Here is a 72,089-nt window from a genome sequence, read left to right as displayed (position 1 = left end):
ATGGGAGCGTCGGTGGTTGACGGTAAGAAGAGATCGCCAGCGCAGCGCTCGCCCATGGGGTGGAGAGCTCCATGGAGAAGATCGGGGCAGGAGGAGGAGGAGCTCCGGTAGGTGGAACGATCTGGTGCGGAGAGAAATTGGGAGAGAAGCATGGGATGGCCCGCGGAGAGAGTTGAGACGGGACAGAAAGAAGGCAGCGCCGCTTTGACTGGCACAATGTTCTAGACCAGGCTATCGCTATGAACACACCATCAATGTATCCATAAATGCTCACCGGCGAAACATTGAGAAGAAAAATAATTAGAACTGCTTATGTGTTGGCAGAATGTGAACTCTGACCCTCTTTAAAATTTTCACAGAGCACCGAAAATGTACACAGAGAAATCCTTGCAGAAATGAAAACATCCAAGCACAGACGTGTCACCACAAAATTAATTTAGAGGAAGCTCCAAAATTTTGAGAAAAATCAAACTTGTTAAGCTTTAATATAGTAGTTATTATTATGATAGGAAGGTGCTTCAGTGAACTATTAGGTCTGCATTTTTGTGGAACTCATCTTACTTCTGCTCCATTTATTTGACTACTTCCTTTGATTTGCTTGTGTGCACATAATTGGTACTCCACTCTTTTCTGAGATGGTTGCCCATCACTAGTGGAAAACGGGGCTATAGGCCCGGTCCATTTTTGGCCTTTAGTCCCGGTTTCCAAATCGGGACCAATTAGGCGGGACTAAAGGGTCCCCCCTTTAGTCCCGGTTCAAAGTTGCACCGGGCCTAAAGGCCGCGCCACGTGGTGCGGCCAGGGCGCTCGCGGTGGATGGCCTTTGGTCCCGGTTCGTGGTAAGAACCGGGCCTGGAGGTTCTCTGCCGCGGCAGAGAATTGCTATTTCTCTACCGCGGCACATGTTTAGGTTGTAGCAGCGTTTCTCTGCCGCGGCAGAGAAACAGGGCGTTTCTCTGCCGCGGCAGAGTTTCAGCAATGCATATATATCATTCAAGAAACCAGAAAAATATCGTCGTGAATATATATAGACATCGTCAAGAGTACACGCAATGCATGCATATTTACAATATAGAGTCGGATCTCTTTACTAAATCTATTAGCTTCTACGAAGTTTCTCAACATATTGATACGAGCTTCGCATAGTGCTCTCCACCTGGGGTAATGACCTCGGTAAGAAAGAATCCCGCGATTTCCTCTTGAATTGCTCGTATTTGATCCTCAGTTATGAGCGTGTCCCGCAGGCGTATCATCTATATATTTAAAAAAGGAGATCAGTATATATATATATATGAATAGAACTCAATACAATAGATGGTACTAATTAAGTGAAAATTTCTTATCGTACACGAGTTTGGTGTATACGGGCATCCCCACCCTTGGGACAGGCCATGTCACGAATGAAGGTGCAGACGTATCCACATAAGTTATTCCCGGGTTCCTGCCTCATACACTTTACGAAAAAATAGTTCGATCAAACTAATATAGAGTTTCAATCAAGCATCGTATTGAAAGTCAATATCATATATAGAGTTTCATGGACATAGCTATATATAGTACTACTTACAGGGTAATCTTGAAATGTAAGCTCCGGTTTCCATTTACCCGGAACAGTATTGATGAACCGTTTTCAAGCCCTGCCCGGCAATAATGAGTAAATGAGTTATTGATTAGTTGATGATATCGTCGAATCAGAACAGATGAAGATGCCAATACGAAATTGATTGAAATTACCTCTAGAGGATGGCAGCCATGTCCGCCCATTCCGCATGTTCTTTACGTTTCGAGTCCATGACATTTACGACTCCTTTGTGAAGATCAATGATTAGGAGAATAAAGTGGAATCTGCACAAGCATAGCTCAATGATTACGAGAATAAAGTGGAAGCTGCACAAGCATAATGTATGTTATATATAACACTCACTTGAAGTTGTAGGGAAAGAATATATCCTCTTTGTTTGCTTGCTTCACTAAAAACATTACCATGTTGTCCTCTGTGTCCTTGGCGAAGTCTCGAACCGTAACTTCATGAACTGTGTCTGGGTCAATGAACCCCAGCGGTAGGAGCTTGCCTCTTTTGCATTCGAGCTTCTTCATTATGCATAATTAAATGTATAGCGTACACAAAGAATGTGGTGAGGATAATTGTTAGTGCAAATGAATGAGCGCTGAGCTACAGACTTAATTACATAAATAAATCACTTACAGGCAGTAGCAACTGATGACAGCTTTGTCGAGGGCGTCTTGATTGAATAACTGAAACAGTTCTTCGAACTCAAGGTTTATCTCCTCCCGCCCCCGGAAGTAATGCTCATCTCTAAGATACACCGTGAGGTAGCGATCACTTATTCGACAGGCTCTTAGGTACCATTCATGCAACCTTCGCATCCGAGTCCCTAGACGCCGAGCTCGCCAGGTTTGACGAGATCATATCCGTATCTATACTTGTTTACGACTTCAGCCGTTGGATAGTAATCTTCGTACTCAACTGATGCTCCCTGAGCTCTAGCCTCCCGTTCGATCATCGATGCCGTCTCTGGATCATCATAGGACTGCACGACGAAGTGGGGTATGGACTGTTTGTCCTGCTGTCCAAGTTGGGCGACTTTTTTCGCTTCTTTGCTCGCTCTAGAGGACTGTCCAAGAGAGCGGTCATAATCAGCTCTCAGCTCAGGTCTCTTCATTCTCGTCTCGGCAAAGTGCTTCACTGTATGCGGTGGAATAAACATCTTCTTCGGCGCAAGAAATGCCTTTTGCTCTTCAGTCTGCTCATGTGGTAACAACTCTGGAGTCTGTGCCCTCATCGGATTTGATGATCTCTTCGGAGCTGTAGGAGGTGCCGCGGTTAGCTTCCTCTTTTGCTTAGGTGGAGGCGGCGGAGTCTCCTGAAGATGAGGAGGAGGAGGCGGCGGAGTATTCTCACACGGAGGAGACTGCTCATGCACAGGGGAATCATCATCGCGCAGAGGAGAATCATCACGCGGAGGAGACTGCGCAGGTGGCGGAGGAGGCGGACGAGGTGGCCTACTTGGTGGCTTCTCACCTGGAAACACAATGTTCTCCTTCCGCCATTGCACGGTGGTTCTACGGGCTTCTCCCAGTTCTTTGATTTCCCCATCTTCACCTGCAGGGTGCTCAAGCACCAACCCCTCATATTCTCTCACCACTTCATCCACCATCACAACAGCAAAGTCATCTTGGACCGGACGATGGTAAGACCTTGTAGGTAAGAGGATGCCGACCGCCGCCTTGAAGGATAGGTTGAAAACTTTAACATGCAGCTCACAAGGACGGCTCTCAGTGAGATCATCCATGGGGGGGTAGCTAGGAGACTCGACCACCTGGTCATCATCATCATTATCCACCTGCTGAGTGGAAGCCACGCTGCTTTTCCGGTGTTGTTGAGATTGCAGCGGGACGATAGCATCGAGCAATGCAGGATCTACAACCTGCCCCTGAGCCATCTGGGATGTAAGTACTTGGGTTACCATGGTTAATTGGGCTTTCATGGTGCTAAAACCCTCCTCTAAGGACGCTATGCGGTCTGTTTCCCTTGCCTTTCTCCTCTCATGGCTTTTATCAGGAAATCTCTTTCTTTCCGCAGGAAAGCCATACTTCCACGGAACGGAGCCTTCTGTGCCTCGTGTTCGTCCGCCGTGTTCTTTGTTCCGAAGGGCGCGTGTCAGCTCATCGTTCTCTCTGTCGGGCTGGAACCTCCCCTCCTCCACGTCCCTATGTGCTTGTTCCAGGGCTTCAATGGGAACCTTCAGATGAGCTTTCTTATAGATGCACTTCCCTGTTTCTGGATGCAACGTTCCCCCAATCCCGTAGAACCACTCCTTGCACCGTTCGATCCAACCGTGTGTCCCTAATCTGATCCCTTTCCTGGTCAGTTCCGTCTCAGCTGCCTCCCACTTAGGACGGTTAGCCCTGTATCCACCTGGACCCAGAATTTGGTGATATAGCTTCAACGCAGCATTTGCCTTATTTGTTTCCGACCTTTTCTTAAATTCTTCTGACTCCGTGATGTACTTCACGAATTCGTCCCAGTGACCTTTTACCTTCTCACTGTCCGGAGTCTTGTCTTTCTTGATAAAGCCGTGCAATCTTTTCTTGTGGTTCTTGAATAGTTCAGCCATCTTCTTCTTGGCAAAGTCGCAGAGGGCCTTATCCATCTTTGCCTTTTCAGCGGCATCCCCCTCTGGAGGTACTATGTTGAAATGTGCCATGAGCTTGGTCAGAATGCTGTCTTTGGCTACATCATCGATATAAAGACCTTGAGCTTCTTCCTCTGCAGACAGCACTAGTCCCTTCGGCTTGTTCCATTCTCGAACGGTGATAGGGACGTGGTCCCTAACAAGCACTCCGTATTGAGCTATAAATGCCTTTGCACCTTTCTCTGGAGCAATCGGTTTACCATCATTACGGATATGGGTGATGTCGTGCCTAACACCGGCGTCCAACTTTTTGGCCGGGCCTCGCTTCCTCGACTTTACAGAAGAAGTGCTCGATCCGGAGGGCTAAAAAAGAAATAATTCATAGTCAGTACAATTTAATTAGTTAATGCATCTAGTCGATCAACAGCGGCTTAATTAATTTATATACCTCGGTGATAACTACAGTTCGGGAGCCATTATGATGATCTTGTTCCTCACCGGCGCCATTAGGATCTTCTTCCTCAATATTCTCCGCTCCCTCACCGGAGTCATTCAAATAAGTTGCGGTGATGTCGTCGTCACGATCATCCAGAGTACCGTGGGCTATGAGGTTCTCCATGAAATTTTCTTGAATTTCATCTCTGTCCATGTTTTCTACAACGAGCTGCAAGCTATATATAGGAACCATCATATGATCAAATTAAGGATAATGCAGAAAACTGAAAATGGAGTTACATATGTAGTTCTTAACTAAGGATTGATAATATAGTGCTGAAAGCAGATAGTGCAGTTACATGCATGCATAGATCGGGTTCATGTTTATTTAACCCTAATACATCAAGCACTACTACAACCACTCAACCGCGCCGATCGGGTCCTAGAGGGGGCCGACCGGGTCCTGAGCCGCGCTGGGTGTACCCCCAAAGCCACGGAACAACAACGGGAGCATAGCTAACATGAGATCCCCGCATAACGCTCCATCCGGTCCTATACATGTTGTCTAACGCATACATGTAACGGCGAACGTGCGTGTCCTCCGCTTCAATGCGCTGAGCTACCACCTCCAGCGGGGCCGGCTCCCTCTGAAACGACCGTGGCCCATAAGACCTCCACCAAAGAATATCCGGGTCGACGACGGGACCCGGATTCCGCACCAAGGTGCGCGACCCGGAAGCTAAGACCTCCCAGTGCCACCCCGGCGGAGCCCAGTCCCGGACCTCCCCCATCTGCTCCATCTGCTCGGTGAGAGTCAGACCACGGCGCGCCGGCTGTCGCTGTCGCGGCATCGTAGCTACGAAAACAAATCATATATATATATGTACCAACATTAACATAAATTAAAAAATAAATTCACTACTTTTAACCCGAAAGGGGCGTCGGCACTATGTCGCGGCGGCACAGCCACGGGCGCCGGTAGGGGCACCACCACGGACTCGGCACCGGCAGGGGCGTCGGCACTATGTCGCGGCGGCACAACCACGGGCGCCGGTAGGGGCACCGCCACGGATTATTGTAACTTTTTACTAACTATTTCTAAAAAATACTTTACTAACTATTTCTAAAAAATAGTTTACTAACTATTTCTAAAAATCTAATACTAACAATCTAAAAATCTAATACTAACAATCTAAAAGGATCTAATACTAACAATAATCTAAAAATCTAAAAAATAATCTAAAAATCTAACAATTTCTAAAAATCTAAAATTTCTAGCAATTTCTAAAAATCTAACAATTTCTAATACTAACAATTTCTAATACTAACTATTTCTAATACTAACAATAATCTAACAATTTCTAAAAATCTAACAATTTCTAACAATTTCTAATACTAACAATAATCCAAAATTTCTAAAAATCTAAAAATCTAACAATTTCTAATACAAACAATAATCTAAAAATCTAAAAAATTAAAAAAATTAAAAAAAAGGTGTGGCCGGGGGCTCACCTTGGCGCCGGCGGAGAGGAGGCGCGCGGCGGACGGCGACGGCGGCGCGGTGGACGGCGACGCGGGCGGAGGAGAGGGCGGCGCGGTGCACGGCGACACGGCGCGGGCGTGGCGCGGCGGACGGTGGCGGACGTCGGCGGGCGCGCAGATGGCGGCGGGCGGACGGCGCGCGGACGGCGGCGGGCGCGGGCGTGGCGCGCGGACGGCGGCGGAGGCGGGCGCGGGCGCGCGACGGCGAACGGAGGCGGGCGCGCGACGGCGAGCGGTGGGCGGCGGCGGCGATGGCGCGCGGCAGTTGGGCAGCCTGACGGAGATCAATCCCGCGGAGACGAAGTGTTTTCTTTTATACTGGCCTCACCTTTGGTCCCGGTTCGTATTACAAACCGGGACCAAAGGCCCCCCTTTGGTCCCGGTTTGTAATACAAACCGGGACTAAAGGTCTTTTTTGCTGCGATTTTGTAATACAAACCGGGTCCAAAGGCAATTTTTTAAAAAAAGTTTCATTCCCGCCTTATTTCAAATGAAAAAAAGCCGCCGCACTACCACACGTGTCCACCGCCGCCACCGCCATGCATGTACAGGCCACCGTCGCCACCGCCGTGTACTGACCATGGCCACCACCATCACCGCCATGTACAGGCCACCGTCGCCACCGCCGTGCACTGGCCACCGCCACCGCCATGTACAGGCCACCGTCGCCACCGCCATGTACTGGCCACCACCGCCACCGCCATGTACTGGCCACCACCGCCATGTACAGGCCACCGTCGCCACCGCCACCGCCGTGTACTGGCCACCGCCGCCACCACCACCGCCGTGTACTGGCCACCGCCGCCATCGCCACCGCCGTGTACTAGCCACCGCCGCCGCCGTGCCACACGTGTCCCTTCCCCGTGCCACGTGTCCCTTCCCCGTGCCACGTGTCGCCGCCGCTTCCACGTGCCTCGCCCCGCCGCCACCGCCGTGCGACGTGTAGATGCCGCTTCCACGTGCCACGCCCCGCCGCTTCCCCGCGCCACCTGTCGCCAAACTTGCCGCGTCGCTGTGCTATAAAGCGCCGCGTGCGCGCGGAACCACACATCGCCGTCGCCTCCGTTCATCCGTCGCCGGGATGCCGCCACGCCGTCGCGGCTCGTCCGGCTTCCGTGGCGTCCGAGCGCGTCCGAACGGTAGGTTCTACGCCGAGATGCGCGCCGGTGGCTTCCGGCTCACCCTCGGCACGTACAACACCCCGGAGCTGGCGGCGCGCGCTTACGACGCGGCCGCATGGCGATTTCGGCGGCCACGGCGCGACATGAACTTCCCAGACGTCGAATCGCTAGAGGAGGCGGAGTTCCTCGCGCCGACGCCGTGCGTCGTCGACGACGAGGACCGTCGCCGCCACCGCCAGGTGCAGCGCCGGATCGCCATCGCCGAGCACGACGAGTAGTTGATGCGCCAGTGGAGGGCGCAGTTCCCCAACGACGTCGACAACACCGACGCGTTCTTCGCTGACCTCCGGGAACATCGCAGGTCCAACAGGCGCCACCGTCGGGTCGTCGCCGTGTTCGAGCTCGACAACCCGAATACAACTTGGGCTGACAACGACCCTCGGTGGGACGACATTTGGACCGAGACAACCTCCGACGACGAGTAGATCGACTAGACTAGTTGTTTATCTTTTTTAATTGTATTTTCAATAAAGTCGTTGTGGCAGACGCTGATGATGAGAAAAGTTCCCGCCAGATACATGGAATGAAAGTACAGAGCTCAACTGAAATTAATTAAGATACATGGCCAGATTCGACTGTTCGAGTCATTTAGTCATACTCGTGCCTAGCCCTATAGTACTCGCCACTGTAGTCGTCGTACTCGCCGTCATCATCGTCGCTGGCATCGGGGTCGCGGTAGTCGAACCTCGGCGGGAGAGAACGCGTGGGCTGGGACTGAGGGTAGCGCAGGCGGGGGCCACGGTAGGCCATGACGCCCTGGAGAGTCCGGCCGCGCCACCACAGCCGACGGCCGGCCTCGTTGAAGTTCGAAGGAGGCGGGCCGCCCTCCTCGTGCCTGGCAAGCGCCCTCTCACGCCGATTGATGAAGAAGCTTTCCCAAGTCGGGCTGTAGTCGGGATGCTCTAGGATAACGTTGCATAGAAAACAAAAATTTTCCTACTGCGAACACGCAATCCAAGCCAAGATGCAATCTAGAAGACGGTAGCAACGAGGGGGTATCGAGTCTCACCCTTGAAGAGATTCCAAAGCCTACAAGAGGAGGCTCTTGTTGCTGCGGTAGACGATCACTTGCCGCTTGCAAAAGCGCGTAGAAGATCTTGAACACGATCGGTTCCAGCGCCACGAACGGGCAGCACCTCCGTACTCGGTCACACGTTCGGTTGTTGATGAAGACGACGTCCACCTCCCCGTTCCAGCGGGCAGCGGAAGTAGTAGCTCCTCTTGAATCCGACAGCACGACGGCGTGGTGTCGGTGGCGGTGAAGAAGTCCGGCGGAGCTTCGGTAAGCTACGCGGGCAATATGGAGGAGAGGGGGGCGGCTAGGGTTTGGGAGGGGTGGCCGGCCACTCTATGGGGGGCGGCCAGCTTGTGGTCTTGGGGTGGCCGGCCCCCTCCCTTGGCCCCTCATTATATAGGTGGATCCCAAGTGTTGGTGTCCAAGTCTTCGAATAAGACCCGAACCCAAAAACTTCCATAAGAGGGGAAACCTAGCCCAACTAGGACTCCCACCCAAAGGTGGGATTTCCACCTCCCATGTGGGGGGTTGGCCGGCCCCCTATGGTGGAGTCCACTTGGGACTCCACCCCATCTAGGGCTGGCCGGCCATGGAGGTGGAGTCCCATGTGGACTCCACCTTCCTTGGTGGTTTCTTCCGGACTTTTCTAGAACCTTCTAGAACCTTCCATAGAACCTTCCGCGACATTTTATTTCACATAAAATGACATCCTATATATGAATCTTATTCTCCGGACCATTCCGGAACTCCTCGTGATGTCCGGGATCTCATCCGGGACTCCGAACAAATATTCGAACTCCATTCCATATTCAAGTACTACCATTTCAACATCCAACTTTAAGTGTGTCACCCTACGGTTCGAGAACTATGCGGACATGGTTGAGTACTCACTCCGACCAATAACCAATAGCGGGATCTGGAGATCCATAATGGCTCCCACATATTCAACGATGACTTTAGTGATCGAATGAACCATTCACATACATTACCAATTCCCTTTGTCTCGCGATATTTTACTTGTCCGAGGTTTGATCTTCGGTATCACTCTATACCTTGTTCAACCTCGTCTCCTGACAAGTACTCTTTACTCGTACCGTGGTATGTGGTCTCTTATGAACTCATTCATATGCTTGCAAGACATTAGACGACATTTCACCGAGAGGGCCCAGAGTATATCTATCCGTCATCGGGATGGACAAATCCCACTGTTGATCCATATGCCTCAACTCATACTTTCCGGATACTTAATCCCACCTTTATAGTCACCCATTTACGCAGTGGCGTTTGGTGTAATCAAAGTACCTTTCCGGTATAAGTGATTTACATGATCTCATGGTCATAAGGACTAGGTAACTATGTATCGAAAGCTTATAGCAAATAACTTAATGACGAGATCTTATGCTACGCTTAATTGGGTGTGTCCATTACATCATTCATATAATGATATAACCTTGTTATTAACAACATCCAATGTTCATGATTATGAAACTAATCATCCATTAATCAACAAGCTAGTTTAAGAAGCATACTAGGGACTTCTTGTTGTCTACATATCACACATGTACTAATGTTTCGGTTAATACAATTATAGCATGATATATAAACATTTATCATAAACATAAAGATATAAATAATAACCACTTTATTATTGCCTCTAGGGCATATCTCCTTCAGATGCCACTGGGGATTCCTCCGCTGCTCTGGCGTGAGCTCGAAGTAGTAGTGGTTCGTGATGGCCATCTCGCGCGCCACACCTAGAGGGACAGGAGGGACTGGTACGCCTCCAACGCTCAGCAACCAGCCGGTCGGGATGCGGTAGCCCGGCGGGCAGGGGTAGTTCGACGCGCAAAGCGCCTCCGCCTCCCGGAGGGTTAGAGATACGATGGAAGCCATGGGACAGAGTTCTTGAGGTTTGCAGATATATATGAGTCTAGATGTGATATGTAAATGGAGGCCAAGCCTACATATATATAGTGAAAAAATGGCGGGAGGACGGAGGCGGGAAGCAGTGGAAAGCGCGGGAAGAAAAATAGGCGGGAACGCAGTGGCGCCGAAAACATTAGTCCCGGCTGGTGGGTACAACCGGGACTAAAGATCATTTTTTTGGTCATCTAACAAAACTGTCGGTGGGATAAGGACGTGTGGGTAACCTTTAGTCCCGGCTGGTGGGTACAACCGGGACGAAAGATCTTTTTTTTTGTCATCTAACAAAACTGTCGGTGGGATAAGGACGGTAACCTTTAGTCCCGGCTGGTGGGTACAACCGGGACTAAAGATCATTTTTTTAGTCATCTAACAAAACTGTCGGTGGGATAAGGACGGTAACCTTTAGTCCCGGCTGGTGGGTACAACCGGGTTTAAAGATCTTTTTTTTGTCATCTAACAAAACTGTCGGTGGGATAAGGACGTGTGGGTAACCTTTAGTCCCGGCTGGTGGGTACAACCGGGACTAAAGATGTCGGCAGGATAAGAACGCATGGGTGGACGCACTGCTCGATGAGATAAAGCATGTAGCGCACGACGCCCTATCGAAGGAACAAGACAAAGTAGAAGAGATGTCGTGCCTATAAAAGGAGCATCGATACACCTTGCCAAGCAGATCAACAAGCCAACCAGAGTTTCATTCCCACGGATGAAGAGAAGGGTTGGGAAATCTCCCGTGGCGCAGCTTCTCGAAGATGTCGTTGGTGCACACGCCCTACGACATCTTCGGAAGCTGCTCCTCGGAATTTTTTCCTGCAAGCCCCTGAACGACTCCATCTCCTCTAACAGTGTTGGGGAAAGGGTTGGGAAATCTCCCGTGGCGCAGTTTCTCAAAGATGTCGTTGGTGCACACGCCCTACGGCATCTTCAGAAACTGCGCCTTGGAATTTTTTCCTGCAAGCCCCTGAACGACTGCATCTCCTCTAACAGTGTTGGGGAAAGGGTTGGGAAATCTCCCGTGGCGCAGTTTCTCGAAGATGTCGTTGGTGCACACGCCCTACGGCATTTTCAGAAACTGCGCCTTGGAATTTTTTCCTACAAGCCCCTGAACGACTACATCTCCTCTAACAGTGTTGGGGAAAGGGTTGGGAAATCTCCCGTGGCGCAGTTTCTCGAAGATGTCGTTGGTGCACACGCCCTACGGCATCTTCAGAAACTGCGCCTTGGAATTTTTTCCTGCAAGCCCCTGAACGACTACATCTCCTCTAACAGTTTTGGGGAAAGGGTTGGGAAATCTCCCGTGGCGCAGTTTCTCGAAGATGTCGTTGGTGCACACGCCCTACGGCATCTTCAGAAACTGCGCCTTGGAATTTTTTCCTGCAAGCCCCTGAACGACTACATCTCCTCTAACAGTGTTGGGCAATCTCCCGTGGCGCATCTTCACTTTTAATATCTTACATACAGTTAAATGATTACACAAAAATAAATGGGAATTTGATTGCCACTTTTCATATCTTCATCATTTAATCTTCTTCGGCCGTAACCATGGAGCATCTTCATCATTTAACTTGATGCTTGGATCAATGTTCACTCTGAAGGGTGGAATTTCATCAAACTTATTATAATCTTCTGACATGTCTGTCTTGTCCTCCACTCCCACAATGTTTCTTTTTCCAGAAAGAACTATGTGGCGCTTTTGCTCATCGTTTGATGTATTTGTTTCCTTATGTTTCCTTTTTCTTCGTTTGGTAGACATATCCTTCACATAGAAAACCTGGGCCACATCCTTGGCTAGGACGAATGGTTCGTCTCTATACCCAAGATTGTTGAGATCCACTGTTGTCATTCCATACAACTTGTCTACCTGAACCCCGCCTCCTGTTTTGTTGACCCATTTGCACCTAAACAAAGGGACCTTAAAAGAAGGTCCATAGTCAAGTTCCCATATATCCTCTATGTAACCATAATATGTGTCATTTGGGCCTTCATTCATTATTGCATCAAATCGGACACCACTGTTTTGATTGGTGCTCTTTTTATCTTGGGCGATCGTGTAAAATGTATTCCCATTTATCTCGTACCCTTGGAAAGTCACTACTGTCGAAGATGGTGTCTGGGCCAGCAAGTACAGCTGATCTTCAATATCTTTGTTATTCATGAGATGTTTTTGCAACCAACCTCCGAAAGTCGACATGTGTTCACGTCTAATCCAATCGTTCGACTTCCCCGGGTTGTGGGAGCGTAGAAAGTTCTTGTGGTCACCGATATACGGAGCCACCAAGGTGGAACTTTGTAGAACTGTGTAGTGTGCTTGAGTCAAAGAAATCCCGTCCCTACATATCATTGATTTCCTTCCTAGCGTGCCTTTTCCACTTAGTCTCGCTTCATGCCGCGATTCAGGAACACCAATCGACTTAAGGTCAGGAATAAAGTCAACACAGAATTCAATGACCTCCTCTGTTCCATAGCCCTTGGAGATGCTTCCTTCTGGCCTAGCACGGTTATGAACATATTTCTTTAAGACTCCCATGAACCTCTCGAAGGGGAACATATTGTGTAGAAACACAGGACCGAGAATGGAAATCTCATCGACCAGGTGAACGAGGAGATGTGTCATAATATTGAAGAAGGATGGTGGGAACACCAGCTCAAAACTAACGAGACATTGGACCACATCATTATGCAACCTCGGTAGAATTTCTGGATTGATTACCTTCTGAGAAATTGCATTGAGGAATGCACATAGCTTCACAATGGGCAGTCGAACATTTTCCGGTAGAAGCCCCCTCAATGCAATCGGAAGCAACTGTGTCATTATCACGTGACAATCATGAGACTTCAGGTTCTGGAATGTTTTCTTCTCCATATTTATTATTCCTTTATATTGGAGGAGAAGCCAGACGGGACCTTGATACTTCTCAGACATTCAAAAAATATTTCCTTCTCTGCTTTTCTAAGAGCGTAGCTAGAGTAATGAAGTCCTTTAACTCTCTCATGCAGTTTTTTGGGGTCTTTCCTACGTTGCTGGTCCTCCTGTGCTTCTGGTGTATCTTTTGTCTTCCCGTACACGCCCAGAAAGCCTAGCAGGTTCACGCAAAGATTCTTCGTCACGTGCATCACATCGATTGAAGAGCGGACCTCTAAGACTTCCCAATAGGGTAGATCCCAAAATAAAGATTTCTTCTTCCACATGGGCGCGTGTCCGACAGCGTCATTCGGAACAGACCGTCCGCCAGGACCCTTTCCAAATATTACATCTAGATCCTTGACCATACCAAATATATCAACACCATCACGATGGGGAGGCTTCCTCCGGTGATCAGCCTCACCGTTGTAATGCTTGCCTTTCTTTCTTACGGGATGGGTAGTCCTAAGAAATCGACGATGCCCCAGGTACACGACCTTCTTACATTTTTCCAAATAATCACCTTCGAGCTCATGTAAACAGTGCGAGCATGCATTATATCCCTTGTTTGACTGTCCTGAAATGTTACCAAGAGCAGGCCAGTCATTGATGGTTACGAAAAGCAGCGCTCTTAGGTCAAATTCCTCCTGCTTGTGCTCGTCCCACACACGTACACTGCTGACCATAGTTGTAGAAGTTCTTCGACTAATGGCTTCAGGTACACATCAATGTCGTTCCCGGGTTGCTTCGGGCCTTGTATGAGCACTGGCATCATAATGAACTTCCGCTTCATGCACAACCAAGGAGGAAGGTTATATATACAAAGAATCACAGGCCAGGTGATATGGCTGCAACTCTGCTCTCCAAAAGGATTCATGCCATCTATACTTAGACCAAATCTTAAGTTCCTTGCATCCTGTGCAAAGTTTGGGAACTCTCTATCGATTTTTCTCCATTGGGATCCATCAGCAGGGTGCCTCAACATCACGTCTTTCTTACGGTCTTCTTTGTGCCATCGCAACAACCTAGCGTGCTCTTTATTTCTGAACAAGCGTTTCAGCCGTGGTATTATAGGAGCATACCACATAACCTTGGCAGGAACCCTCTTCCTGGGGCGCTCGCCCTCAACATCACTAGGGTCATCTCGTCTGATCTTATACCGCAATGCAGTGCACACCGGACATGCATCCAAATTCTCGTACTCACCGCGGTAGAGGATGCAGTCATTAATGCATGCATGTATCTTTTGCACATCTAATCCTAGAGGGCAGACAATCTTCTTCGCTTAAATGCGTCTTTGGCGGGCAATTCGTTACCCCTTGGAAGCTTCCTCTTAATTATTGTCAGCAACTTTCCAAATTCTGAGTCAGTGACACCGTTCTCTGCCTTCCATTGCAACAATTCCAGTGTGCTGCCTAGCTTTTTATGGCCATCTTCGCAAGTTGGGTATAACAATTTGTTGTGATCTTCTATCATCTTGTCAAAGACCAACCTTTCCTTTTCAGTTTCACATTCTCTCCTTGCATCAGCAATGGCCCGACCAAGATCATCATCAGCAGGCTCATCTGGTGCCTCTTGATCTTCTACTTCATTGTCTTCATTGCCTTCTGCAGTATCATCGTATTCAGGGAAATTGGGATAACCGTCATCATCCTCTTCCTCTTCTTCATTGTCTTCCATCATAACCCCTCTTTCTCCGTGCTTGGTCCAACAATAGTAACTGGGCATGAAACCGGATCGCAGAAGGTGGCTGTGAATGAGACTCGAGTGAGCGTAATTTACGGTATTTTTGCAGTTGACACATGGACAATACATGAAGCCACCATGTTTGTTTGCCTCCGCCACGGCCATAAAATTATCCAGGCCCGAAGTGAACTCGTCAAACCGTCGGTCAATGTACATCCATTGCCGATTCATCTGCATGATATAATTTAGCTGATCAAAACCATTACAGAACATCACGATGTATATATACACATACATTTTATCAATTACAGATGAAAAGGATAAAGTTGTTAACCTCGCTGAAGAAGAAAAAAGCAAGTTAAGTGTGGCTTGATTTGTGTAAACTCAAGTGGCAAATCCTCTTAAGCATTTCATCGAACACCTCTTGTGCATGTGAAGAAGAGAGGAGAGCAATACACACCTCTTGTGAAGAAAGTGAAAAAATGGTCAAGTGTAGCTCACACTTGGGCAGGGCAAGGTAATATAGCCAGATTGGGGACCTTGTCCCGGTTTGTAAGACAAACCGGGTCCAGAGGGGGGGCCTTTGGACCCGGTTTGTATTACAAACCGGGACTAAAGGTTTCCCACGCCTGACACGGGCTGCCGCGTCCTGCGGCCGACCCTTTGGTCCCGGTTTTTAGTACAAACCGGAACCAAAGGCCACTACCGGACAAGCTCCAGCTAGTGGGGTCGCCCTGGGCAAAACTAACCGGGACCAATGCCCCCATTGGTCCCGGTTTGGTTCTGCACTGGGACATTTGCTTGGGACCAAAGGCCTCTTCTCCACCAGTGCGTCATTTTTTTTGGAGAAGGTTGTTTGTATGCTTCTTTCAACCAATAGTTGGCATATAGCCTCCCTTTCTTTACGACACCATTTTTGTGCTTTCGCTTGGTTATGGGGCTTTATATGCAATTATAGTCAATTTTATTATGGTGGCAGCAGGTACTCCAAATACCTTTTGTGCTGGTTAAGAGCAGGGCCAGCAGTGTATTTAGAACATCTGCGCGCATATTATCCTTAGGTAAGAATAGGATGTATCTGGTTATTTTCAGCTATGGCGAATAATTAAAATTGAGCACTTTTTTGAGTTTATGGAGCTGAGGCATTTGTGTCTCTTATGAATCTGATGGGCTTATTTTCTAATGAATATTTTAGAAATTACATCTCACGGCATATAGGCGAGACAACATCACTTAATGCCCTCCAACAACTAAAGCAGAAGCTTACACGCCTTGGATTTGGAAACGACAAGGTATTAATACAATGCTTACTATCCATGTGCATATCATCAATGTAATATTACAATGTATGTTGATGTTGTGCAAAAAAAAAAATGTATGTTGATGTTTTCAGGAAATGAAGGCTGGGGTTTCCTACACGTTGTCAAGCGAGTTTAGATCTGCTAATGTACATGCTGACATGAAAATTGAAATATACCTGGAGATTTATTAATATTATTTTAAGATATTAATCTGCTGCATAGTTAGAGTTTCATCGCGTATGGTCAATAGTTGGCCTGACGAGTGTAAGTTTTGGCTTCAAATTGTTACTTTGTTAGGCCCTGCATTCAAGTGGTGGAATTCACACATGTAAAGTGATGGATTGTAACATCCCAAATTTCAATAAAAGAGAGAAGAAGAATTCCAGAGAGCAAATTTCAAACCAACAAAAACTTTTAAATAGCATATAGTGCCATGCATAGGACTTGTGCATTTGAGTGATATGCCATGATGATTGTTATTACATGTATGTGCTAAACCCTAAAACCCCAAGGTGATCATGTGAAGATCACAAACCAAATAAATCAAAAAGGGAAAGAAATCAAATAAAAGAAAAACCCTAAAACCCTCACATATGGCTTATACCATTTTTATAAAATTTTACCCTAGACCATTTTGGTCTTCACCATTAGTTAAATAATGTTACTAAACACTTGTTACAACTTTTGGAATCAAAGAAACACAAATCAAATGAATTTCAAACTCAAAATGGGATCACATGTGATGATGGTCAAATCTGCCATTTATAATCTGATCCCTACTTTGAGCCCTTGCAATTCAAATTTTTCAAACTAAATTTTGTCAACTCTTTGCACCTCATCCAAGAGCACATCAAGGTGAATAAATTTTGTAAATATCACTATGCCAAATTCATTTTGGATCAGATGCTATGCTCATGTAAAGTTGCAACTTTTTATTAAGTGGAACAATCTCCAACTTAGCAAATTTTCATTTCTTTGAATTTGGAAATTCCACCACCACACCTTATTCTCTCTGGTCATTTACAACTCAACCAAACACACACTTTTCAAATTCTGCAACCTTGTGAACTCTTTCAAATTTGAACAAAATTTGCAATTTCCAAATAGGGAATAAATGCCACACTATTCTAAATAGTGATCTACTCCCCCTAACCTGCCCTAAACCTCTCTACCTGGTCCCCTTGTCCCCTCTCTCCCTCAATCCACCACAGCAACCCTAGGGAGGCAATGCATAGCATGCATGCACACCCATGCCGGCCATGGCGCCACCTTGCCGAGCCTACCCTCTCTCCCTTCACTCACCACCCTGGCCACCTTGCCCTAGCTCGCCACCTCGCTCATCTACGTCGTCTAGCACCAACAGAAGCAAGGTAGATGCCCTAGCCACGCCGGAGAACGCGCGCCTAGAACGCGCAGTGATGCCACTCGCGTCGCGCGTGGACACGCCGCAGACACGCCCTGGCCACGCGCCGTTCCCCCAGCACGCGCAACCCCTGGCCCCTCCAGCACTTCGTCGAGCACCGCCGTGACACCTCAGACGCGCCAGACACGCTCACGACCAGCCCCTGGACCGCCGCCGCCGGAGACGACGAAGCAGATCCCGCGAACACCGCCCGCAGACACGGAAGAAATGCGAGAGCTCCAGACGCCGCCCGACCATGCGGTCGCCACCTCTAGCTTCGCCTGGACGAGGAGAACATCGTTGCACCCTCGCCTAGCCAACCGCTCGCCGGAATCGCCGCGCGCTTGTCGACTTCAACCCTGCCCCGCAGCACCCAAGCTTCTCTATAAATACCGAGTTCCCCTGAACAATCCAGGCACACCATCACCCTCTCCTCCCATCCTTGACTCTCCACCGCTACTCCACTCACCCAATCGTCGCCGGAGCAAGCTCAATCGAGCAATCGAAGCCGCGGAAGCCCTGGTGCAATCGTCGTCGACTGCAGCCTCCTCGAGCGACGCCACTGCTACCAGCTTCTTCCCCTTCATCGACAACCTCGCCTCAACCACTGCCGCCACTCGCCGGACCTACGGTTAGCCCCACGACCCCCTAGGCTCGCCGCCAGACGCTCAGCATCTCGCCGGAGAAGACGATGGCTCTGAGCCGTCGATCTGCTTTCTAATCCAACGCCCCTCTTTAATCCATACTGATTCGGCTTTGAATAGTCGTTGACGAGTGGCCCCCACTCTATCAGGCGGCCCACTCGCACGAGCTGCGCTGCTGGGCCGTTTTCTCTCTTTTTGAATCGTTACGGCCCACTTCGTTTTCCCGCCGGCCTATTAATTCATATCTTGTTTAATCAATTCAATTCAAATTTCAATACTGGCTCCCACTTTGAAAATCCATAGAATCTGTTTGGCTTGGCCAAATTTAACAAATTCCATATTGTTGGAAAGCTATGGAAAAGTTCTACAACATGCCACTGTTCCCACCTCAAGATCTGTTGTAGAAATAAAATGATAAAAAGATGAAGGCAGGGACTTTTTCCTATTCAAACAATTATTAAAAATCAACCAAAATAGATATTAAGTTAATTCCAACTCCAATAGCTCACTTTTGACTTACACTAATTGTTTCTGCAAGAAAATGGTGTGGTCACTTTGCATGATCATGCCCTAGTTTAATTAATGGACAATATGGCTAGTTTATTTAAGTGATATTGTCCAAAACTATTATGCAAACCTTATGGAGTATTTTACTTCATTTAAATATTGTCCCAAATGAATTCATGTGATGTTTGAACCCCTGGTCAAACACTCTTATATGAAATACTTGGAGACTTAAGTCATTGGTAGAATTATTTAATAGTATGAGGTGGTCTACCTCATTTAAATCATTTTCTCAAATGATGATGATGAATGGTTGACTTGGGTCAACATGATTTCATGGGTGATCAATTGAGAAATTAAATCTTAAAGAAGATCCAATGAGAGGAAATTATTTCTCAAAAACTATATGGAAACTATCATTTACATATGTAATGAGAGGAAATTATTTTTTCCTCAAACCACACAACCAATGCACCCTAATGGTATTAATTGTGTGCTTAGAATAGTTTGTGTGAATATATGTGATGTTTGGAATAGCCCTTAAATTAGTTGAGTGATTATACTCGTATTCAAATTTAGACGCTAGCACCGGAGAATACCCGGAAGAAGAAGGCTTCTACCAAGAGGAGGAAGAGGAGCACCTTGATCAATACCAAGGCAAGCTAATATTCTTGCAAAGTGCAAAGCCCTTTGGGGCAAGACACCATAGTCTTACCTTTCTTACCATGAGCCTACCCCAAGTTTCTACCTTACAAGTTTTTACTTGTTTTCTCAAAGAGTTACTTTTATAGTTAACTTTGGTCTAAGTTAAAGATGGTTACTAGAGTAGCAAAGTTAGTCTCAAGCTAGCCAAGCAAGATAGCACCCCTCATGATTAGTGCTAGTGCTAAATATTAAAACTTTACTACTCTAGATGGGAACTTGTGACTTTGAAAGAAATTTGAAACCTTGGAATGATGAGTCATTCCATTGAATGATTTTTGAAGGTGAATATGACCAAGAGAAGATGGTGATTTTTGATAAAACTAATATTGATTTGAATGCGATACCTTTCCAATTTTGAGTACCCCCACAATTCCTGATTATGGGTAGGGCTTAACTGGAAATTTATGTATCTTAGTATGGGTTCCCTCTGAACACACATCATATGGGTTATGCCGAGGCTGCCTCCGTTGTTGAGAAATGATGTGAATTGAGGTGAATTGTACGGCCAAGCCCTGTGCAGTTCCCAGGTTGACAGTTGGTCTTCACTGGGAGGCCAAGCTCATGGGGAGAGGTGCTCATACTAGGGTTTGTAAGTGAAAGGTTATGGTTGATGATCCGCGTACTGTGTTACGATGATTCGGGGTTATCCCGACGGATGAAATCAAATGTTGTGGCAGAAGTGTGCAACCTCTGCAGAGTGTAAATCTATTCGAATAGTCGCGTCCACGGTTACGGACGGTTGGAAAGGCCATACAGTTTCCGGTATCAGATTTCTGAAAATGTTGATGAAGTGGTGAATTGAATTGAAATCACCACTTGAATTGTGGGAATGACACTAATGTTCCCACTTGAGCTAGTTAGCACTTGAATAAGTCTTTGATCAAATCCTTGTGAACTAAACTTGGCTTTATGCAAATAAAACTAGAGCTTAGCACCCTTACTACAATTGTCTAGCACTTACACTAGTATTAGTTTGCGAGTATTTGAAGTACTCACGGCTTTGTCCCTGGCTATCCAAATGGCCAGAGTATGAAGACGAACAGAACTACCAAGGTGATGATCAACAGGACGCCTACGACAACTAGGAGTCTTCCAACGTCAAGCGTTGGCCTGTGGACTAGAGAGTCCATTTATCTTTACGCTTCCGCTATGAACTGGTGTTTGTTCGGTGATCAATAGATCAACTATTCGTGTAATATGGATCATGTGATTCAAGTTGTAAGACAATATGGGTTGTAATGAATGATGACTATGATACTTAACTATTATGCCTCGCAACAACAATATTCCTGGGATTGCGATGAATGACATAGTAGGCATTCGGACTTAAAAATTCGGGTGTTGACATGGATCCTCCTAGTTCTTCCATATAAAGGCGTGTGATGGTTGGTCTGCCTGTCTCGCAGCGCTTTGCATTCTCTAGAACCTGATAACAGCTATAAGTCAGTGTAGGACCTCTCTTCTAATTGCCATGCCCTATAATTCCTTTTGTTGATGCAATCTAAAAGATTATTTACAAGGTTTTGTTTCCTGATGAAGTGCACTCAATTATCAGTCTAAGAGAGATCTGGATATCATAGAGGGTTATTGTTGATCCATGGATACAGTCCAACATCCATGATTAAAAGAGAATGGTAAGGTTTCGACATCAGTTACACAAATCTCATTTGCCTTTCTCGGGTAGGTTTGTTGGTGCTGGGCACCATTCTTTCTCCTACTTACTCTGGCTTGGCTACAGCTTGCAACACATCTATTTTGCAGGTTGTTGACGTATTACACTAATGCAGTTGTTCCTTTACGGTGTGTGGGAGGCGCTACAGTCTATCAGGTGTGTGTCCTTCCCGCAAAAAGAAGCACATAGCTATTTGATCTATGAAAGAAAGCACATTACCTGCTCCCCATTTTTTAGAAACATTTTTTAGTGCAAAGGTTGCCTCGATCAAGGGGATTTGTCAAAACAATGTCTATGCTGAAATAGGACCTGGTTTGCTAATCCGTATACTATAGCATAGATGAATCATCCCCCGTTGATCACAGTCTTTAACCTTGCTTCTGTAATATGACAAGCTACGACTGTCAATAGTGAAGTAGCTATCTCTCTTAGTAGTTGCCTAGATATTTTAATTAATTACATGAAGCCAACTTTGCTTGTTCGAAGATGTGTTAGAATAAGGTTTCCTCTTAAATATAGCTTATTATCCATCTATTTGATTTTCTGCAGTGTTTTTAATCTGTGGTTGAGCAATCTATGGTTGAGCAGAGATAAGAAAATATCAGAATTGAGTTGTTTCAAATTAGCCCATGTCATGGCTTCACCTCGCTTTCCCATGAAAGTGAGACACCTCTGTCAGTTCTAAGTTCTATATTAGACCTGATTTGACATTTGGGACATTGTCAGTGACAAGAATGTCCTCCTTTGTGAAGTGTGTCCCAGGTAGGAAATCAGCTCGTTGTTGTGACTAATTGCAAGCTCTCCAACATATCCACTCTAAAATATATCATAGCAGTTGCCTTCGTGTAGAAAGAATTAGAAATAATGTATTTATGTACTTTTGGCATGCAGTCGTATCAATATTTCTCTCCTTTAGATATATGATTTCCACATTTACTGTTTAATTTTACCTAATCTAGCCTTAAATTCTAATCTTGTGGGATCACAACTTTATATTGGACTGCCTCTTTATTTAGTCTTCAGATAGCGGCAACTCTCCTTAGTATATAGTACAATTGTGTTTGCTTCTTATGTCCCTGACAAGTACGTGTTTTGTTGATTACTAATGGATATAACTAATTTTCTCTTTTTCAACACCCCTACTTAGTCCCATAGTCCTCTCCCTTCTTGTACATCAGTGTATTTTATTTGAGCGTTTTCCCCTCTCTTTGCCTTAGATAAGGAGATAAGCTAGCTGTAGATGTGGAGATACAAAGACTGAACCATAAGCTCGATGAAACTATTGGATTTAAGTTATACTTTGAATGCTTCTTTCCATTTTGTTATGCATATGCACAATTTCACAGTGATTGAAGTTCCCAGATCCATAGTGATTTACCGTTGTTTTTAGGATTTACGATGCAATGAGATGTAATTAGAAAATTAGTTTGTTGAAATTATCTGCATCTCCACTCTATACAAACTAGACCCAGTACTTGCAGCTAGGAAATGAGTTACTTGATGCATGTGTTAGTCCGAAGGTTTGTATTCCGGGTTGAGCACTTCATCTCAACAACTCAAGGCAAAGGCTTATGGCTGTATGCACTTTGTTACCACCTGCAGGTTAGAAGAGGTTCAGATTGTGTGCACTAAGACATAATCAAGTCGTTTTTTTTTGAATGCTTTCTTTGTCAAGTGCAAATACTTGCTCTTCATGACATTTCGTCCATGTCTATTTACAGGAGGTAGAAACTAATTTTTTTAAGGAAGATAATTGATACCTTCAGTGGCACACTTGGAGTATGAAAATGCCTCATTTGGATCTATGCCCCTCCGTTACTGCCCAACAGCTGGTGAATTTTTTGTTTTAAGGAGGACCGGTACTGCGTTCACCAATAGATGTTCTACCTCCATGTGTTAGGTAACTGTCAATCAAGGCAATTAAATTAATCCTATTGATAAATTTTACTCTCTGTTCACACATATAAGACCCATATTCGAACGGTGTGCCATGAGGTATTGGCAAAAATTATTGAATTTAATAGTTACTCACTAAAAATGTATTGCCAAAAAAGGAAGAATTTCATTGGACCAAACTTATTGAAACCTTTATCTGTCATGGAGTAAGGTTTCTGGTTCTACAGTGTTGAGTATAACTTGACCGTTGTCATTTTTGTCCTTTGTTAGCGCTTAGCTATGCCTGTGACGTCTTTGCTAGCTATTCTGATTCATGATCAAGTCATATAATTAGTTTTACTTTCACAGATGGTCTAAATAGATAAATCTTCATATTCTTTTCTGTTGCAAGGAGTGTTCTTTCTTCTAGGACAAGATATAAGCAAGTTAGGACAATTTCTATAACGTGCATGCAAGCTGTAGGCACTGCGGCTGTGCTATGGGCTATTTGGAATTGTAGAAATGACATAATTTTTAACAAGACAACACCATCCCATTATTTGCAGGTTATCAACAAGACGACTTACTGGATCCATATGTGGTCATTTCTTCTCCCTGTGGAACGCCGTGGACTCATGGATTCCGCCTGTACTCGAATGACGATGGTCGTACGGGCTATCTTCTGCCGGGGTGGGTGGCGACAGCATAAGCGAATCGATGGATAGATCTTTTTTTAGGTGGCTGATTTTTGTATTCACTTTGAGTGACCCTTAATTTGTAAACTTTGAGATACTATTCTTTAATAATTTCGGTGGCTGTGTGCATCACTTTGATGCAGAGGCCGGGGATCCGCACCCTATTATCTAAAAAAAAAATGCAAGCTGTAACTGAAGTTTATATGTTCATTGCTTTTATTTTGCAGATCTTGCAGCAGGGAAAGGAACGGACCATGCATCATTAGTTCCCTAATACATTTTAAATTGTTTTATGGTGTAACATGTGTCATTATGATATATTATATCTTACAAATAGCCATAGGTGGCGTGCTCCATTGACAACAATTGATTCACTATAATAATGTTGCAGATGAGCTTTGCAGCAATATTACCTAAATATAGCCTGCAGTTTTTCATACTGCCATTGCACAATGCCATTGAATTGCTCTTCCTTTTTGTGTTTATTTATATATGTATTATGTTGTCTCATACAACTCACACAATCAGATTATGATGAGAAAGAATCTCCTCGATCCAAATGAATTATCCACACAATAGAAACTGGTGCGAGAGCCACGGGATCGTGCGCCAAGGATTAAGATTTGAACTCATGCATACTCTCTATGCATCCGAGATTCAGGTGACCCAGAACAGTCTAAGCCTCACTCTATCAGACTTACAGTGTAGATCAGTTTATGATGTACATATTTTAGTATTAGACTGAAATAGCCTGTCAGGATATCATAAGCATAGGATTTATCTTTCTGCAAGTTGTTCTTACATCCTATCAAACACTGAGATGACGAGGATCAAAAGGTATCAATGTGTTTTTAATTTCCCCACTATTATTTATTTGGGGTTAGCTATAGTTATGTTTCTGGAGAAAAATAATGCGTTGTTGTCTTCTGCTGGTTGATCTGAACAAGGTACAATAGTTTGTGTAAGATGCATCTTTTTTCTCAAATATTTAATGTTTGGGAATACGTCGAGCTTTTCTTACTTTCTGGTTCTGTTATTGTTAATGTTAAAAGGAACTTACATCATCATCTAGGGATATCAGATTTGTGGGAATAAGTGAGATTTCAAATGAAGTTACCTTCAATAGATACCACCATATAAACTTTCTTGGATATCAGTAAAACCCATAACTAACAGGAGTGGTGTTTTGGAACATGGAAGCATATGCTCCCTATATTTTGAAATGCATCTTACACATATTTTAAATATCAAAAAAATTGAAACAAAAAATTCGCACGTACATCTTCACGTGCTACGCGCTCACAAAGTCGTTTCATAAAAAATGAACTTATCATGTGACGTGTGTAAAAAAGACAAAATTCAGTGCTGAAAACAATGCTTTTCATTGGATAAGTTTTCTCTTTTTTACATAGGCCACAAAAATTATTATTTTTTCATGAAACTTGACGCATATACATATATTATGGAGATGTACATGTAGAACTTTTTATCAAAAAAATTCCACACTTCAAAATATGTTTTGTTGGTAGAGGGAGCATACGCACCCGGGAGCCGAATTGAATTTTCGATAACTATATGGACATTGTGTTGCTCTTTTCCAAGTTTGAGTCTTTGCTTATATTTATTTAAATATTTCTGCCATCGACTTGTTCATTCAGATGCATGTTTTTTAGATTATGCATAAAATCTGAAGTCTAAAAAGATAACACATTATAATACTATACGGGCATATGCATTATTCTTGGCTGACCTTTTTCTTTTAAAAGCTCACCCGTGTCCTGCTGGACATCATCCATGCAATGTTTTGATGCATTCTCTGTACTTGACACTAACCATACAATCATCATTTAGTAGTATTTTCTTTTTCCTTGACCTCATTCAGAATATCCTGCAACTGTTTTTACTACTGTACAAAATCACGACCCTTCAATAGAAGCAAATCTAAAACAAGAGAAGATGTGAGGCACCGGTTTTTATGTCATCATCATGGTGCGCTGGAAATAAAAACATAATTGATCATTTCTGTCTTTCCATGTCTAATTTCCATTTTTCATTTTCATTCTAAGAGTATTCTACAGGAGAAAAATTCTAGCTTGGATAGGCAGCTGGAAGATGCTAAGACTAATATGCAAAAGATCATTCTGTAACAAGAATAGAAGGGACACGCCCTTTATTATTTACAAAAGTCAAATGCTTCAGTCAAGAGCCTTGAATGTGAGTTAGAGCAGCAAAGAGAAAGCAACTATATTCTACAGCCTACCAATGAAGATCTGCAGAAGAGTAACTCTGACCTGAAGAAACGATCTGAAGAGGCCATGGTTAGTTTACATGCTGAAATTGTAGCATTTCAAGACAAGATAAAACCCTCTTAGAGTTGCAGCAGTATGTGGTTTCAATTGAGAATCTTAGAATTGAGGAGCAACTTGCTGATGAAGACAAGAAGAATTGCAATGCTAGCTTGAATAAGAGATGGGAGTAATCAAGGAGCAGATTGCTTGAGAAAATTGTAACACTACGTGAAGAGAAGGACACAGCTCTGTCAGACTTACAACAGTCTCACGCTTCCACCAGGAACCTTGAGACAGAGGTAGAAAAGCAAAGTGCGAGTATTTCATTTCTATAGCAATCTAATGATGACTTATCAGAAGAGCATTTGAGGCATGGCCGAACAGTTTGGAAAATCCAAGGTTATATAGAGAGATAATGTATTAATCCAACTAAAACAATCAGAGTTTTCCTCCGACGTGGCCTCCGAAGACCATTTGTAGATAATGCTTTTGTTATTCCTTTTTTATTTCTGTTGCTTTTGACATAGTCATTGAGTGTTTGCTACTATAAGATATTTCCTGGTTCTATACTCTGTCCGTTATATAGAGTTTACATTGACACGAGTTCCACGAGATCGTGCGCCAAGGCGCACATTTAAATCTAGTACCTCTAATCATCGCTCTCCAAACCACGTCTCAAAGGCATTTGGAGGACACTCGTAGTCACCTTAAATGGTCCTTTTTATTCCGTCATTGTCTAAATTGTGTTCCGCGTTCCCAACACAAGCCCCGATATATGAAACGAGGGCGCCGTACACAATGATTCACACATGTGTATGTTACGTGTCCCACTAATCCGTCAAAAAGGCTCAAATCACTCTCCTCTCTCCTCTATCACTTCCTACCTAGCTACCACACACCTAATCTATGGCCCGCAAGCTCGATGCCGAGCTCCAAACCACCAACACACCGGCCTCCATCCGCAAGCCGGTCGTATTGTTGCTACCCACTGGCGTGTTGCCCTTCTTCCCTCCCATCTTGGCCTACATGCCGAGCTCCACACCACCACCGCCGCCCTGCCTACATGCCGAGCGCACGAGGGAGCGGATGAACCCCGATATGGCGATGAGGAAATTGTTTGGCGCTTCGTGCTCGGCTGTGGCTGCAAGGACCCCAAGGCCATCGTGGTGTCCAACGCTAGGAATGGAATTTGTCGCATCGCCCATGTCCTCCTCGCTGAAGACTGCAGCTATAGCAATTGTCAGGGTCTGATTGGTTACTCGTATTGATTTTCTCACATTGGTGAGGCTCAATGTTTCGCCGAATGAAAAATACTTTCCCCAAAATTCAGAGATTTGTATTAAGGGGGATTAAAACAAAAAACCTAAAATTAAATGCACCATACGTCAAGCAAGAAAAGCACACCTTTTTTTCAATCCAAACTTTCCCTGGAACAAATAATTTGTGCCAATTGACAATTACAACTGTGAGATAAAATAGACTTGTGCTCCGGTGCTTTCTGAAAGTTTGATTTGCACAACTTTCAAAGCAAGATCAAAGGCTGTGATTAGGAGGAGTGCGTCGTGGGATGTGGGCAGTTGCACCCTGCGGTGATCACAGCCATCCAGCTGCTTTGGGAAGCGTGCAAAAAAAGTCTTGGAAAGCACATGAGCACTCCTCGATAAAATATCATCAAAAACAATAACAACATTTTGAATGTTAGGTATTGAAATTGGGGCACTCATGAATCAGAGTGAGATCAGATGTGAGTTTCTTGAATGAATGCTGAAGCCTGTCATGATCGTAGTTGAAATCCTTGAGGAATCTCAGACGCAGAACCTCTACTTCCCAATCTTGGTCTTCACCTAGTGTCCTCAGATTGCCTCCCCTGATATATAGCTTCTTGACATGCTTCGGATGAGCCCACTTTTGGAAATCGGGTAGTGGGAAACCACGAAGGTCAAGTTTCTCGAGATGGGGAGGAAGGACGAACTCCATGTTGGCGATTGCGGAAGTGTTGGTTGATTTATCCCCAGCTGTGGAGAACTGCACACCCCATGCTATTGTCAATGCTTTGATACTTTGGAACTCGCCAAGCTTCTTGAACTCGCCCACCGCCGGCACTGCCGTTTTGCCAATGATAACGCTGAGCTTTCTAAGTTGAGGGAGTTTTGAGAGCTCATTCAGATGACAAAGGTCTTTACTTTTGAAGTTGGCTATCACAAACCCTTTAAGCACCTCCAGCCGTGTGAGGCGTCCTATCCCTTTGGGCATGCCGGTCAGCAGGTGGCACTCGGACAAGTCCAGGTACTGGAGGTGATCGAGTTTAGTGACCTCCTGCCCCAATTCCTGCAGATTATGGCAAGCGTGCAGGTCGAGCACGACAAGATGACGCAGTTTGCCTATGGAATCAGGAAGAGTTTCGATCCTTGAGATTCCACGGAAGCTGACATACCTTAAATTGTTGCACTGGCCCAACTCCGCCAATCGCTCCGTGCCGCTGACCTCAATGTGACTTCGGTCAGGGTTGGTAACTTGCTCGAGGGGGGCAAACTCTCGCCACTGCCCAAGCTGCAGACTGCTCAGATTCTTCTTTCCGGCGAAACAGCCCTTGTCAAGCTGGACGTGCTTCCGGCCCATGTTGTAGACAGTTGTCACCGCCGTATTGAAATTTATGGGCGACGACGTCCTCCTGCTGCGCAGAAACGCGCGGCTTCTCCCGGTGAAATCTGTCGATTCTTCCGCATCAAGAAAGTTCCTGCGGTTGGCTAAGCCGGCCAGCGATTCCCGCAACCATGGCATTAGCCTGCACCGATGGATCTTGTCGCAGTGATCCTTCCCTAGAGGGATGATGAATCCCTTGTCAACAAGGTCTTTGAATCGGCGGCTTCCCTCTTTTGAGGAGGCTACGAATCCCTCACCTATCCACCAATGGATGAGAACTCGCTTCTTGATGATGGCGTCCCCCTCGGGGAATGCGGCGAGGCAGATAAGACAGCCCCGCAGTTGCTCGTCCAGCCCGCGGACGACGAGTCTGATGTGCTGCATCTGCGGGCTACGCCAGATCTCCTCCGTCCTCTCGTTTATCACCGAGGATCGGCCATTACTGAACGCCACAGCTCGCCGTGATGGAGCTCCTCTATCTCCCTCTCCTTGCCCGCAGTCTTTTGCAAGGTTGTAGGCTTTGTGCACCTTGGCCTGGATACTTGCCATCTCCGCGTCAACCTCGCGGAGCTTGGAGCATATCCCTTCCATTTTATCCGCAGCCCGGATTGCATCGTCGACGTGCCGCTCTACGGGGTCAAAGCTGTACCTGATTTCCTTCTCGGTCTTGTCGATCCGGCCGACGACATCCTTCAGTTGAGCCATCTGCCGCTCGATCTTCTCCAGCAGGGCTCGGGCCTCGGACCTCATAGCCCCAGCACCGCTAGATGTTGACTCCGGGGTGCTGGCGAGGATAGTCTTGAGGGTGGTGAGCCGGGCCAGCAGCGGGACGACCACCTCATCATCCAAGGCTCGGCAACTCGACTTGGAGCGAGCTTCGGTGGACATGGTTTGAGACAGGAATCTGTGGAGCGGAAAATGAGGGGAGGAAGAAGCTAACAGAGTCACAGAGCAAAGAGTGGACGGTTCTCTGTAGCTAGTTTGTTTCTTTGGAGAGGAACTAGTGGGGGCGGTGCGCGGCTAGATTTTTTGTTTTCTGTGCATATTGATATCGGATTTCTTTTGTGTTTTATTCATTTGCTTCAAATCTATTTATTTGTTTATTTGTTGATGCGTTTGTAGTTTAATATGTTATTAAATCTACTTTATTAATGATAACATTTTATACATAATTGACCTACTGTCTTATTAAATCTATTTCATTTGCTTTCGTTCTATTTTCTTATTAAATCTGTTTTAGGAAATTTTAGCCTATTTGTCTACTCAACGTGGGTTTTAAAATTATTACAAAGCTTTTGATGAACACGCTCTCATCCATGGTGTGTCCCCTGATTCATAAAACCAAACCGCCTCTCTTAAAAATAGGAATATCTTGGAAGGTGTTAATATTCTAAATGACACCTTGAGGCCTTGCAAGTGACAAAAAAACCTGGGCTGACGTTCAAGATTGATTTTAAAAAAATGCTAAGACAAAATTAAGTGGCCTTTTTGTTAGAAATTCTAAGACTCAAAGGATGTCCTCACAAGTTATGTGATATGATTATGAGCATAGTAAGGGGAGACAAACTGGGGATTTAAAGTTAATAACTTGATTGGCTCCTATTTTTCTACATGAAGGTTTGAGACAGGAGGAACCCTTATCTCCTAAACTTTTAAACTTAGTTGTAGATGCACTAGCTATTATTCTAGAAAGAAAAAAAACGTGGTGGCCTTATCAAAGGTTTGATGCTGGATATGATTGCTGATGGCTTAGGGACACTTCTTTTGGGCTTAAGCTTATGGAGAAGCCGGCTTATAGATTTCGGTGGGAAAAAACTTCGGTGGAGAGAAGCTCTCAGAAACTGTTGTTGCACTTCTTTTGAGCTTCTGAAATATCAGCTTAATTTCTGTCTTGAGTTGTACAAAGTTTGTAATACCCCTAAACTTTCTGTTGTTTAATAGATAGATATTGTTGCTGTACATAATTTGTTGGGCTGAATCAAGCACATCGTGAAAACTGCACCAGATCTGAATCTGAAGTTTGACAGTGGTGAATTTTGTTTGACGAAGGCCACAAAAATAACTGAAGTAGCAAACAATAACAGTAGCAAGTACAAGTATCAGCAACGGCAACTGAGCAGCATCAAGAAGATGCTAGCGAACGCGGAGATGGAGCAGCAGTACAACGACAATGCAATACCAGAAAATATCCAGAGAACAATTGATATCACAGATCGGAGCCGAGTTGGTTGGGAAGAAGAGCTGGATATCGCCGCTATAGGGAGGACGAGCTCGACGTGGCTGCTACGGAGAGGATGAGGTTGACGTCGCCGGTTGGCAGGACGAGGCAGAGGTAGCAGGTTGGGGACGGGTAACTGCTAGAGGACGAGGTCGGTGATGCCGGTTGGGGACGGGAGAGCTGCGGCGGCGGGTCAGCGTTGGGGTGAGCGGAGGCAGCGGGGTCAGCGGCTGGAGGAGCGGCGGGGGCAAAGGCTGGGGCGGCGGCGTGGTGAGCGGCGGCGAGCGAGGTAAGAGGAAAAGGAGATGTGAGCGATGTGTCGATCTTTTTTTTTTCTTGATTGAATCCCCGGGTGTGACTTGGGCTGAGCAAATATTTCGGTGGAGTGGCATTCTTGCTGTGAAAAGAACGAAAGTCAAGGGTAAGCATGCGTACTTGTTCGCTCTCTATCGCAGAAGCTCGGGAAACGGCGGAGAAACACCTCACGAGCAGTTTCTGCCTATACATGTAAATTGGGCTTCTCGGTGGAAATAAGTCGGGCTGAAGCTAGAGACTTCTTTTGGGCTTCAGCGGTGTGCCACCTAGAAGCCGGCCAGGAAGCCCAAAAGAAGTCACCCTTAGTCATCTAAAAATATGTGGACGATACGGTTTTTTTTTTCATTGAAGATGATGTTGAGAGTGCAAAAAATCTGAAGTTTGTTTTGTTATGCATGTTTAAACAAATGTCAGGATCGATGAATAATTTCGATAAGAGCAACTTGTGCTATTTTGGCGAAGCTTCTAATAGAAAGGAATAATATAGTCTGATCTTTACTTCTGCTGTGGACGATCTCCCTTTCAAATATCTATGAATTCTCTTAGACAGTAAAATGATTAGAAACAAAGAGTGGAAAAAGGCTTAGGAGTACGTGCATGGAAAGCAATCTGGGTTGCTGGCAGAGTAAACTTTATAGATTTAAAAAAAAGGTTCAGTTGAGTTCAAAAAATCATTCAGGTGTTCATAAGCAATTACGAATTGATATTATTATATTATTAATGTATTTCCTTGAATAAGGAAAGAGGAGAGTAAAAGAAAAATAAAACAAAATCAACAGACAGAAAAATAAATAACTATTTGGTAGAAGAGTTTAGTAATATCATGTCAACAATGTAGGGTTGAAAATGAAACGGAAACGGACGGAAACATGCTTTATCGTTTTTGTTTCCCTCTATTTTGTCGGAATCGAAAACTCCGGAAATGAATAAAAAATGGAAATCATCGGATATGAATACAGAACGAATACGTAGCGGATATGTTACGAAAACGGATATTTACCACAACACAATGCGGTATAATACCTTGATTTGTAGAAAACGGATATTTACCACAACACAATGCGATATAATACATTGATTTGTAGACAGAAAGACACACATAAATAAAAATAATAAGATAAGATATATCACTTTACTTTGACAAACGGCAATTCAACATAAAGTAACACACATAGTTTAACGGCTGCATGCACGCATAACTATACAAAGTGATTAGGGTTAGAGTAGTTAGTGGACTTGAGACGTGGCCAAGCCCAATCTCATGTGTAAATGTAGGCCTACTAAATACACAGGCCTCTCTAGGTTATATTTTCGGAAACTTTTCGTATTTATTTATCCGGAATTTCCTCTGCCGTTTCTCTTTCCGTCGGAAAGGGCTCCCTCGTTTTCTTTTCCGTTTTCATTTATGATTTTGCCGTTTCCGTTTCTTTTCCTTCAAATGTCGTTTCCTCTCCGTATTTGGTCCTCTATTTCCTTTTTCTTCGGAAACAGAAGAAAAATTTCTCTTTCATTTTCAACCCTACAACAATGAAGGTACCTACGATAAGTCCTAGCTGATGTTTTCTTGGGTGAGTAGACCTAGGCACCTAGCTAGTAGCAGACACAGATGATTCTAACATAATGATAAAATAAAAGCGTGAGGAAAAATCCTGCTAGCCTTTCTTTTTAAAAATGGAGAAACACTTTGCTGGCTTGATGTGATCAATCGGGCTTCAGGACGACCTCGCTCGTTGGGCCTCTCGTTCCGTGGTTCGGTAGTCGGGACAGGTCGAATAGGCCACGGTCTCGACGTGTCCATGACTCCACGCAGGCTGGGCTGGCTCAACGTGCGGAGCGATGTGCTACATGGATTTAAGCAAAAACAAATTGCTGATGGGCTGCTGTTGCCAAAGGCTAATTAAAAGCATCTCCAGCCGCTGAGAAGGATGTGAGGCGAGAATTGTTTCGGGCTATGTGTCAGGACTGTCTACCTGATGAACTATCTTATGAAGATTCAGTTAGCTCACTTTCCGTTTTCCTCGGCTCCATCCGTAGCGTTCACCTGTGATTCAATGCGTCACAGAATAAGACTCAGTTAACTCACTTTCCGTTTCCCTTGGCTCCATCGGTAGGGTTTAACTGTGATCCAATGTGTCGCAGAATAATTTAATGGTTCGTGTTAGAGGATAACTCCCTAGAAGCGCAGATCTTCGATCGGACAACTGGATGGTCAGCTGTCGATCAACGATCACTGGTTGAGATTTGACAAGCTCACTTTCTCTTCACCTGTCACTTCCTTGTGAGTCATTCGCTATGGATATTTAGCTCTTAATCTCTTTATCTTTCTCCTTGGATTGTAACCCTAGCCCTTTTTCCTTGGGCTGTAACCCTAGCCTGTAGCCTCCGTTCACCCGCCTTCGTAAACCACGAAACCATAGCTAATCAACCCTCTAAATTCTGAAATCCGATAATACCCTGGTGTTTACTCTGAATATATGTCTGAATGTGACCGTTTATTTCTGAACCAGCGCATAGGCTCATCAATGTACTATTATGCGTGCTCCCACTCCCTCTCTGTTCTGCTGCATTATCCAGAAGCTTCTGAACCTTGATTTTCTCTCTGCGAAGGTCTATTACCTTGCATTACATCAATAACTGGAGGAGGTCATTTTCGAAAAAACTGGAGGAGGTCAGCTCCGTATACTGCACGTACACTATGGGAGAGGTTAATTTTTGGGGCATTTTCCGTTGAGGCACTTTACCAAACTGCCTCTAAAAATCATCTTTAGAGGTATATAGACGAATGTGCCTCTATTAATACTATCTTTGGGGGCACCTTAAGTGAAGCGCCTCTAAGAGCAATTCCAATAGGGCAGCGCTCAGCGTCGGTCGGCCGACGTGCCCTGCTGAAATCGGTTGCTGTCCCGGCCGTTGGATCGCGATCTACCGGCCAAAAATAGCAGCAGCAAACGTTTTTGCATTTTGCCCCCTGGTTTTTGGAAAATCAACCCGCGGTCCTAAACCTATCAGTTTAAACCGAACACGTGTTTCCCTTTGCCCCCAAACTTTTAGATATTTACAACAAAACCCGCTGTTTAGTATAGCAACAAAAACCCGCCGCTTTGTGTACAAAAAATAAAAAGTATTACAACAAAATTTTCACAGTAAATCTTCACATATATGTACAACAAATTATCAATATATTTACAATAATAATTAACAACAAAAACAATATTTTTTATTTGGGTGTTTACAATAATAGTCAGTTTCCATGCAATAATATCTTTACAACAAATCGGAAAACATACTTACAACAATAATTAATAACAAAAACCAACATTATTTTATTTGGATGTTTACAATAAAAGTCTGCTTTCATTTCAGAAATATCTTTAGAACAAACCAGTAAAATATTTACAACAATAAATTAACAACAAAATCTACATTTTTCATTTGGGTGTTCACATAAGTTTCCATGCCAAAAATATATTTACAACAAATCCTCAATATATTTACAACATTAATTAACAACAAAAACAACAACTAATTTGGGTGTTTACAATAATAGCCAACAACAACTTTAACAAAAAAACATCAATCTCCATGCTAAAAATATATTTACAACAAATTAATAATATATTTACAACATTAATTAATAACAAAAACAACAACTAATTTGAGTGTTTACAACAATAGCAGAACAAATTTAACAAAAAACACTTCCGGTTACAAAAATATAATTACAACAAATTACTAATATATTTACAACAATAATTAATGTTTGTTGAGCTCGTGGAGCAGCGCGCTCTGCTTGGCGGCGTCCTTGGGGTCAGCGTCGGTGTCGTCGATCAGGCGCTGCAGGCGGCGGTCGGGTCGCCAGAAGGGCCACCAGCTCATCCAGTCGCCAGACACGACCCAGTCGAAGAACCTCCTGGCGGCGTTGACGATGGCGGCCGCGAAGGCGACGGCCCAAACCCTAGCTCTGTCCACCAAGTCCTCCAGCTCCTCCTTGCCGCCCTCGGGAGCGGGGACCTCCGCCGCCGCGGCGGCCGCGGCGGGAGGCTCGGGGGACTGGGAGGGCCCGTCGGAGGCCAATGCGCGGAGGGAGAGCGGGAGGCGGCGGTGGTGCGGGAAGGAGAGGGAGTTGGGGGAGTGGAAGACGGCGGCGTTGGGGAAGGGGCGAGGGGAGGGGGCGGAGGAGGAGGGAGGCCTGCAGGGCGCTCATGGCGGTAGCGGCGGGGGGCGGCCGGTGCCAGCGAGGTGGGAGAGGCGTGACTTGGAGAGGAACAGTGGGACCCATCACGTGCGGGTTGGAGCAACGACCGATTATCTGCTCCTGATCGGTCGGCTGATCAGCAGCGTTTTCCATTCCAATAATATAGCCAACTGCTGGCTATAACAAGATGTCATGTCATTTGTAGTCACCATATAGCTAACATGTAAAATAGTTAGCTATAAGAATGAAGTACTTTACTAACATATGGTCCACATTTCACTCTCACAAAGTGCCTAGGAGCACGTGGAAGAGCTGACTATTGCATAAGAGTCCACCTCCCTTCTCTCTCCTCTTCTCTCTCCTCCAACTAAGCAATAATATACTATTTTAATCTTTATAGCCGGCTAACTAGGAGTTATTGATTGTACTTGATCTAAAGATACAATATTTAGTGGCATTTAATGAAAGTGCCTCTAAAAATAGATATATCTCAATTGAATTCATTCTACAAATAGTTGAGGCATTTTAATTGAATTGATTCTACAAATACTATTTACATAAGGGCATCTCCAGCGGCGCGACGCATTTCGGACGTCCGAAATATCCGTTTGCGTCGCGCGGCGGACGCTCGACAGACCGTTTTTGTCCGCGCGTCCGTTTGCACCTAGGGGTGGCTCCAGCGGGCAGACGCTTTTTCGCGTTTGCATCAATTTATGAAGTTTCCAAACAACAAAATAAGGAAATCAACAAAGTCATAGTTATTACATTTAAAAGTCGACATGAAAATAAGATAGTATTTCTCTAGGCATGATCTTCATAGCCAGCCAATGTCCACTGATGCTCAATCAGATCCGTTTGCAGCTGTTTGGAGACGTTCTCGTCAGTGACTTCTACATTCCTATGTAGATAGTCCTGCCAAGATGAAGCTCTAGGAAATGGCGCAACCAGCTCACCTTGGAAATCCCATTGGTTCTCATTGTGGCCATCAGGACGCTCGTTCTCAACGATCATGTTGTGCATGATCACGCAGCATGTCATCACCTCATGCATGGTCTTCAGCGACCATGTTCTTGCCGGGTGATGGACAATTGTCCACCGAGCTTGGAGCACACCAAATCCGCGCTCCACATCTTTCCTTCAAGACTCTTGCATCTTGGCAAACCTTCTCGTCTTCTCGGAGTTTGGATTACGGGCAATCTTCACCAATGTGGCCCAGTCAGGGTAGATGCCATCAGCAAGATAATATGGCTTGTCATATGCATTTCCATTGATCTCATAGCTCACCCGGGGAGCTTTGCCTTGCATGAGCCGGTTGAAAATCGATGATCGGTGCAACACATTGATGTCATTGTTGGAACCGGCCATGCCAAAAAATGAATGCCAAATCCATAAATCTTGAGATATGACAGCTTCAAGAATGACAGTTCTTCCCTCCTCATGCCCACTGTACGCACCCTGCCATCCAAATGGACAGTTTTTCCACTGCCAGTGCATGCAATCTATGCTGCCAATCATTCCTACGAAGCCTCTAGACTCGTTGATAGACAGGAGGCGCCTTGTATCCTCAACAGTTGGCTCCCTACAGTAATACTCTCCGAACACGGCAATCACGGCTCGGCAAAACCTGTACATGGCCTCAAGACAGGTGCTCTCACCCATTCGAAGATACTCATCGAATATATCCGCAGCCATTCCATATGAGAGCATGTGAATAGCCGCGGAGCATTTTTGGTAGGAGGTGAAGCCTAACGCACCTGTTGCATCGCTCCTGCATTGGAAGTAGGGGTCGTAGTTTCTGACGCCCCGTAGAATGACCAAGAACAGGTCCCTTGACATCCTGTATCGGCGCCGGAACATTTTTTCCGGGAAGATCGGATCAGTGAGGTGGAAGTAGTCCTTGTGGAGGCGGGCGTGCCCTTCCACTCTGTTGCGCGGCAGGTTTTTGGCGCGGCCCTTCACAGAGCCCCGGTGCTGCAGCCCCGGGTTAGAGGTGAACTCGTGGATCATGGAGGCCGCAGTTGTTGCCAAAGTCTGCATCGACTCATCGGACTCCTCGTCGGAAGAGGAGTCGACGACCTCCGCGCGGAACTTGTGATACGCCTCCGACGTATCCATAATTTCTGTCGTTCCATGCTTGTTTTATGACAATACTTACATGTTTTGCTTGCACTTTATGATGTTTTTATGCGTTTTCCGGAACTAACCTATTAACAAGATGCCACAGTGCCAGTTCCTGTTTTCTGCTGTTTTTGGTTCCAGAAAGGCTGTTCGGGCAATATTCTCGGAATTGGACGAAATCAACGCAAAACCTCCTATTTTCTCCGGAAGGCTCCAGAACACCGAAGAAGAGTCGGAGAGGGGCCAGGGGGCCACCACACCACATGGCGGCGCGGGCCAGGCCTAGGCCGCGCCGGCCTAGGGTGTGGCGCCCCCAGGTGCCCCCCTGCGCCGCCTCTTCGCCTATATAATCCCTTTCGACCTAAAAACGCATCACCAATTGATGAAACTCCAGAAAGACTCCAGGGGCGCCGCCACCGTCGCGAAACTCCAATTCGGGGGACAGAACTCTGTCCCGGCACCCTGCCGGGACGGGGAAGTGCCCCCGGAAGCCATCTCCATCAACGCCATCGCCTCCATCATGCTCCGTGAGTAGTTCCCCCATGGACTACGGGTTCTAGCTGTAGCTAGTTGGTATTCTCTCCTCCATGTACTGCAATACAATGATCTCATGAGCTGCCTTACATGATTGAGATTCATCTGATGTAATCGGTGTTGTGTTTGTTGGGATCCGATGGATGATACATTATGATTAGTCTATCTATAAAGTTTGTGAAGTTATTGTTGCTGCAATCTTGTTATTCTTAATGCTTGTCACTAGGGCCCGAGTGACATGATCTTAGATTTGAGCTCTATACTTATTGCTTAGATTGTATCTACAAGTTGTATGCACATATCACTGTCCGGAACCAATGGCCCCGAAGTGACAGAAATCGGGACAACCGGAGGGGATGGTAGTGATGTGAGGATCACATGTTTTCACGGAGTGTTAATGCTTTGCTCCGGTGCTCTATTAAAAGGAGTACCTTAATATCCAGTAGTTTCCCTTGAGGCCCGGCTGCCACCGGCTGGTAGGACAAAAGATGTTGTGCAAGTTTCTCATTGCGAGCACGTACGACTATATACGGAAAACATGCCTACATAATTAATAAGCCTGATGTTCTATCTTAAAGCTTTGATTCCTGTCAATTGCCCAACTGTAATTTGTTCACCCAACACTTGTTATTGGAGAGTTACCACTAGTGTAGATCGCTGGGAACCCCGGTCCATCTCTCATCATAATATACTTGTTCTACATGTCATTGGAAGTAGTATCCACTATTCTCTCGTGCCATTGCTCTCATATTGCTATTACTGCTGTATTCTGTTACTACTGCTCTCATATTACTGCTACTTTCACATCACCCCTGTTACTAGTGCTTTTCAGTGTGCAGCTGAATTGACAACTCAGTTGTTAAGGCTTATAAGTATTCTTTACCTCCCCTTGTGTCGAATCAATAAATTTGGGTTATACTACCCTCGAAGACTATCGCGATCCCCTATACTTGTGGGTTATCAAGACTGTTTTCTGGCGCCGTTGCCGGGGAGGCATAGCTCTACTCATAAGTTCACCTGGGGAGTACACTCTACCTCTCTCTCTGTTTTATTTTATTTTGTTTTGCTTAGTTTACTTTTGTCTAGTTTATTTGTGCTTAGTTTATTTCTGTCTAGTATTAGTTTGCGTAGTTTACTTTTGCTTAGTTTATTTTTGTCTTGTTTTATTTGTCTCATATACCCAAAAATACATAAAAATTTGAAAAACCAAAAAATTAAAAACTGTTGTTATGGGAGAACCAACAACCTACTTGGAGCTTATGGAATGTTATAATTGTTATAGAGAATCAAGAACTGGTAAAATAATGAGTGCTATGATAGAAAAATTAAATACAATTGCTAGAATCTTGCTTAGACGCCATGATATAAACTGTTGCTCTCAACAGGATAAACATCTTAAATTTCAATGTGGCTTTAGTGAGGAATATTTTATTAAGAGCTATAATCGGAATTTCTATATTCATTATGGGTTCGAAGAGGTAGAACAATTTGTCTTATTTATGGGAGCCTCCGAGATAGAATCCTTCATGGTTGAGAATTATGAAACTTGTGCTATTTGTAAGGACCTTAAAGATTATGTCTCTACTATCCTTAATTCTTGCATAGAATGCTACAGTAGGAATCCTTATATCCTTGATTATAAAGAGAGACACATTAATGCACAAGAATGCACTCACAATTTGCAGGAACCTGTGGAAGAAGAAACTGATGAACCTCAAAGCTCATTGGATGAAAAAGAGGAGGAAATTGATGAAATTGAAAGCTCATTGGATGAAAAGGAAGAGGAGAGCGACGAACAAAAGGGGGAAGAATGGATTAGCTACCCATGCCAACCTTCTAATGAGAGTAACTCTTTATCTCCTACACTATTTGATTGTCCTCCATGCTTACCGAAAGAGGTTGAATGTTATGTTCCTGTGGATTCTCTTGAAATAGTACCTACGAGTAAAACTTGTGAGAATAATTATGCTACTGTTATATATGATAATCCATGCTACTTTGATAAATCATATGATAATGCTTTGTTTGTGCCTGATGTCGAAATGCATGGTACTAAAGAATTTTGCGTAGCAAATATTTATGATAAAGCTCTAGATGATGGTCCTATGTTACTTGATAAAATTAATTGTACTACTAATGAAAATGGGATTGGAGAGTTCTTGACTTATTCTATAAGTCCCATATCTCTTGAGATTGATCAACTACCTTGTTATATTATTAATAAAAGTAAGTTTGAAAGTTTTAATTCCACTATTCTTGAACTTGATAAAAATTATGTGTTTGGAAATCATGGAAAGTATGCTGCATGTGATAGTTATATTGTTGAGTTTATTCATGAAGCTACTGAGAATTATTATGAGAGAGGAAAATATGGTAGTAGAAATTTTCATGGTACTAATACACCTCTCTATATGCTGAAATTGTTGAAATTACACTTGTTTTATCTTCCTATGCTTGTTACTTTGCTTTTCATGAACTTGTTTATTTACAAGATTCCTTTGCATAGGAAGCATGTTAGACTTAAATGTGTTTTGGATTTGCCTCTTGATGCTCTCTTTTGCTTCAAATACTATTTCTTGCGAGTGCATCATTAAAACTGCTGAGCCCATCTTAATGGCTATAAAGAAAGCAACTTCTTGGGAGATAACCCATGTGTTATTTTGCTACAGTACTTTATTTTATATTTGTGTCTTGGAAGTTGTTTAATACTGTAGCAACCTCTCCTTATCTTAGTTTTGTGTTTTGTTGTGCCAAGTGAAGCCTCTAATCGAAGGTCGATACTAGATTTGGATTTCTGCGCAGAAACAGATTTCTTTGCTGTCACGAATCTGGGCAAAATTGTCTGTAGGTAACTCAGAAAATTATGCCAATTTACGTGAGTGATCCTCAGATATGTACGCAACTTTCATTAGTTTTGAGTTTTCTGATTTGAGCAACGGAAGTATTTTATTAAAATTCGTCTTTACTGGCTGTTCTGTTTTGGCAGATTCTGTCTCTGTTTTTTTGCATTGTCTCTTGTGGACTTTAAGCGAGGTTTTCTAGACGTAGAGAGCTGTAGCTAATGTTTTATTGAGTTCTTGCAATATGTCACTACAGGACCAAGGTGGATTCAAGTTTTTTTTTAGTACTAACCCCTCTAATGAAGTTTATGAGAAGTTTGTTGTGAAGGAAGTTTTCAAGGGTCAAGAGAGGAGGATGATATATGATCAAGAAGAGTGAAAAGTCTAAGCTTGGGGATGCCCCCGTGGTTCATCCCTGCATATTTCAAGAAGACTCAAGCGTCTAAGCTTGGGGATGCCCAAGGCATCCCCTTCTTCATCAACTTATAAGGTTCCTCCCCTGAAACTATATTTTTATTCAGTCACATCATATGTGTTTCACTTGGAGCGTCTGTATGTTTTATTTTTGTTGTGTTTGAATAAGATCGGATCCTAGCAATCCTTGATTGGGAGAGAGACACGCTCCGCTTTTTCATATGAACACTTGTTCTTCGTTTTACTTTTAATGTTCAATGATAAAAGTTGGAAGCTACAATACTTATTGGTTATTTGGTTGGGAAAAGAAAATGCCTCATATGTTGTGGATAATTTGACACTTGGAAATTGTTTTGAGCTCTCAAGTAGATCATAAGTTTTTGCATGTAGTTTAAACCTATTAGTGGAGAACTACCGTAAAGCTTGTTAAAATTGGTTTGCATAATTGATCTCTCTTAAGGTCTAGATATTTTCTGGTAAAAGTGTTTGAGCAACAAGGAAGACAGTGTAGAGTATTATAATGCTTGCGATATGTTCTTATGTAAGTTTTGCTGTACCGGTTCATACTTGTGTTTGCTTCAAACAACCTTGCTAGCCTAATCCTTGTATCGAGAGGGAATACTTCTCATGCATCCAAAATCCTTGAGCCAACCACTATGCCAATTGTGTCCACCATACCTACCTACTATGTGGTATTTCCTGCCATTCCAAAGTAAATTGCTTGAGTGCTACCTTTAAATAATTCAAAATGCTTCTCAATTTGTGTTAATGTTTTATAGCTCATGAGGAAGTATGTGGTGTTTAGCTTTCAACCTTGTCATTTACTTTTGACGGACTCTCATATGGACTAGTGGCACATCCGCTTATCCAATAATTTTGCAAAAAGAGCTGGCAATGGGATTCCCAGTCCCGGATTAATTAACTCAAATAGACACTCCTCCATGGTATGTGATTGTTGGAAGGCACCCGAAGGATTCGGTTAGCCATGGCTTGTGTAAGCAAAGGTTGGGAGGAGTGTCATCATAATAAAACTAAAATAAAAAGGCACTCCTTCATGGTATGAGATTGTTGGCAGGCACCCGAGGATTCGGTTAGCCATGGTTTGTGAAAGAAAGGTTGGAAGGAGTGCCACACAAAAATAATAATTCATGGGAGCCGCTCTTGAAAGTCCGGTTGGCGAGGTAGTTAGTGTACCCATTACCATTCGTTGACAACAACAAACACCTCTCAAAACTCTACTTTTATGCTCTCTATATGTTTTCAAAACCAAAGCTCTAGCACAAATATAGCAATCGATGCTTTCCTCTTTGAAGGACCATTCTTTTACTTTATGTTGAGTCAGTTTACCTACTTCCTTCCATCTTAGAAGCAAACACTTGTGTTAATTGTGCATTGATTCTTACATACTTGCATATTTGCATTCATCATATTACTTTGTGTTGACAATATCCATGAGATATGCATGTTGAAAGTTGAAAGCATCCGCTGAAACTTATATCTTCCTTTGTGTTGCTTCGATGCCTTTACTTTGAATTTATTGCTTTATGAGTTAACTCTTGTACAAGACTATTGATGCTTGTTTTGAAAGTACTCTCCATGAAAAGTTTTGCTATATGTTATCTACTTTTTAGCAACTATAGATCATTGCCTTGAGTCACTTCATTCATTTCATATGCTTTGTAATAGTATGATCAAGGTTATGTAAGTAGCATGTCACTACAGAAATTATTCTTTTTATCGTTTACCTGCTCGGGACGAGCAGGAACTAAGCTTGGGGATGCTGATACGCCTCCGACGTATCCATAATTTCTGTCGTTCCATGCTTGTTTTATGACAATACTTACATGTTTTGCTTGCACTTTATGATGTTTTTATGCGTTTTCCGGAACTAACCTATTAACAAGATGCCACAGCGCCAGTTCCTGTTTTCTGCTGTTTTTGGTTCCAGAAAGGCTGTTCGGGCAATATTCTCGGAATTGGACGAAATCAACGCAAAACCTCCTATTTTCTTCGGAAGGCTCCAGAACACCGAAGAAGAGTCGGAGAGGGGCCAGGGGGCCACCACACCACATGGCGGCGCGGGCCAGGCCTAGGCCGCGCCGGCCTAGGGTGTGGCGCCCCCAGGTGCCCCCCTGCGCCGCCTCTTCGCCTATATAATCCCTTTCGACCTAAAAACGCATCACCAATTGACGAAACTCCAGAAAGACTCCGGGCGCCGCCACCGTCGCGAAACTCCAATTCGGGGGACAGAACTCTGTCCCGGCACCCTGCCGGGACGGGGAAGTGCCCCCGGAAGCCATCTCCATCAACGCCATCGCCTCCATCATGCTCCGTGAGTAGTTCCCCCATGGACTACGGGTTCTAGCTGTAGCTAGTTGGTATTCTCTCCTCCATGTACTGCAATACAATGATCTCATGAGCTGCCTTACATGATTGAGATTCATCTGATGTAATCGGTGTTGTGTTTGTTGGGATCCGATGGATGATACATTATGATTAGTCTATCTATAAAGTTTGTGAAGTTATTGTTGCTGCAATCTTGTTATTCTTAATGCTTGTCACTAGGGCCCGAGTGGCATGATCTTAGATTTGAGCTCTATACTTATTGCTTAGATTGTATCTACAAGTTGTATGCACATGTCACTGTCCGGAACCAATGGCCCCGAAGTGACAGAAATCGGGACAACCGGAGGGGATGGTAGTGATGTGAGGATCACATGTTTTCACGGAGTGTTAATGCTTTGCTCCGGTGCTCTATTAAAAGGAGTACCTTAATATCCAGTAGTTTCCCTTGAGGCCCGGCTGCCACCGGCTGGTAGGACAAAAGATGTTGTGCAAGTTTCTCATTGCGAGCACGTACGACTATATACGGAAAACATGCCTACATAATTAATAAGCCTGATGTTCTATCTTAATGCTTTGATTCCTGTCAATTGCCCAACTGTAATTTGTTCACCCAACATTTGTTATTGGAGAGTTACCACTAGTGTAGATCGCTGGGAACCCCGGTCCATCTCTCATCATAATATACTTGTTCTACATGTCATTGGAAGTAGTATCCACTATTCTCTCGTGCCATTGCTCTCATATTGCTATTACTGCTCTTTGTATTCTTTGTTACTGCTCTCATATTACTGCTACTTTCACATCACCCCTGTTACTAGTGCTTTTCCAGGTGCAGCTGAATTGACAACTCAGTTGTTAAGGCTTATAAGTATTCTTTACCTCCCCTTGTGTCGAATCAATAAATTTGGGTTATACTACCCTCGAAGACTATCGCGATCCCCTATACTTGTGGGTTATCACTTGTCCAACATCTGGCACATGTCCATCTGCGTGGGTACAAACTGCGAATCAATGGCCGCGCACGATAGCGCTGAAAACACGAGTAAGAAACCTACCGACGCAATTGACCGAACAGGTCGTGGGCGGCGCGGAAGGGCGGCGCAACCGGGAGCGTTTCGCCCGCAAACAGCCGGCAGGTACACGGTGGAGCACACTCCTGCTCTCCCGCGCGGCAAGAACGGAGCCGACGGCGACTACTGCGGCGCTACGGCCGGACGGCGGCGCTAGGGGTGGGGGCAGCACTTGGGCAGGAAAGAAGGGGAACAAGAAGCAAATCGAAGCGGTCGATTTCGCTGTCCCTGACATGCGGGACCGGGTAAGAAATGGAGGACGCTCCAAGCGACCGCCGAGCGTCCGCGGAGACGCAAACCTGGCGCATATTTGGACCAGGTTTGCGTCTCCGCGGACGGTCCACTCACTTTACGTCGCGCCGCTGTAGGAGGCCCAGACGCATTTCCGATCACGGCGGACGAAAATGGTCGCTCAACCATTCTTTTTAGACCGGAATCAGTTAACAGATCTGATGGAAATGAAACGGAAGATCTGTTGGAAATGGAAATCACGGCCGGGGCGTATGGCTGTTTCGTGATAGAATTACGTATGAAGGGACTAGGAAACATGCCCTTACGTTGCAACGGGAGAGAAAATATTTTACCAAGAAAGTATAAATAGGTCCACTAAAAAAGTTTTCTACTTCACAGAAAATATTGTTAATGAGATACCACTCTGGAAGAGCTCGGATTCTAACCTTGTGTCAGACCTGCGGACGAAGGGACAGTCTCAGGTAGACAGTTTCTATGGGGCATAGTGAACTTAAAAGTCCAACTTCTAGGATGACCATTGCCGCCCCTGACGTCTAAGGTTAATAAATCCAGCTGCACCGACTTCCTAAAAAGATTTATAACTTTTCGGAAGACCGTTCTAAAAGCCACCATGACCATTGCCGCCCCTCCCGACCGAGGACCTTCGGCAATGTGGACATTGTGGCGGCGGCGATTCAAGACACACGACACTCTATGGTGCAGTGTCCAAACCCCTAATTTTGGAGATCACTACTTAATAATGTCCCATATATCATCTAAGATTAATAAATCCAGCTGCACGGAAAAGATTTATAACTTTTTGAAAGACCATTCTAAAAGCCACCATGAACACTGTGTAGACTTGCAACACAGATGATTCTCTAGTTCGGAAGCCCAAGTAGTAGAAAAATCCGTGTGAAATCGTTCACTACTTTTAACGACTGATTTGTGTATTTTATAAACACATCCTGCGGGTAAGACACCAGTAGATATACATGCTAAATCCTGTAGACTCCGTCCTGAGAGACCCATTCGATGACTGCAATCTGCTTGATGTCCTCACGAATATACTGAACCACAAACAGGAACATCCTCTTGACTGGATGCGACGATCCTGTTCTTCGCTTTATTCATGTGGCCTGCCTACAACAATGCATCCATCTGCACATTGATGATAAGGCGGTAGGCTTAAGAATACACAGCAACAGCATACAAATGTCCCACCGATTCAATCTTCCACCACATTGAGTAAAAACGCCTATCATCTTCCTGCCCTCTACGGCTCCAATCTTCCACTTCGCGATTTTGCTTCTCGGAAAAGAAGTTCCAAATTGCTTTGCCAAAGCCCTAAATCTCACTGAGAAACTGCATCAACATCTCGAGTTTGCTGGATTTGGAGCCCTCGGCAGCCCTACGAGCGCCGGCGGTGTCGATTCGTTGCAGCACTGCAATTTGCGCATCTCCTCTTGTAAGCAGCACAACGCTCCCGAGCGACCTCGTGACCTTCCTGGCGATCTCAGGCCGTTGAAACCTTCCTAGATCAGATTACCTGTCTCCATTGGTTGGTGAGTAGGACTATCTATTTTAGCCATGCACTCTGTAGACCAACTGACCAACATGCTAGGATTTGTTTTCATTTTGACTACACTTTTCGTTCCTACAGAATCGGCATAAATTGAGGGACCGTCAATGGACAAGGTGTTGGTCTTGGCCTTGCGCTGGCCATAACTCGCCTTGCAAACAACTTATAATCTCGTCTTGCAAAATCGCTCGCTCGATCGTAATTATCGACCGGAAACAATCTTATCTTCACAATTGATGGAACGGTCGCCCTCCTCTGGCGACCAGGGGGGAACCCTAGCCGCCGCCGCCCCTAGGTCCCCTCCCCCTCGCTCCCCTGCCTAGCCGCCGCCGGAGGGGGGCCGGCAAAGCCGCGCGCTCCCCGGGGAAGGTGGCGGCGGGGCGGTTTTCTTCCCTCCCGCGTCCCTGGTGAGAGGGAGCTCATCGGGCGCGGCGACGACGGCGGGCGCGGCGGCGGTCTGCGGGCGCGGCGACGGCGGCGGGCGCGGCGGTGAAGGGCGCCGGCGTGGCTGGCTGCGGCGGCGCTTGGTGGCCGTGCGGAATCGCTGGCCATCCGGGGCCGTTCTTGGCAGCGATGGGCGGCGCGGCGGCGTGGTGCTAGGCTGTGCGACGACTGGGCAGGCAGCGTGGGAGCCGGAGGCCTTGGCGGCGGTGCTGGTTCTGGTGGCTACGGCGTTGGGCGGGCCCGATCTGGGCCTGTCGGGCCAGTTTGGCTGTGCGGTGGCGGCTTCGGTTGGTGCGGGGTGTTCACGTCTGCGGACTTCGGCGGTCGTCCTCGAGCCCCGTGTCGGTGTTGTCGGCGTCCCCTCTATGTGGCGTTCCGGCGGCGCCCACGGTGATCTTCGGCGGTTCTCCGTTGGCTTCGGGCTGTGCTGCCCTCTGCGCGTCGGCGTCTACGGCTTAGCGGTTGGAGATGGTGGTTTTGTGCCGGTCCTTGTTGGCGGGCGGGCGCGAGGTCTTGGAATTCTTCACTGGGCGAAAGCTCTGTCTTGGCGGTCGGCCAGGACCGACGACGGTGACGCCTGTGGGCGCCGCATACTTCTTGAAGGCGTCGTCGAAGCGGGTGTTCCTTGTTCTCCGCTCGGGTTCTCCGGGGGAAACCCTAGATCCCTCGCGGGATCAGGCGTGGGCGGCGCTCTTGCGTCGTTTTGCCTCTTGAGGCCTCGCTTTGGATGTCCACCGGACAATGGGACTTGTGGAGTGTTTTGGTGGTTTTTCGGCGGAGGCTGGTTCGTCTTCGGCCAGGCGGGGCGCGGCCTCGGGGCCGGTGTGGTAGTTGGAGCGGTGGCTCCGGTTTTTCACCTCCGCCTGTTGCGTTGAGGTGTGGTGTCGACCTGGTTGGTCGTCGACCCGTGTGGAGCGCAGCCTCGGGGCTGGCGTGTGGTGTCGCGTTGTACGGTTTTCGGCCTGTTTTCCTCATAAACGGGCCAACTCTTTTCTCCTATATCAATAAAAGGCAAAGCTTTTGCCTCGTTTCAAAAAAAACAATTGATGGAACCGTGGTAGCAGCTAGATGGGACGATTTATAAGCATCGTATAGATCTGAGTTCGTAACGATCTCCTCATCCTCTTGTGCGGGACTTCGCAGATGGATCTGGGCCTGGCCTTTGTATCGTCCGGGACCGGGAGGGAAAAGACGTTTGGGCTGGTGGATCCCGGTCAACCAGGCGATTGGGTGATTCACGCACGACGGCAAGCCTGCGATGAAGGAAGCGAACCGTTTTTCTTGATTTAGGCAGTGGCAGCAAGGGGTAATTTCGGCTAACTTTGGGGGTAACAAAAAACGGACCAACAAAAAGCCCTTTTACTTTTATTATTAGGTATAGACTAGTAAACATGCCCGTGCGTTGCAGCGGGATAGCAAAAGGAGACACAAAAAGCTAGTTCTCGTTGGTATACTTGTCCCGATATTCCCTTCAGACCCCCTTAGAATTTTAGTTTAAAAGGTCTAAAATAAGTTTATCCCGTGTAAGGTAAAAATGAAGTCCACATAAATTTGTATAGTGGCTAAACCCTCAAAATGTGGACAACAAGCAATAATATAGATTTGAGTCACTTGGCCATTTTTTAGGATATATCATCTTTTTCATAAAGTCATAGCTCATAGTAAGGCACGTTTTGTAGAACATATTGTGCTAATCACACCGATGATGGAGTGGTAAGAACATATAATTTGTGCGATGATCAAGCTGCATAGCAATTCATTGAACCACAAGGTTGATAATCCGTGATGAAATTACTTATAGCCAAAATTTAGTCGTGCAAAAGGCAAAATAAAATAAAATAACCAGTCATTAAATCAGAAGTGGAAGCAGGTAATTTTTGGAACTGACATGTAATCTAGCATTGCCACTAATATTATGAAAACCTCTGAATTCAGGATGTGCTATATCGGCAACCATCAATACATCCAGCATATAGCAATTAATCATTGTGGAATAGAGAAGGTCTGAACAAAATTTACAAGGAAACATCCTAATACAGAATCGGACAATTACCATGGAGACAAAACGCCCAAAGCGCTGTGTAAACCAGACACTATAACTCAAATCCTGAAAATTGCTTTGTATACGTTCAGTGCCATCCGAGATGCATCAACAACGGAATCGACCGGGAATGTATATTAAACTGAATATGCGGAATCCCGGGTTACGCTGACTCAACCTCCCATGGCCTGATTTCCTGAATACGTTCATCGCTGGTTCTCTGAAACCGCTCCCCTTGTAATAGCCCAGCTCGCCCCGCTCTATGTGCAGTTGTGCACCCCACGAGCGGCTGCTAGACCCTCGGTGATCGGCACCACTGCCATCCTTCTCACAACCCACCGCCGCCACCAGGTCTGTCTTGGGCGCATGATGCGGGAGCAAGGCTCTAATGAGTAATGAGACTGACATCGGTTAAGTCTCCTGCTGTTGTTGGGCTCGTGTCGAAGCGGCAGGCAGCACATGAAACCGCCATCATCGAAGTTGCACGATCTGACGGTGTTGCCATCGCCGAGCTCCCGCCGTGTGGTGTAGCTGGGGATGTCGAGCTAGTGCCTGCCGCGGACGACCAGTGTCATGTGCGTCGGCCCCGTCTTTTCCGCCGCTGTCTTACAAGCAGATGTGATCGCCCTCGCCAGCAAAGATGTGATTGCCTGCTCGCGTGTGGCCACTGCCGGCCATGACCAACCTCGATCCTATATCATGGCTCGTTGGCCACTTTGATGAAGCTACAAATCTCTTCAGGTCCTGCTCGCCAGACTTGGTGCTATCGGCGGAGATGGTTTCTCCGGCGACGGCGTGCATGTTGCAGCACTCGATGAGTTTGTCGAGGATCGGGTATTTGACATTGGGTACTGCCGGTACTGCCAGAGTGGGACGCCGTTGTCGATGCAATCAACCTCCATCATGTGTTGGATGGTCTGCGACACAGCCATGATCTCAAAGCCCTCGCCTCCGGAGCGCTCTTCTCGCCTACAGCCTCGTCGACATCACTTTCGTCAGCCCTTGTCACCACATATTTGTTTGTTGATATCTCGTCAAATCGGTAGCTCGCGTACGTACTTGACGTCTTGGGACGCTCGATTTTGATCAAGCTCCAATCGATCTCATATTTAAAGGCTCTGGAAGGAAAGAAGAGGATAAGTCGGTTCAGTCTGCAATTTCGGGATACTTTGCCAGGAAGGAAACATTCCCCGCGACATACAAAACCGCAACATAGCACAGACGTATAGAACCAGGATATAGGAGGACGGACGAAGGAAACTGAATCTGCGTGCGATCGAGGCGGTGATGTCATCCTGATATTTCTTTTTTAGATGGTCGTCCTGATCTTTATACACGTTTGGGGCCAAGACGAAGTAAACGTGGTAGTGCATCCAATATTCCAATGTACAGACTTGTTTTTGGTTCGTACTTCGTTGGCGCTATGGCTCTTGGATGGGCCAGCCCACATTGTTAAGAAGAGTCATTAGCTGGGCCGAACAACGATCTGGTAGCGGAGAAAACACGGGAAACTGACTAAGACGTACAGACATTTGAACGAATCGTTTTCTTGACTTGGGGGTGGCATCTCATGTAATTTCGACAAACTATAGGGGCAACAAAAAACGGACCAACAAGAAGCCTTATTTTCTTTATTATTACTAGTAAAAATGCCCGTGCGTTGCACCGGAAAAAATAATACTCAAACACTATCTTGACACTTCTCCTCTTTGTCATAATTGACAATGGTGGTCACGTTTCTTTGTCAAACATAATTAATCTTATGAATATTAGATTGCGAGAAACTCCGGTAGTACCTCAAACTTGCAATGATGGTTGACACTGCTCTTAAGTTTCATTAAAAATATGAATCCAACAATGCAATTTATGTTTGACAGATCTCAATATTACATTCCTTGAGAAGAATCAAATGTTGGATAAATGTAGTTGCATGCTGAGTAAGTTCATGAAGCATTTTTAAATAAGCATAAATCTTGATGTCCATCTTATTAGACATTTTACAATATAACCCGTTCATACGGATTAATATTTATTAAATATTTTTGTCCAGCCCATCCCAGTGGAGAGTTAAAGGATCTAGTGTCTTTCAATTAACATGTAGTGGAGAGTTAAAGGATTTATTATCTATCAGTTAATTTTCATTAAATATGTTCGTCCTCCCTATGGCATGCCGTTGGCCTACAACACATATTGTCTGGGCTTGGAACACCGTCAACGTTCTTCTGTGCGTTGCCACAACTCAGGCCCTCGATTGAGGTTGTCACTCGTCATTGCCCTTGACCTCACGCCGTTCAACTCGGGACTGTGTCCCCCATCGCGCATTAGAAGGTTTTCGTCCTCCCTATGGCATGCCATCGGCCTACAACACATACTGCCTAGGCTTGGAACACCGTCAACCTTCTTCTGTGTGTTGCCACAATTCGGGCCCTCGATTGCCCTTGACCTCATGCCGTTCAACTCAGGACTGTGTCCCCCTTCACGCATTAAGGGTGGTGAGATCTCTATTTAATATTTTTTATTAATTATTTCGCATACACATGAACTACTTTGAAAGCAGACTCTAAGCACAATTTTAAAAGCTAATTCATCGATCACTTGATGAAACTTTTTTTTTCTCAGCGACACATTGCTTATCAGAAAAAAATAGCACTAACATGAGCCTGGGTGGTTTCTTATTCATTCAGTTCAGCACCACCTGTTTGTAATCCTGTCACCACACACGTTTCTATCTATCCTTCCTTTGCTTCTTTTCTTCATCCTAAGAACAAACCGGTTCAAAGAAAAAAAGACCAGCTAAACGTTGGTGACAACAGGCAGCATCGGAGATTGGCCACGGGCTGAGGTAACCTATAGCGTAATTTGTCCAGGAAATTAGGGTCGACCAGGAACTGATAAGAAGGTACGGAGGAGTGGGCCGGAAGAATTTCGCCACGGACCTCATGTCGTGCGCGCATGTCAAGTGGGGGCACACGGGTATCAAGCGCCACGGCCGCACATCGCCGGCGCCTTCCTCCGAGCAGGGACCACGTTGTTGTGGCTGGCCAGCAGATTGGGGACGGACAGTTTGGGAGTGACCATGACTGCTCGGGGCTGAAGAATCGGCAGAATCCACGACAGTTTTCATTGGAATTAACGACTCCCAGATCCGAGCAGGCGTGGTGAGGGGATCTTGTCCTGGACGAAGGCTTAGAGGTAGGTGGCGCAATCCAGGATCTGTAAAGGACGTAGGCGGCAAGCAGGGCAGGCCGGGGCTCTGCGGGAGCCGGAGACTACACGATGGGAGGTGAGGCAGGTACGGGCGAGAGGATACCGGCGTGCAGGTCGGGAAATAGATGAACCGCTAACGCGAAATGTTTTTTGACTTACCGGTGGCAGGTAGTGTAATTTGGACGAAAATTTAGGGTAGTAAAAGACGGACCAACAAGAAACCTTATTTTCTTTATTATTAGGTATAGATTAGGTATAGATTGGTCGTATCAGAGCTGCTTTGAGATTTGCAGGGCGGGTGAGGTGGCAAAATCTCAGAAGGGGCCTCACGATGGAGAGTGTGCGGCCCTCTACCATATAATTTTTCTCCCTCCCCATCATGTCCCTCCGCATCCGCCATTCCCCCCCGTCATCTCCGCCCCCAATGCTGCAGCCTCCCCGCCGCGGCGCCCTCCTCCTCCTCCCGCGATGGCCCTCCTCCGCAGGCCCTCCCTCAGCGCCGCCGCCTGCAGCCCCACGCCCGCGCTCCGTTTCCTCTGCGCCTCCTCCCCGTCCTCCTCTTCCTCCGGCCCCGGGGGGGGGGGGGGGGGGGCAAGTTTTCGGCAGAGCGTTTGGTTTTGGCACATGCTTGTAGACTGTAGGATTTGGATGTGTAAGTACTCCCAGGTATGCATGAATGATCTTCTTATCTCAGGAGATTTGAAGCATATATTTGGCTCCTGTTGTACCATGTTGTCTGTTTGTTTGGCTGCGTTGTACATAAGATTTTGTGTTGCACAAGTACTATGCTCATGCTTACGCTTCTCTGAGAGCATTATTTAGGAGTCTGGGGGGGGGGGGGGGGGGGGGTTGGGGGGGGGGGATATGCTGTAACTAGTATTCGAACTTTTTGAAAGCACTTCCCAAGATTTTTCTGTCTTAAATCGTAAATTCACTCTCATGGTGCATCTCAAAAGTTTTTGAAACTCTGCTCGGTAAAACAAACAATTGGTTGCAGCTATTGTGGTATGTCTGTAAGCTAATGGGTGTTATTCTGCTTGTTCAATTGCATCCTCATTGCGAACAGGCTATTTGCTTCTAGGGTATCATAGAACAGAAGCAATAACCATCAAACCAATACACGGAAAGGAATATATATTTTTGGAGCATACACATGTTGCTCTATCATTCTGATTAGATTTTCAGTTCATTTTGCACCATACCTATTTTGCTGCAGACCTGGCGGTATCAAAACTCTTCTCAAATTTGTCTAGCCTGCCCATGTATCATGAAGTGATCTAGTCAAGCATATATTCTCTGCTATTTTGTTCCTTACCTTTAGCGGCAGGACCAAAGATTACTTAATCTACTTGGCTTGGTCGAAGAATAATCTGGGTTGTTTGATATAGTTACAGTGATATATTAGAAAATCGCATGTTGTAAATAAATTAGAAAAAATGCTACTACTCCGATTCATATTAATTGACTCCAATATGGATGTATCTAGAATTGAAATGTGTCTAGATACATCCATATTACAGTCAATTAATATGAACCGGAGGGAGTGCTCATTTTGGAATTAGTCAAACAAGAAAATCCAGTAATGGTTTATTTTTGTGTGTGATTTCTATGTTCTGGTTATCTCTGAATTCTCATTGGTTCACTGTATTAAGTGAGTAGTATTTGAAGAAAGAGTTCCTGTCTTGACATCACATCGCTATATAAGAAGAAAGAAGTCATGGATACTACTGAAGCTTTGATGCTAGCTGAATTTTAGGCCTTTTTCTCCATTACATGTGTTCGTGTGATGCAGGGACATTATCTGCTAGGGTGTGCCCTGCTCGAGAAGGAAGAGTGCGCTCTTGCAGTGGAAGAATTTCAGAAGGTTTGACATTCTGTACCAAGCTCTTTCTTTATGTTGCATCTGTGTCATCACAATATGGACTTGGTGGGCTTGGCATCTTATAAACTCGCTGTGCCATTCTGCATTATGCTAAGATCGTCGCGTCTGTGTCATTGCATAGTTGACTTGTTAGTTGTACTCCATTCTGATGATTGAATTTAAGATCGTTCAGAATATCTGCACATCAAACAGTATGATCTTACATGCTGCATAAGGCATATGTTTCGTAACTATGCTTGAAGCCTACCTGTTTTCATCACACGCACAGTGTAATTCCCCCCACCAGCCCATTGTGCCATGTTTCTCTTTCAGTAAAAGGTGTAGATTGTAGTTGACGATACTGTCTACGTGTTCCCGAATATCTGTGCAGGGTGGAATGAGATTGTTTCAGAAAAACCTTTGTGGCCGCACATAATTTGCTTTTCCGCTTGCTGTTTATATGAGAAATGTGGTGATTGTCAACGAGTAGTACAGCCTTGGCGCCATTCACCAAGCTCTTCTGCTTATTTAGGAGCTGAAGTGACCTATTCACAAGTACTCCGTACCTTGCTGCACATTTAGTTAGTGGACTCAGCTAATTGTTTGATATTCATGGTTATTTTGACTTGACATGGTTGATGTCCTGCAATACACTGCCGCTAAGGCCTTGCTTCGAGGGCGAGATTCTGGAGTCAGCAAATGTCAAGGCCTTTACCTTCAGTGAGCTGAGGACAGCCACGAGAAACTTCCGGCCGCACAGTGAGCTAGGCGAGGGAGGGTTTGGATCAGTCTTCAAAGGGTGGATCGATGAGAAGACCCTCACACCGACTAAGCCAGGCACCGGGATGGTCATTGCTGTCCAGAAGCTTAATCAGGGCCATAGAGAATGGATGGTTAGTGACAATTTTGTCTGTTCACAATGGAATTTCCTCTTTATTTCAGTTTTGCACTTGTGTATAACATGCTCTTTGTTTGGGGCGCAGGCTGGAGTACCTTGGACAACTATCACACCCAAATCTTGTGAAGCTCGTCCGGTACTGTGGGCGAAGATGAACAACGGCTTCTCGTCTACGAGTTCATGCCTCGTGGGAGTTTAGAGAACCATTTCTTTTGCTGGTAAGCTGTCAATCTCAGTTCTCAAGTGCGCCCACTTTCTGTCGATATCTGAGTGCACTAACTTTCATTCAAATATACGGTTCGTTCAACACATGCTTAATCATTCTCCGTTCCTGATTCGGAAACCCAGATTAAAGTGCTATGCTATGTTTCCTAATAAAGCGCTGCAAGTAGCAGCTTTTCAGACTACATGAACAAGCATAACAGCTTTTGCAATATCCAGAACACTTGTTTAGATACTGTACATTATGAACAAGCATATCTGCTATCATCTGGATCACAAGTTCTTACAATAGCCACAACAATGTTTACATTACTGATGTATATTATGAACAATTGAAATAGTCTGCTGTACACTGAAAATTTCAGATACTGTTGTAGATTGAAAATTTCAAATAGAAATTGAAAATTTCAGATACTGATATAGTGATTCGAAGAAATCAACATGTGCTGCAGTTAATTGTGAAATAACAGGTGATCTAAACATGTGCTGTAGGCCTACCAGCTCAACATATTGCAGGGGCTCCGGCAGCGATAGGCAGTCGGCCTCGCCTCCATGGGCTTCACGTCGAGAGGGATGCCGGCCGGGAGCAGGGTGCAGTCGGGGCCTCCAGGGTGGGAGGAAAAGCTGGTCGCCGGGCCTCCTTGAACAGGATGCATGGGCGTAGGAGGAAGCGAGCTCCAGCGGCGGCTAGCTCGAGCAGTGGTGGAGCGCGTGTTCCAGCAGCGGGAGAGCGTGGGTTCCAGAAGCGACGGAAATTCAGCAGCGGCGGCGACAAGCGAGCTCCAGCAGCGGCGGCGGAACGCGGGAGGACGCCAGCCCGCCAGCGCGTGGAGTGAGAGGTCGCCAGGGCCAAGGGCGGGAGGCCAGCTGCCCGCTGGCGCGAGGATGCGAGATCCACTAGTAGGGCCGCCGGCGCGAGGCTGCGAGGAGAGCTCGAGTTCGCCGGTGAGAAGCTGCGAGCGCGGGAATCCGCCGGCGCGTCGGTTGGAAGCTGCGACTGCGAGCGTGACGCTGCGATCGATCGATTGGGGATGCGATAGTGGGGCTTCCGAAATACAAGGATGTAAATGAAAAAATTAATTTGAACTGCACGTCTGACACATAAATCGTGACGGAGGGAGTATGTTATATCAACTATGTAGTGTCACGTATTGTGTCTTCTTGGTACCAACTTTCTGATTTGGGCACCTCCAGCGGCGTGACACATTTCGGACGTACGAAATATCCGTTTGCGTCGCACGGCGGACGCTCGACAGACCGTTTTTGTCCGCGCATCCGTTTGCGTCTAGGGGTGGCTCCAGCGGGCTGACGCATTTTCGCGTTTGCGTCAATTTATGAAGTTTCCAAACAACAAAATAAGGAAATCAACAAAGTCATAGTTATTACATTTAAAAGTCGACATGAAAATAAGATAGTATTTCTCTAGGCATGATTTTCATGGCCAGCCAATGTCCACTGATGCTCAGTCAGATTCGTTTGCGGCTGTTTGGAGATGTTCTCGTCAGTGACTTCTACATTCCTATGTAGATAGTCCTGCCAACATGAAGCTCCAGGAAGTGGCGCAACCAGCTCACCTTGGAAATCCCATTGGTTCTCATTGCGGCCATCAGGACGCTCGTTCTCAACGATCATATTGTGCATGATCACGCAGCATGTCATCACCTCATGCATGGTCTTCAGCGACCATGTTCTTGCCGGGTGACGGACAATTGCCCACCGAGCTCGGAGCACACCTAATCCGCGCTCCACATCTTTCCTGCAAGCCTCTTGCATCTTGGCAAACCTCCTCGTCTTCTCGGAGTTTGGATTACGGACAGTCTTCACCAATGTGGCCCAGTCAGGGTAGATGCCATAAGCAAGATAATATGGCTTGTCATATGCATTTCCATTGATCTCATAGCTCACCCGGGGAGCTTTGCCTGGCATGAGCCGGTTGAAAACCGGTGATCGGTACAACACATTGATGTCATTGTTGGAACCGGCCATGCTAAAAAATGAATGCCAAATCCATAAATCTTGAGATATGACAGCTTCAAGAATGACAGTTCTTCCCTCCTCATGCCCGCTGTACGCACCTTGCCATCCAAATTGATAGTTTTTCCACTGCCAGTGCATGCAATCTATGCTGCCAATCATTCTTGCGAAGCCTCTAGACTCGTTGATAGACAGGAGGCGCCTTGTATCCTCAACAGTTGGCTCCCTACAGTAATACTCTCCGAACACGGCAATCACGGCTCGGCAAAATCTGTACATGGCCTCAAGACAGGTGCTCTCACCCATTCGAAGATACTCATCGAATATATCCGCAGCCATTCCATATGAGAGCATGCGAATAGCCGCGGAGCATTTTTGGTAGGAGGTGAAGCCTAACGCACCTGTTGCATCGCGCCTGCATTGGAAGTAGGGGTCGTAGTTTCTGACGCCCCGTAGAATGACCAAGAACAGGTACCTTGATATCATGTATCGGCGCCGGAACATTTTTTTCCGGGAAGATCAGATCAGTGAGGTGGAAGTAGTCCTTATGGAGGCGGGCCTGCCCTTCCACTCTGTTGCGCGGCAGGTATTTGGCGCGGCCCTCCACAGAGCCCCGGTGCTGCGGCCCCGGGTTAGAGGTGAACTCGTGGATCATGGAGGCCGCAGTTGTTGCCAAAGTCTGCGTCGACTCATCGGACTCCTCGTCGGAAGAGGAGTCGACGACCTCCGCGCGAAACTTGTCCAACATCTGCCACATGTCCATCTGCGTGGGTACAAACTGCGGATCAATGGCCGCGCACGATAGCGCCGAAAACACGAGTAAGAAATCTACCGACGCAATTGACCGAACAGGTCGTGGGCGGTGCGGAAGGGCGGCGCAACCGGGAGCGTTTCGCCCGAAAACAACCGGCAGGTACGCGGCGGAGCACGCTCCTGCTCTCCCGCGCGGCAAGAACGGAGCCGACGGCGATTACTGCGACGCTACGGCCGGACGGCGGCGCTAGGGGTGGGGCGTCACTAGGGCAGGAAAGAAGGGGAACAAGAAGCAAATCGAAGCGGTCGATTTCGCTGTCCCTGACATGCGGGACCGGGTAAGAAATGGAGGACGCTCCAAACGACCGCCGAGCGTCCGTGGAGACGCAAACCTGACGCATATTTGGGCCAGGTTTGCGTCTCCGCGGTCGACCCGATCACTTTGCGTCGCGCCGCTGGAGCAGGCTCCAGACGCATTTTCAGTCACGGCGGACGAAAACGGTCGCTCAGCGTCCGTTTGCGTCGCGCCGCTGGAGATGCCCTTATGCTACCAGTTATTGCACATAAGCAACACTTTTACTCTACAATGTTTGCATCACTTTTTCTATAATTTCTATATATTTAGACACTACGGCAAAGTGGGTCTAAATATACCATATTTAGAGTCACTATAGCACAGTGCGTCTAAATATATTTAGATTCACTATGGCAAAGTGCGTCTAAATATATTTAGAGGCATTTATTGGAGTGTTTCTAAAAATATATAGAGCCATTTATATAAGTGCCTCTAAAAATATATGAAGTCATTCATAGACGTGCCCCTAAAAATATTTTGGAGCATTCATAGAAGTGCCTCTAAAAAAATTTAGAGGCATTTTTTCAAAGTGCGGCTATAATTTTTAGCAACACGTTTTAATTAGGCACTTTTTTTAGTGTCTCTAAATATAATTAGAGGCATTTTTTTTCTGTTTATAGAGGCACTTTAAAGTGTGTCTAATAATCAACTCTCCCGTATGTGTTTTAGTACAAGAACTGATTAAGTTACAGTCTGAATAAATTTCTGTTTTTCACCATTTCGTTTACATGCTGTAATCCGATTCCATTTACGTTTACAGTACAGTTTCTAGACCAAATACCTTCATAGATCACCAGAACACCTTGCGTCAGGCAAAGACAACCGCCCGTATCACTCGAAGACATTTTTCTGGCGGATAGCTAAACAGCCAGCTTGTTTTATACAAATCCTGTCTAGTCCATCTTCTGGATGCGCGACGATCCGGCGCACCTTGATATTTTTTTTTCGCTATATCCTATATATATAACTACTACCTCCGATCCTATTTAATTGACTCAGATTTAGCATAAAGTTGTGCTAAATCCAAGTCAATTAAAGAAAACAGAGGAAGTATAAAAGATTTAGTACATAGAACTCAAGTCCGATGTGGCGGCAACGTGAACAGGCAAGAAGATTGTTTGGACTCATTGGGTGGTTCGTGGGATCTCGTAGAAAAAGGACCTGCACGCCATGAAACCTCTTCTCTTCCTTTGCACTGGCGTGATGGAGAGGCAGATAGAGCTAGGCTCACACTGACACACGAAGCGCTAGCTTTAGTGAGAGCAAGCACATCGATTCAGGGAGAATAGAAGAATGTACAGAATCGGTGCGGTACGTCTTCCTGCCGCTGCATGCAACCAAGGTACTTCCTCCGTTCCACAAGGGTTATCTAAATACAGCTAAGTTTTAACAAATCTTAAACAAACTTCATAGGATGAAGAAAATACTAGTACGTGCTCAAAGTAAGACACATCATGGTTCCTCCAAAAGTACAGGTCGAGTTAACAGTGGTATGACACTGATGCGTCTAAACACTTATCATTTTTTTTCGAAACAGGGATATACCCCGACTTCTACATTATGATGATGCAAACGGCCTTTATTAAAAAACGGTTCAAATTAGGTATTGTTTACAACTCTGCATCGCCAAGATTTGATACAAAAATGAACTAGCGAAAAAAATATGATATACTATAACTACACATCAACATAGCCAGCTCCTAGTATGTCGCTAGCCAGCCTAGCACAAGATATCCTGAGCGACCATCTGAAGCCGTGTGCATCCAGAAATCATGGCATCCCACTGTCCCTCCAGCGAAAGGAAGGTTCAAAGCTAGATCCAATGTGCCACTATATGGATTGTAGAAAGGTTATGGGAGATTGCACAGCTCCAATAGGGCCGGCAGCTCATGTATATATAGGAGGACACATGTACAATTACAGGTACAACCCTGAGAAAACACGGGGACCTATACCTATACAATATGTTACTCAACACCCCCCGCAGTCGAAGGGTCGGCACCGACACATAGACTGGAGCGAAACTCAGGAAAAGTTGTGGATGGCAATCCCTTCGTCATGATATCGGCAAACTGCTGAGACGTCGGTATGTGAAGAACTCGAACGCGACCGAGGGCAACTTGCTCACGAACAAAGTGGATGTCCAGCTCGATGTGCTTGGTGCGCCGATGATGAACGGGGTTGGCGGAGAGGTAGACAGCCGACACGTTGTCCCAGAAGACCACCGTAGCCTTGTCAACAAGACAAGAGAGCTCGGACAGAAGCTGACGAAGCCATGTGCACTCAGCCACAGCGTTAGCCACGGCGCGGTACTCAGCCTCAGCACTGGAGCGAGACACGGTGGGCTGCCTCTTGGAGGACCAAGAGATGAGCGACGAGCCGAGGTAGACGCAGTAGCCGCTGGTGGAGCGGCGCGTATCCGGGCAGCCCGCCCAGTCCGCGTCCGAGTAGGCGACAAGGTCAGTCGACGTCGAGGGCGAAGCATGCAACGACAGGCCGTAGCCCATGGTACCACAGACGTAGCGGAGAATCCGCTTCACCGCGGCCCAATGAGCATCCCGAGGAGCATGCATGTGCAAGCACACCTGCTGCACGGCGTACTGGAGCTCCGGTCGCGTCAACGTCAAGTACTGAAGAGCACCGACGATAGAGCGATAGAACGGCGCGTCAGACGCTAGCGACCCATTGATGGCGTGTAACTCACACGTTCGTTGGGAACCCCAAGAGGAAGGTATGATGCGCACAGCAGCAAGTTTTCCCTCAGAAAGAAACCAAGGTTTATCGAACCAGTAGGAGCCAAGAAGCACGTTGAAGGTTGATGGCGGCGAGATGTAGTGCGGCGCAACATCAGGGATTCCGGCGCCAACGTGGAACCTGCACAACACAACCAAAATACTTTGCCCCAACGAAACAGTGAGGTTGTCAATCTCACGGCCGGCTTGCTGTAACAAAGGATTAGATGTATAGTGTGGATGATGATTGTTTGCAGAGAACAGTAGAAACAGGATTGCAGTAGATTGTATTCGATGTAAAAGAATGGACCGGGGTCCACAGTTCACTAGAGGTGTCTCTCCCATAAGAAATAGCATATTGGGTAAACAAATTACAGTTGGGCAATTGACAAATAGAGAGGGCATGACAATGCACATACATGACATGATGAGTATTGTGAGATTTAATTGGGCATTACGACAAAGTACATAGACCGCTATCCAGCATGCATGTATGCCTAAAAAGTCCACTTTCAGGTTATCATCCGAACCCCTTCCGGTATTAAGTTGTAAACAACAGACAATTGCATTAAGTATGGTGCGTAATGTAATCAATAACTATATCCTCGAACATAGCATCAATGTTTTATCCCTAGTGGCAACATCACATCCATAATCTTAGAGGTTGCTGTCACTCCCCCAGATTCACGGAGACATGAACCCACTATCGAGCATAAATACTCCCTCTTGGAGTCACAAGCAATGACTTGGCCAGAGCCTCTACTAGCAACGGAGAGCATGCAAGATCATAAACAACACATAGATGGATTGATAATCAACATAACATAGTATTCTCTATTCATCGGATCCCAACAAACACACATGTAGCATTACAAATAGATGATCTTGATCATGATAGGCAGCTCACAAGATCAGACAATGAAGCACAATGGGGAGAAGACAACTATCTAGCTACTGCTATGGACCCATAGTCCAGGGGTGAACTACTCACACATCAATCCGGAGGCGACCATGGCGGTGTAGAGTCCTCCGGGAGATGATTCCCCTCTCCGGCAGGGTGCCGGAGGTGATCTCCAGAATCCCCCGAGATGGGATTGGCGGCGGCGGCGTCTCAGTATGTTTTCTCGTATCGTGGCTCTCGGTACTGGGGGTTTCTCGACGAGGGCTATAAGTAGGCGGAGGAGATAGGTCAGGGGGCCACCCGAGGGGCCCACACCACAGGCCAGCGCGGCCAGGGCCTGGGCCGCGCCGCCTGGTGGTGTGGCCACCTCGTGGCCCCACTTCGTCTCTCCCTCGGACTTCTGGAAGCTTCGTGGAAAAATAGGACCCTGGGCGTTGATTTCGTCCAATTCCGAGAATATTTCCTTACTAGGATTTCTAAAACCAAAAACAGCAGAAAACAGCAACTGGCTCTTCGGCATCTCGTTAATAGGTTAGTGTCGGAAAATGCATAATAATGACATATAATGTGTATAAAACATGTGAGTATCATCATAAATGTAGCATGGAACATAAGAAATTATAGATACGTTTGAGACGTATCAAGCATCCCCAAGCTTAGTTCCTACTCGTCCCGAGTAGGTAAACGATAACAAAGATAATTTCTTAAGTGACAATGCTACCAACATAATCTTGATCATACTATTGTAAGCACATGTAATGAATGCAGCGATCAAAACAATGGTAAATGTCATGAGTAAACAACTGAATCATAAAGCAAAGACTTTTCATGAATAGTACTTAAAGACAAGCATCAATAAGTCTTGCATAAGAGTTAACTCATAAAGCAATAGTTTCATAGTAAAGGTATTGAAGCAACACAAAGGAAGATGAAGTTTCAGCGGTTGCTTTCAACTTGTAACATGTATATCTCATGGATATTGTCAATGTAAAGTAATATAACAAGTGCAATATGCAAGTATGTAAGAATCAATGCACAGTTCACACAAGTGTTTGCTTCTTGAGGTGGAGAGAGATAGGTGAACTGACTCAACAATAAAAGTAAAAGAAAGGTCCTTCAAAGAGGAAAGCATCGATTGCTATATTTGTGCTAGAGCTTTTATTTTGAAAACAAGAAACATTTTTGTCAACGGTAGTAATAAAGCATATGAGTTATGTAAATTATATCTTACAAGTTGCAAGCCTCATGCATAGTATACTAATAGTGCCCGCACCTTGTCCTAATTAGCTTGGACTACCGGATCATTGCAATACACATGTTTTAACCAAGTGTCACAATGGGGTACCTCTATGCCGCCTGTACAAAGGTCTAAGGAGAAAGCTCGCATTGGATTTCTCGCTTTTGGTTATTCTCAACTTAGACATCCATACCGGGACAACATAGACAACAGATAATGGACTCCTCTTTAATGCATAAGCATGTAGCAACGATTAATGTTCTCATATGAGATTGAGGATATATGTCCAAAACTGAAACTTCCACCATGATTCATGGCTTTAGTTAGCGGCCCAATGTTCTTCTCTAACAATATGCATGCTCTAACCATAAAAGTGGTAGATCTCTCTTACTTCAGACAAGACGGACATGCATAGCAACTCACATGATATTCAACAAAGATATAGTCGATGGCGTCCCCAGGAACATGGTTATCGCACAACAAGCAACTTAATAAGAGATAAAGTGCATAAGTACATATTCAATACCACAATAGTTTTTAAGCTATTTGTCCCATGAGCTATATATTGTAAAAGTAAAGAATGGAAATTTTAAAGGTAGCACTCAAGCAATATACTTTGGAATGGCGGAGAAATACCATGTGGTAGGTAGGTATGGTGGACACAAATGGCATAGTGGTTGGCTCAAGGATTTTGGATGCATGAGAAGTATTCCCTCTCGATACAAGGTTTAGGCTAGCAAGGTTATTTGAAACAAACACAAGGATGAACCGGTACAGCAAAACTCACATAAAAGACATATTGTAAACATTATAAGACTCTATACCGTCTTCCTTGTTGTTCAAACTCAATACTAGAAATTATCTAAACCTTAGAGAAACCAAACATGCAAATCAGATTTTAGCATGCTCTATGTATTTCTTCATTAATAGGTGCAAAGTATATGATGCAAGAGCTTAAACATGAGCACAACAATTGCCAAGTATCACATTATTCAAGATGTTATACCAATTGCCACATATATCATTTTCCAATTCCAACCATATAACAATTTAACGAAGAAGAAACTTTCGCCATGAATACTATGAGTAAAGCTAAGGACATATTTGTCCATATGCAATAGCGGAGCGTGTCTCTCTCCCACACAATGAATGCTAGGATCCATTTTATTCAAACAAAATAAAAACAAAAACAAGCAGACGCTCCAAGCAAAGTACATAAGATGTGACGGAATAAAAATATAGTTTCAAGGGAGGAACCTGATAATGTTGTCGATGAAGAAGGGGATGCCTTGGGCATCCCCAAGCTTAGACGCTTGAGTCTTCTTGATATATGCTGGGGTTAACCACCGGGGCATCCCCAAGCTTAGAGCTTTCACTCTCCTTGATCATGGTGTATATCATCCTCCTCTCTTGATCCTTGAAAACTTCCTCCACACCAAACTCAAAGCAACTCATTAGAGGGTTAGTGCACAATTAAAATTCACATATTCAGAGGTGACACAATCATTCTTTATACTTCTGGACATTGCACAAAGCTACTGAAAGTCAATGGAATAAAGAAATCCATCAAGCATGGCAAAACAGGCAATGCAAAATAAAAGGCAGAATCTATCAAAAACAGAACAGTTCGTAAAGACGAATTTCTAACAGGCACCAGACTTGCTCAAATGAAAAAACTTAAAACTAATGAAAGTTGCGTACATATCTGAGGATCACTCACGTAAATTGGCATAATTTTTTGAGTTTCCTACAGAGAATTAGCCCCAGATTCGTGACAGCAAAGAAAACTGTTTCTGCGCAGTAATCCAAATCTAGTATCATACTTTTATTAGAGACTTTACTTGGCACAACAATGCAATAAAACTAAGATAAGGAGAGGTAGCTACTGTAGTAAACAACTTCCAAGACTCAAATAAAATAAAAATACTGTAGTAAAAATATGGGTTGTCTCCCATAAGCGCTTTTCTTTAACGCCTTTCAGCTAGGCGCAGAAAGTGTGTATCAAGTATTATCGGAGGGTGGTGCATCAACAGCAGTGTTTGGGGTTTTCTCAACTATGCATAGTATATTGGATACATAAGTTTTAGCGTCCCCCTTTTCATTAGTCTTGGGCTTGCTACTCTCATCAAACAAATTTTCGGGAACAAGCCAAGCATAGTTATTTTCTAGTGCATCATTAATAGCTAAGAGTTTACATGGTATTGGTGCTTTGATCTCCCCACCATCATCAATATTATTAGTGTACCTTATTCTCTCCAAGTCCATCTTTTCAAGGAGACTAACAAAATTGGTGCAAGAACCAAGCATATTATATTTAGCAAAGACCTTTCTAGCCTCTCTTGCTATACCACCAAATTCTCTAAGAAGGGTATCTAAAACAAAATCTTTCTTTTACCCTTCTTCCATATCACCGAGTGTAAGGAACATGTGTTGGATTATAGGATTGAGATTAACAAATTTAGTTTCCATCATACAAACTAAAACAGCAGTGGCAATTTCATAAGTAGGAGCAAGGTCTACCAAGTGTCTATCTTCAAAATCATCAGCCATACTGTCGTTGCCTATTCGACAATACCTCGAAGGAGGGATCCTCACGAGGGGGAGAAGAAGTAGGGGCCATAGGGCGGAGAGCACACGGGACGGTGGTACGCGATTTACCCAGCTTCGGAACACCTGCTCGATGACAGGGCCTACTGCTGCTTGTCTGGAATTATCTGGGCGCTTTCGCGTTGTTACAATGAGTTGTGGTTGTGCCTCTAGGGCTCCCGAGATCCGGCTTATATAGGCGCTCGGATCTAGGGTTTACATGGAGAGTCCTAGCCGGAATACAAGTTGCCTAACTACGGTACAAAGTCTTGCCGTGTACGTCAAGGATCCGCCTTCCTTCTAGGTCACGCTGGATCCGGATACTTCATGGGCCTTCACGGATCCGGCCTCCTTCGTAGGTCGGTTAGGATCCGGCTCCTCGTTCCTGGGCTGGACGTCATCCTTCACGATCTACAACAACTGGGCCGCTGATGTCTACGTTCCCCCTCCTTTCCTGTAGACAGTGTTGGGCCTCCAAGAGCAGAGGTTTGTAGAACAGCAGCAAGTTTTCCCTTAAGTGGATACCCAAGGTTTATCGAACTCAGGGAGGAAGAGGTCAAAGATATCCCTCTCATGCAACCCTGCAACCACAAAGCAAGAAGTCTCTTGTGTCCCCAACACACCTAATAGGTGCACTAGTTCGGCGAAGAGATAGTGAAATACAGGTGGTATGAATAAGTATGAGCAGTAGCAACGGTGCCAGAAAATAGCTTGCTGGCGTGTAGTTGATGGTGGTAGTATTGCAGCAGTAGTAACACAGTAAAACAGTAAACAAGCAGTAGTAACGCAGCAGTATTTAGGAACAAGGCCTAGGGATTAGACTTTCACTAGTGGACACTCTCAACATTGATCACATAACAGAATAGATAAATGCATACTCTACACTTTTGTTGGATGATGAACGCATTGCGTAGGATTACACGAACCCTCAATGCCGGAGTTAACAATCTCCACAATTTGTTCATATTTAAGTAACCTTATAGTGTAAGATAGATCAACAGATTAAACCAAGTACTAACATAGCATGCACACTGTCACCTTCATGCATATGTAGGAGGAATAGATCACATCAATATTATCATAGCAATAGTTAACTTCGCAATCTACAAGAGATCATGATCATAGCATAAACCAAGTACTAACACGGTGCACACACTGTCACCTTTACACACGTGCAGGAGGAATAAAACTACTTTAGTAACTTTGCTAGAGTAGCACATAGATAGTAGTGATACAAAACTCATATGAATCTCAATCATGTAAAGCAGCTCATGAGATTATTGTATTGAGGTACATGGGAGAGATGAACCACATAGCTACCGGTACAGCCCCGAGCCTCGATGGAGAACTACTCCCTCCTCATGGGAGCAGCAGCGGTGATGAAGATGGCGGTGGAGATGGCAGCGGTGTCGATGGAGAAGCCTTCCGGGGGCACTTCCCCGTTCCGGCAGCGTGCCGGAACAGAGACTCCTGTCCCCCAGATCTTGGCCTCGCGATGGCGGCGGCTCTGGAAGGTTTCTGTGGTTTTCGCCGAACGTATCAGGGTTTTCGATCCAGGGGCTTTATATAGGCGAAGAGGCGGCGCAGGAGGGTCGAAGGGGCAACGACACCATAGGGCGGCGCGGCCAGGGCCTGGGCCGCGCCGGCCTATGGTCTGGGGGCCCAGTGCCCCCCCTCTGGTCCTTCCCGGGTGTTCTGGATGCTTCCGGTGAAAATAGGAACTTGGGCGTTGATTTCGTCCGATTCCGAGAATATTTCGTTACTAGGATTTCTGAAACCAAAAACAGCAGAAACAGAAGCGGCACTTCGGCATCTTGTTAATAGGTTAGTTCCAGAAAATGCATGAATATGACATAAAGTGTGCATAAAACATGTAGATAACATCAATAATGTGGCATGGAACATAAGAAATTATCGATACGTCGGAGACGTATCAGCATCCCCAAGCTTAGTTCTGCTCGTCCCGAGCAGGTAAAACGATAACAAAGATAATTTCTGAAGTGACATGCCATCATAAACTTGATCATACTATTTGTAAAGCATATGTAGTGAATGCAGCAATCAAAACAATGTATATGACATGAGTAAACAACTGAATCATAAAGCAAAGACTTTTCATGAATAGCACTTCAAGACAAGCATCAATAAGTCCTGCATAAGAGTTAACTCACAAAGCAATAATTCAAAGTAAAGGTATTGAAGAAACACAAAGGAAGATGAAGTTTCAGCGGTTGCTTTCAACTTGTAACATGTATATCTCATGGATAGTTGTCAATGCAAAGTAATATAACAAGTGCAATATGCAAGTATGTAGGAATCAATGCACAGTTCACACAAGTGTTTGCTTCTTGAGGTGGAGAGAAATAGGTGAACTGACTCAACATTGAAAGTAAAAGAATGGTCCTCCATAGAGGAAAAGCATCGATTGCTATATTTGTGCTAGAGCTTTGATTTTGAAAACATGAAACAATTTTGTCAACGGTAGTAATAAAGCATATGAGTTATGTAAGTTATATCTTATAAGTTGCAAGCCTCATGCATAGTGTACTAATAGTGCCCGCACCTTGTCCTAATTAGCTTGGACTACCGGATCATCACAATGCACATGTTTTAACCAAGTGTCACAAAGGGGTACCTCTATGCCGCCTGTACAAAGGTCTAAGGAGAAAGCTCGCATTGGATTTCTCGCTATTGATTATTCTCAACTTAGACATCCATACCAGGACAACATAGACAACAGATAATGGACTCCTCTTTTATGCATAAGCATGTAATAACAATTAATAATTTTCTCATTTGAGATTGAGGATATATGTCCAAAACTGAAACTTCCACCATGGATCATGGCTTTAGTTTGCGGCCCAATGTTCTTCTCTAACAATATGCATGCTTAACCATAAGGTGGTAGATCGCTCTTACTTCAAACAAGACGGACATGCATAGCAACTCGCATGATATTCAACAAAGAATAGTTGATGGCGTCCCCAGTGAACATGGTTATCGCACAACAAGCAACTTAATAAGAGATAAAGTGCATAATTACATATTCAATACCACAATAGTTTTTAAGCTATATGTCCCATGAGCTATATATTGCAAAGGTGAATGATGGAATTTTAAAGGTAGCACTCAAGCAATTTACTTTGGAATGGCGGAAAATACCATGTAGTAGGTAGGTATGGTGGACACAAATGGCATAGTGTTGTTTGGCTCAAGGATTTGGATGCATGAGAAGTATTCCCTCTCGATACAAGGTTTAGGCTAGCAAGGTTGTTTGAAGCAAACACAAGCACGAACTAGTACAGCAAAACTCACATAAAAGACATATTACAAGCATTATAAAACTATACATCGTCTTCCTTGTTGTTCAAACATCTTACTAGAAAATATCTAGACTCTAGAGAAACCACTCATGCAAACCAAATTTTAACAAGCTCTATGTATTTCTTCACTAATGGGTGCAAGGTATATGATGCAAGAGCTTAAACAAGAGCACAACAATTGCCAAGTATCACATTATTCAAGACATCACACCAATTTCTACATGTAGCATTTTCCAATTCCAACCATATAATAATTTAACGAAGCAGTTTCAACCTTCGCCATGAATATTATGAGCTAAGAACACATGTGTTCATACGAACCAGCGGAGCGTGTCTCTCTCCCACACAAGCATTTATTCAAACACAAACAAAAACAAAAGCATACAGACGCTCCAAGTAAAGCACATAAGATGTGACCGAATAAAAATATAGTTTCAAGAGAAGGAACCTGATAATTTGTCGATGAAGAAGGGGATGCCTTGGGCATCCCCAAGCTTAGACGCTTGAGTCTTCTTGAAATATGCAGGGATGAACCACCGGGGCATCCCCAAGCTTAGAGCTTTCACTCTTCTTGATCATAGTATATCATCCTCCTTTCTTGACCCTTGAAAACTTCCTCCACATCAAACTCGAAACAAACTCATTAGAGGGTTAGTGCATAATCAAAAATCCACATGTTCAGAGGTGACACAATCATTCTTAACACTTCTGGACATTGCCCAAAGCTACTGGAAGTCAATGGAACAAAGAAATCCATCCCACATAGCAAAAGAAGCAATGCGAAATAAAAGGCAGAATCTGTCAAAACAGAACAGTCCGTAAAGACGAATTTTAAAGGGGCACCAAACTTGCTCAGATGAAAATGCTCAAATTGAATGAAAGTTGCGTACATATCTGAGGATCACTCACGTAAATTGGCATAATTTTCTGAGTTACCTACAGAGAATTTTTCCCAGATTCGTGACAGCAAAGAAAACAGTTTCTGCGCAGTAATCCAAATCTAGTATTGACTTTACTATCAAAGACTTTACTTGGCACAACAAAACACAAAACTAAGATAAGGAGAGGTTGCTACAGTAGTAAACAACTTCCAAGACACAAATATAAAACAAAGTACTGTAGCAAAATAACGCATGGGTTATCTCCCAAGAAGTTCTTTTCTTTATAGCCATTAAGATGGGCTCAGCAGTTTTAATGATGCACTCGCAAGAAATAGTAGTTGAAGCAAAAGAGAGCATCAAGAGGCAAATTCAAAACACATTTAAGTCTAACATGCTTCCTATGCATAGGAATCTTGTAAATAAACAAGTTCATGAAAAGCAAAGTAACAAGCATAGGAAGATAAAACAAGTATAGCTTCACAAATTTCAGCACATAGAGAGGTGTTTTAGTAACATGAAAATTTCTACAACCATATTTTCCTCTCTCATAATAACTTTCAGTAGTATCATGAGCAAACTCAACAATATAACCATCACATAAAGCATTCTTATCATGAGTCTCATGCATAAAATTATTACTACTCCCAACATAAGCATAATCAATTTTATTAGTTGTAGTGGGAGCAAATTCAACAAAGTAGCTATCATATATAGGAGGTATATTGTAATCATAATCAAATTTATCCTCCATAACAGGTGGTACCAAAAGACTACTATCATTATAATCATCATAAATAGGAGGTAGAGTATCATCAAAGTAAATTTTCTCCTCAATGCTTGCGGGACTAAAAAGATCATGCTCATCAAAACCAGCTTCCCCAAGCTTAGAATTTTCCATATCATTAGCAACAATGGTGTTCAAAGTATTCATGCTAACATGTTCCATGGGTTTTTAAATTTTCGGATCAAACCATCCATGTCTTAAATCAGGAAATAGAACAAGAAGCTCATTGTTGTCCATTATGCCAAACTAGTGTAAACAAGAAACAAAAAGTTGCAATTGCAGGATCTAAAGGAAATAGCTTCGAGTACTTACAACGGCGCCGGAAAATAGCTTAGTAGCCAAGGTCCGGAGTGTGAGTACCTTTTACCTTTCCTCCCCGGCAACGGCGCCAGAAAAGTAGCTTGATGTCTACGTTCCCATCCTTTCCTGTAGACAGTGTTGGGCCTCCAAGAGCAGAGGTTTGTAGAACAGCAGCAAGTTTTCCCTTAAGTGGATACCCAAGGTTTATCGAACTCAGGGAGGAAGAGGTCAAAGATATCCCTCTCATGCAACCCTGCAACCACAAAGCAAGAAGTCTCTTGTGTCCCCAACACACCTAATAGGTGCACTAGTTCGGCGAAGAGATAGTGAAATACAGGTGGTATGAATAAGTATGAGCAGTAGCAACGGTGCCAGAAAATAGCTTGCTGGCGTGTAGTTGATGGTGGTAGTATTGCAGCAGTAGTAACACAGTAAAACAGTAAACAAGCAGTAGTAACGCAGCAGTATTTAGGAACAAGGCCTAGGGATTAGACTTTCACTAGTGGACACTCTCAACATTGATCACATAACAGAATAGATAAATGCATACTCTACACTTTTGTTGGATGATGAACGCATTGCGTAGGATTACACGAACCCTCAATGCCGGAGTTAACAAGCTCCACAATTTGTTCATATTTAAGTAACCTTATAGTGTAAGATAGATCAACAGATTAAACCAAGTACTAACATAGCATGCACACTGTCACCTTCATGCATATGTAGGAGGAATAGATCACATCAATATTATCATAGCAATAGTTAACTTCGCAATCTACAAGAGATCATGATCATAGCATAAACCAAGTACTAACACGGTGCACACACTGTCACCTTTACACATGTGCAGGAGGAATAAAACTACTTTTGTAACTTTGCTAGAGTAGCACATAGATAGTAGTGATACAAAACTCATATGAATCTCAATCATGTAAAGCAGCTCATGAGATTATTGTATTGAGGTACATGGGAGAGATGAACCACATAGCTACCGGTACAGCCCCGAGCCTCGATGGAGAACTACTCCCTCCTCATGGGAGCAGCAGCGGTGATGAAGATGGCGGTGGAGATGGCAGCGGTGTCGATGGAGAAGCCTTCCGGGGGCACTTCCCCGTTCCGGCAGCGTGCCGGAACAGAGACTCCTGTCCCCCAGA

At 45.0% G+C, this 72,089-nt stretch overlaps 2 protein-coding genes, 1 long non-coding RNA gene and 1 other non-coding gene across 6 annotated transcripts; 2 read left to right on the top strand and 2 right to left on the bottom strand.

Moving 5' to 3' along the window:
• The first annotated feature begins 20,770 nt into the window (after positions 1-20,770).
• On the top strand, positions 20,771-23,973 carry LOC127311747 (uncharacterized). 2 transcript variants are annotated; one of them, XR_007857835.2, is made up of 5 exons: positions 20,771-20,848; positions 20,940-21,034; positions 21,162-21,228; positions 22,794-22,972; positions 23,870-23,973. It is a non-coding gene; the product is annotated as an uncharacterized lncRNA (long non-coding RNA). The 2 variants fall into 2 exon arrangements; XR_007857834.2 differs by lacking the exons at positions 20,771-20,848; positions 20,940-21,034 and having other exon boundaries at positions 21,046-21,228.
• A 3,655-nt stretch (positions 23,974-27,628) lies between these two features.
• Positions 27,629-28,183, bottom strand: LOC139833937 (disease resistance RPP13-like protein 4). Its single transcript, XM_071824312.1, has one exon. The coding sequence runs from the start codon at positions 28,181-28,183 to the stop codon at positions 27,629-27,631; it is 555 nt and encodes a 184-aa protein (XP_071680413.1).
• On the bottom strand, positions 28,123-29,594 carry LOC127312842 (uncharacterized). Its single transcript, XM_051343396.2, has 2 exons — positions 28,365-29,594; positions 28,123-28,258 (listed from the first exon to the last, which is right to left on the bottom strand). Exons 1-2 carry the CDS (start codon positions 29,459-29,461, stop codon positions 28,189-28,191), a joined length of 1,167 nt encoding a protein of 388 aa, XP_051199356.1. The 5' UTR covers positions 29,462-29,594; the 3' UTR covers positions 28,123-28,188.
• A 23,125-nt stretch (positions 29,595-52,719) lies between these two features.
• LOC127315290 (uncharacterized) lies at positions 52,720-56,260 on the top strand. 2 transcript variants are annotated; one of them, XR_011749006.1, is made up of 5 exons: positions 52,720-52,794; positions 53,921-53,992; positions 54,654-54,882; positions 54,973-55,105; positions 55,602-56,260. It is a non-coding gene; the product is annotated as an uncharacterized protein (transcript). The 2 variants fall into 2 exon arrangements; XR_011749005.1 differs by having other exon boundaries at positions 53,921-54,882.
• The last annotated feature ends 15,829 nt before the right edge of the window (positions 56,261-72,089 follow it).

The sequence above is a fragment of the Lolium perenne genome, chromosome 7 (genome assembly GCF_019359855.2).
Source record: "Lolium perenne isolate Kyuss_39 chromosome 7, Kyuss_2.0, whole genome shotgun sequence".
Lineage (NCBI taxonomy): Eukaryota > Viridiplantae > Streptophyta > Magnoliopsida > Poales > Poaceae > Lolium > Lolium perenne.
The sequence above is the reverse complement of the archived record's forward strand: the minus strand, read 5'-3'. Positions and strand labels throughout refer to the sequence as shown.

Coding starts and splice junctions, on each gene's coding strand:
- LOC139833937 (XM_071824312.1), bottom strand. CDS start 28,183: ATGCCCAAAGGGATAGGACGCCTCACACGGCTGGAGGTGCTTAAAGGG.
- LOC127312842 (XM_051343396.2), bottom strand. CDS start 29,461: ATGTCCACCGAAGCTCGCTCCAAGTCGAGTTGCCGAGCCTTGGATGAT. Junction 28,259..28,364: donor GGCCAGTGCAACAATTTAAG/GTATGTCAGCTT, acceptor CATAATCTGCAG/GAATTGGGGCAGGAGGTCAC.